At 47.8% G+C, this 70,911-nt stretch overlaps 2 protein-coding genes across 2 annotated transcripts in view; one reads left to right on the forward strand and one right to left on the reverse strand.

The window, feature by feature from the left end:
* Nucleotides 1-18,896: 18,896 nt before the first annotated feature.
* Nucleotides 18,897-45,970, forward strand: LOC310827772 (solute carrier family 22 member 13-like). The gene is made up of 11 exons (XM_083704197.1): nt 18,897-19,054; nt 20,116-20,533; nt 24,255-24,358; nt 27,037-27,191; nt 28,697-28,865; nt 30,982-31,102; nt 31,839-31,933; nt 39,109-39,323; nt 41,572-41,680; nt 42,694-42,903; nt 44,796-45,970. Exons 2-11 carry the CDS (start codon nt 20,162-20,164, stop codon nt 44,875-44,877), a joined length of 1,632 nt encoding a protein of 543 aa, XP_083560323.1. The 5' UTR covers nt 18,897-19,054; nt 20,116-20,161; the 3' UTR covers nt 44,878-45,970.
* Nucleotides 45,971-63,093: 17,123 nt separating this feature from the next.
* XIRP1 (xin actin binding repeat containing 1) overlaps nt 63,094-70,911 on the reverse strand; it is a 14,391-nt gene continuing 6,573 nt past the window's right edge. Inside the window, exon 3 of the mRNA XM_083703873.1 lies at nt 63,094-70,911. This exon is cut by the window's right edge and continues 1,362 nt beyond it. Coding sequence (XP_083559999.1) covers nt 64,671-70,911 — 6,241 coding nt within the window. The 3' untranslated portion in view covers nt 63,094-64,670.

Below are 70,911 nucleotides of genomic sequence, written 5' to 3' on the forward strand. Positions count from 1 at the left end.
CCCTTGGCTGATAAAGCGAGATGAGCGCCGCAACCCCAGAGTCGTCCGTGACTGGACCTAACGGTCAGGGGTCCCTTTACCTACACATCAAATTGGGGTGACTTTCTGTGAGCACCATCTTGCCCCCGTTTGGGCGTTCAGACAGAAGCATCTCCCCTGGATCTCCTTAACAGCATAGCTCAGAGGTTTTCAATCTTTTTGAATCCATAGCTCCCTTAACCACCTGCATTCTTTCTGCAGCAGCCTTGTGGGGCTCCGGTGCCCAGTTATGTCACCCCTTGCCTGCAGAGCTAGCAGCCTCTCACCCTTGTTTGAGCACCCTCCCTTGTGGAGTGTTCCCTCAGCCTCCTCTCCTCCCCTCTCCCCTTTCCTTGGGATTCCTTTGGGCAGCTGCTCCTGCCTCCCCTAGTCTCTGAGCTGCCCCTCACTTGCCCCAAAGAGAGGTGCCTCCTCACACTGCCCCACAGGGGCCTGGAAAGAGGATGCTCCCAGCCTTAGTGGCCCAACAGAGACTGGCCAAAGGTGAACATGAAGCCAGCACTTTACCATGGGAAGCAGCTGTGGGGGTACAGTGGTGCCCCGCAAGACGAATGTCTCGCAAGACGAAAAACCCGCAAGACGAAAGGGTTTTCCGTTTTTTGAGGCACTTCGCAAGACGAATTTCCCTATGGGCTTGCTTCGCAAGAAGAAAGCCCATAGGGAAATCTCCGGGGACCTCTTTTAAATGCTGGCGGTGGGGAGCAAAGCCTCCCCCCCCTCCGGCCTTCAGAAGAGGTCCAGGAAGGCCGGCGGGGGCCGAAAGGCTTTGCTCCCCACCGCCAGCATTTTAAAAGCAGTCCGGGATAGCAGGGAAGCGCTTCCCGCTATCCTGGACGGCTTTTGAAGGCAGGCGGGGGGAGCAAAGTCCAGGACCTCTTCTGAAGGTGGGCGGGGGGCAAAAGTCTTTGCTCCCCCGTGCCTGCCTTCCCGGGGGCTTTTAAGAGCGGACGGCTTTTGAAGGCAGGCAGAGGGGAGCAAAGACTTTCGCCCCCCGCCAGCCTTCAGAAGAGGTCCAGGACCTCTTCTGAAGGCTGGCGGGGGGCAAAAGTCTTTGTCCCCCCTGCCTGCCTTCCCGGGGGCTTTTAAATCGCCCCGGGACAGCGGAGAAGTCCTCCGCTGTCCCGGGGCGATTTTTAAATGCTGGCGGGTGGCAGCGAAGCCTTCGCTGCCGCCCGCCAGCATTTTAAAATGCTGTCCCGGGGTTTTTTAAAATGCTGGGGGTGGGAAGAAAAGCCCTTGTCCCCCCCCCAGCCTTCAGAAGAGGTCGGGGGACAGACTGTCCCGGACCTGGTCTGAAGGCGGTTTCCATAGGAATGCATTAATTGATTTTTAATGCATTCCTATGGGAAACCGTGCTTCGCAAGACGAAAAACTCGCAAGACGAAAAAACTTGCGGAACGAATTAATTTCGTCTTGCGAGGCACCACTGTAGCTGGGTCTGCTTAGCAGAAAGGTTCCCCTTCAGCCCCAGGCACTCAGCTCCCAGGCAGGCATTGCACACAGCAAGCACAAGAAAGGCCAGTGCAAGAAAGGCCTGCCCAAACTCCCATTTGTCTGTCCATTCCCAACAGGAAGGGCTGGTGGACTGGCTGGCTGGTCCCCCTCACCCACTTGCTTGCTTACTCCAAGGCCACCTCAGCTAGTGGCAACCTGCACCTCCTGGCCAGCCCCAGAGGCACTATTCGCCTGGGGATCTTGTAGCCAGGGCTGCGGCAACAAACAGCTGTGCAAGCCTTTGGGAGGCAGAGATGCAGGGGGACATCAGAGGAGAGAGGGACAGAGACCTGTGTTGTCCGTGGCGCCCCTGACCATCATTCAAGGTATCTCTGGTTGCCATGGCACACTGGCTGAAAACCACTGGCATAGCTGATTCCTTGGACCAACGTGGGGCTCCCAACACCCCCGTTGACTAAGGATCAAACCCAATGCCTTAGCTGCCATCAAGTTGTGACAATTGCTATGAGGTGGGCCGGTCTGGGGGTTTTGCCCAATATCATGTGAAGGCAAATTCCTCCTAGGCTCTGAATATGGCGACTGAAAATTTCCACAGCAAGCTCTCACGCAGGGCCTGCTTGGTTGTCTGCCAGCTGACCTGCAGCGTAACACTTAGGGTAGGAGGGCTGGGAAATCTGGCACTAGCTAAGACAGAGAGCATGATGCAGCTGGCTTTTATTAAAGGCAGGTTTAGGGGAGTGCGACTGGTTTGCCCGCACTGGGCACTGAGCCAAGAGGGCACCACAACAGTGATTAGAACGAAGAGGTGGCGCTGAAGTTTGGCATTGCGTAGGGCGTTGCTGAAACGTGAAAGCCTAAAGTTCACCGCTGCTTATATAGTCAGGGAGCAGACCAGAGGGAAGAAGTTCCCCCTCTGGTCTTCTCCAAGAGCTATGCCTGCGCTGGTGCCAGTGGCTGGGCTGGGCTGCAACTGCCATGCAGTGGTAAGCGGTCTTTTTCTTTTTGCCACACCAGCTTCCCATGCTATAAAGCCTTTGGCACCTATATCCCCCAGGTTCATATTCCTACCCATGGCTCAGAATTTAATGCATAACTTGCTAGGAGTGGACTTTATAAACTCGGGAGTCCAGAAGGGCAATCAGCTGCTGATGGGCTTTCTGCCAGGAGAGGCGATATAAGAAGAAAACAACAATTCCACCCACCATCGTGTTGATTTCACTGTGAAGGGGTTAACTGCCGATCATAAGAGTGTTATCTTAATTGTATGTGACTTCAGCCTGGCAAGCAGGAATTTAGCAAGGGAAGATTCTCCCACCTCTTCTCTCTATTCCGTACCAGGCGTCTGTTAAAGGCAGAGGAGCAGGGCCAGTAAAAGAAGGTGGCAATCTTTGGTGGCAGTCGTTTCAAATAAAACCAAATAACTATGATACTCAGAATGCACCTGGATGTTCTAGGGGGTGATGAAGTGAGCAGCAGTGCAGATCCCACACAATGGGAAAGTTAATGCAAGATGGGTTCCCAGGTTAAAATGGGTGGTTCTAATTTAGATTTCACTCCTTTGGAGCCACATCTAAGGGTCTTTCTGAATAAGACCTGAGTTCACCTCCTTCCACATTCTATTCCAAACAGTACCCAAGATAGCAGACACCTAATGGGAGACATTGTGACGAATTCTGAAATTTGGACACATCCCTGCGTAAAAATAGGCGTTTTCTATCTTTGAGAGTCCTTAAAGTAAAGAAGAGTAGCTGAATTTTGAAGGATTCGGTTTCTTCTGACTCATCAGCTTTCCTTAAAATTTATGGAATAGCATTGCATGTTGATAAAATAGAGTGTGCAACCTGTTCTTTTGGGGTAATCAGTAATGATTGGTTCCTTTTTAAAATACAGTCTGTTTTTATAGAGGAAAGAGAAGCAGCGGGTTCATTCACACGTGGGGGTTATTTCATTAGTTTTCCTGGCCATAACACTCGATTTCTAACTTTCTTTTTACACTGCATTAAAGGTAAAGGTAAAGGGACCCCTGACCACTAGGTCCAGTCGTGGCCGACTCTGGGGTTGGGGCACTCATCTCGCTTTATTGGCCGAGGGAGCTGGCGTACAGCTTCCGGGTCATGTGGCCAGCATGACTAAGCCGCTTCTGGTGAACCAGAGCAGTGCATGGAAACACCGTTTGCCTTCCCGTCAGAGTGATACCTATTTATCTACTTTGATGTGCTTTCAAACTGCTAGGTTGGCAGGAACAGGGACAGAGCAACGGGAGCTCACCCCATCGCGGGGATTCGAACCGCCAACCTTCTGATCGGCAAGCCCTTGGCTCTGTGGTTTAACCCACAGCGCCACCTGTGGTTGTATTAAGGAACTGTGACCCTTTGGATTGTTTATACAGCCATGTCACACAGTGGGCATGGTGTGGCACAACGGCGGATGCCATCGGACATGCTGCCACCCTCTATAGGCATGTGTGCCCCTGTTTCCCCATGATTCCCCCATGAAAATAATAGAATTGTAGCAATGAAGGGACCCCGAGGGTCATCTAGTCCAACCCCCTGCAATGCAGGAATCTCTGCTAAACCATCCACGACAGATGGCCATCCAACCTCTGCTTAAAAACCTCCAAGGGAGGAACTGCATATAGTGGAACACTGCCCCAGATTTCATCACGTGAATGGTGGTGGAATGATCCATGAAAAACGCAGGGAAAAGTGCTGCCTGAATGCAGCCAGAGAAGGAGTAAATGTGTGGCTGCTTCCAGATTTGTGCTTGATTGCGGAACCGCTAACAGTGGGCGAAAACAATTGCAACGATGAGATGGAACAAACTTGACAAGACGACAATCTGGGATTTAAAATCGGCTGCATTTTTATTGATTGCACATGCAGACAGGCCTTTGCTCAGGCAACAGGTGTATAGCCATTATCAGCAGTGTTGGGGGGCAGTGTTGGGATGCTGCTAAGGAATCGGGGGCAATTGGCAAGCCCCCAGCTGGCTCCAGCCCACCGGCAGACGTGCTGATCAAACTCCAGTCTTTGGTGCAGCATGAATCTGCGACCCAGAGCTTCAGAAGCTTCAGAAGCTGGGCATGCAACTCAGCAGAGTAAACACACAACAGAAGTGGCAGGGAGAGGCTGTGTAAAGCATATTTACAAGCAGTTTATTCAGCGTACGCCAGGACAGAAGGAAAAACATGTCTTCTCCCTTTCATGTCCAAGCAAGCAGCTTAAGCAAAAGCTATACACAGACGGAAGCTCCCAGCAAGATGTGCTATGCTGGAGTGTAAACAGACATATAACATACAACAATCCACACATCTGTTCTTAAGGTGGAACAGAATATTCTAACAGGCAGAAGCATAAAGGTGATACCTGGGGTATGGAGCGCGCCAAGATGCAAGTCAACTGAGTTGGCCTTCCTGGCCACAGCTGGTAGCTGTGTGGTCCATATGCCCCACACTTGGCCCCCTGTAACAGGGTGTCCTAACAGGGTAAAAAGGAGAGACATCACCTTGCCAACAAAGGTCTGTATAGTTAAAGCTATGGTTTTCCCAGTAGTGATGTATGGAAGTGAGAGCTGGACCATAAAGAAGGCTGATCGCCAAAGAATGGATGCTTTTGAATTCTGGTGCTGGAGGAGACTCTTGAGAGTCCCATGAACTGCAAGAAGATCAAACCTCTCCATTCTGAAGGAAATCAGCCCTGAGTGCTCACTGGAAGGACAGATCCTGAAGCTGAGGCTCATGAGAAGAGAAGACTCCCTGGAAAAGACCCTGATGTTGGGAAAGATGGAGGGCACAAGGAGAAGGGGATGACAGAGGACGAGATGGTGGGACAGTGTTCCCGAAGCTACCAGCATGAGTCTGACCAAACTGCGGGGGGCAGTGGAAGACAGGAGTGCCTGGCGTGCTCTGGTCCATGGGGTCACAAAGAGTCAGACATGACTAAAGGACTAAACAACAACAACAACAACAACGGGGTGTCCTGAGATTGCACCTTCTTGAGGTTGGGGTGCACCAATTCAGCCCAATCCCAGTACAGTGGTACCTCAGGTTACATACGCTTCAGGTTACATATGCTTCAGGATACAGACTCCGCTAACCCAGAAATAGTGCTTCAGGTTAAGAACTTTGCTTCAGGATGAGAACAGAAATTGTGCTCTGGCGGCGCGGTGGCAGCAGGAGGCCCCATTAGCTAAAGTGGTGCTTCAGGTTAGGAACAGTTTCAGGTTAAGTATGGACCTGCAGAACGAATTAAGTTCTGAGGTACCACTGTATTGAGTTCTGAATTAAGTTCTGAGGTACCACTGTATTGGACTAAAGAGCCAACCCAATGCTTTATCCGCCAAAAGTTGTGACATTTGCCACGAGGAAGGCTAAACCTCCAGACAAGCCCAATTTGTCTGGAGGCAAATTCACCAAACATCATTTGTTTATTGAGTTATCATACAGTACAGTACAACCCAACCGGGGAGCACAGGGACAACTTACAAATTTTCTCACTCAGTGCAAAATCAAAACGAAGATAATAATAATAATAATAATAATAATAATAATAATAATAATAATAATTTATTATTTATACCCCGCCCATCTGGCTGGGCCTCCCGAGCCACTCTGGGCGGCTTCCATAAAAACCAAAAATACAGTAAAATATCACACGTTAAAAACTTCCCTGAACAGGGCTGCCTTAAGATGTCTTCTGAATGTCAGGTAGTTGTTTATCGCTTTGACATCTGCTGGAAGGGCGTTCCATAGGGCAGGCGCCACTACCGAGAAGGCCCTCTGCCTGGTTCCCTGTAGCTTTGCTTCTCGCAATGAGGGAACCGCCAGAAGGCCCTCGGCGCTGGACCTCAGCGTCCGGGCAGAATGATGGGGGTGGAGACGCTCCTTCAGGTATACTGGACCGAGGCCGTTTAGGGCTTTAAAGGTCAGCACCAACACTTTGAATTGTGCTCGGAAACATACTGGGAGCCAATGTAGGTCTTTCAAGACCGGTGTTATGTGGTCTCGGCGGCCGCCCCCAGTCACCAGTCTAGCTATCGCATTCTGGATTAGTTGTAGTTTCCGAGTCACCTTCAAAGGTAGCCTCACGTAGAGTGCATTGCAGTAGTCCAAGCGGGAGATAACCAGAGCATGCACCACTCTGGCGAGACAGTCCGCAGGCAGATAGGATCTCAGCCTACGTACCAGATGGAGCTGGTAAACAGCTGTCCTGGACACAGATTTGACCTGTGCTTCCATGGACAGCTGTGAGTCCAAAATGACTCCCAGGCTGCGCACCTGGTCCTTCAGGGGCACAGTTACCCCATTCAGGACCAGGGAATCCTCCACACCTGCCCGCCTCCTGTCCCCAAAAAACAGCACTTCTGTCTTGTCAGGATTCAACCTCAATCTGTTAGCCGCCATCCATCCTCCAACCGCCTCCAGACACTCACACAGGACCTTCACCGCCCTCACTGGTTCTGATTTAAAAGAGAGGTAGAGCTGGGTATCATCCGCATACTGATGAACACCCAGCCCAAACCTCCTGATGATCTCTCCCAGCGGCTGCATGTAAATGTTGAAAAGCATGGGGGAGAGGACAGAACCCTGAGGCACCCCACAAGTGAGAGCCCAGGGGTCTGAACACTCATCCCCCCCCCCACCACTTTCTGAACACGGCCCAGGAGGAAGGATCGGAACCACTGTATGACAGTGCCCCCAGCTCCCAGCCCCTCTAGACGGTCCAGAAGGATGTTATGGTTGATGGTATCAAACGCCGCTGAGAGATCCAGCAGAACTAGGAAACAGCTCTCACCTTTGTCCCTAGCCCGCCGGAGATCATCGACCAGTGCGACCAAGGCAGTTTCAGTCCCATGATGAGGCCTGAATCCCGACTGGAAGGGATCCAAATGGTCCGCTTCTTCCAGGCGTGCCTGGAGTTGTTCGGCAACCGCTCGCTCTATCACCTTGCCCAAGAATGGAAGATTTGAGACTGGGCGATAGTTCGCCATCATGGCCGCATCTAAAGATGGTTTTTTCCCCGCAAATCTTTAGGGAAGCCATACTTCAGGAAGTGTTTCATTTCTAAGGAAACATGTTGTTGCTTTGCTGACACAACAGGACTCCGCAAGTGTGGTCTCCCCAAATGAAACTTCCCCAGTCTTGAGGAAACACGAGCAGAAAATGCTATTTCTTTGCATACAAAAAGGATGGCTAACACGGTACCAAAAACATGTTCTCTGAGCCCAGGCTGCCTCTTGTTGTTACTGGTTCTTAGAGATGCAAACCTGGGCAAGGGAAATATAATTAATCTTCACCCCCTCCCACCTTGCGACGTTTCATTTTAGGCAGAGAGAGAGAGGAGGAAACGAAGTTTCTGCCTCCTCCCCCCGGGGGTTAGAGAGAGCAATTTCCTTTTCGCAGAGCAAGGCTCATTAAGGATTTTTCTTCTCAGAGCAAGACAATTGGGAGCGTCCCAAATTGGTTGTTCCCTCCAATTTGTTAGCAGGCTTGGGGGTCGTTGTAATGAGGAGGTGGTGGAGGCGAAGGGAAGCCGGGTGCAGAGGGTATCAGATAATATATTATGGTTTCCTAAGGTTACAGAACTCTGAAAGGCAAAATGTCTTTTAGAAGACATCTGAAGGCAGCCCTGTTTAGGGAAGCTTTTAATGTTTGATGTATTACAGTATTTTAATATTTTCTTTTTTTAAAAAAAATAATTTTTATTAACTGGCCAGTCACATCAAATTAAATCACATCACATAAATTCCGAATTACAAAGCCAAATTTTGAATTTTGTTGGGGGGACCCATACTTCAAGATCCAAAGGGGGATTCTAATCATCTTCTTGCTACTGCGTTAATGTCCAAATCAGTCCCAATCAGTCCAAACAGAGTTCACAATTCTATCCAGTCTTATCTTGGTGTTTCCACATCATATCTTGTTCATATAATTTCTCTTTTTTCTTTATGATCTCTTCTGATAGTCTCCTTAAGTCGATAAACACAAATATAATAATCCTGTGTGAATTTCCTGTGTGAATTTCCCGTTCTTCCATTCCAAGTCTAGATGGTTTCCATATATCATCTCCTTCATAGATAACATTGCTCTTTCCATCATAATTTTACGAAGTTGTCGCTCTTAAGTCCCACTGAGGAGTTTAGTCCATGATATATAAACAGCTTTGTTTCTCTCTTTCTCCTCCCAGACTCAAGACAGTATTTTAACATTTTCTTGGAAGCCTCCCAGAGTGGCTGGGGAGGCCCGGCCAGATGGGAGGAGTATAAATTATTATTATTATTATCATTGTTATTATTATTATTATTATTATTATTATTATTATTATTATTAAACATTCAGGAGTACTGTTAACTAGATGCTCTGGTTTCCATCAGGCAAGCTCTTCCTCTTCTTATCTGCAGGATATATATTGATATCTCATGTCACGTCCTTATGGTGTTGGGTGATACGCTGTTCTGCTGGTTGTGGTTCTCCCTCCCAGTCCCTTCAGCAACTTCTATTTCCACTCCAGATGCTGCATTAGTTTCCCACACGGAGCTTGAATTGGGTCCTCACCGTTCTGATGGGACCTCCGTTTGAACCAGTGGCCACTTGCTTTGTAAATCTTTGACCCTTAAGATGTTTTTTCTTGCGGCAATACCATTGGCTAGGAGAGTGCCTGAAATATACTCTAAGTCACATAGTGATTTCATGCTCTTTAATGCAGCTTGTAAAACAGTGAATGAACCCCCCCCCCAAAAAAAAACCCTCAGGCTTTATATACCGTACATTATTTACACAATATGTTCTGTCTGATTGGCTGATTCTGCTTCCCTCCTGGAGCCTGATTGGGCTGCTACTGGAAGCCAATCAGTTGTTGCATTCCAGGATCCAATTGGCCTAATAGGCTGATTAACTTCCTCTTGGGGCCTGATTGGGCTGCTCCTGCAGGCCAATCAGGTTGTTGCATTCTAGGATCCTTCCTGCCTATTGTTCTAAGATCCAAGCTTAGTACATGACAGCGGCAGAGAGAGGGACCATCTTTTCGGATGTGCAGCTTTTGTGTTTTCCATTCTCATACGGTATTGTTGCAGGCCCAGCCTAATCTTAGTTTGGGATTATGTCACCAGTTTGGTAAAACTGTGGTCTATTGTATTGCTACCCAGGCATGGCCTGAGACAGTTTCTGGCTCTGGGTTGAAGTCAAAGAATGCGGCTATTGCTTTGTTGTCTTTCATCCCTGCCTTTGACTTCTGGGAAATGATATATAATGAATGGGGGGGGGGGAGAGAATGTTGAAAATACCGTATTTTTCGCTCTATTGGACGCACCGGACCACAGGACGAACCTAGTTTTTAGAGGGGGAGATCAACGGAAAAAATATTATCCCCCCCAGCCCCAAAGAGCAACGGACAGGCTGCGCGCTTCCTCTTTAGCCTTGAGCAGCATCTTTAGCCTTGCACAACGGGATGGATCGTGCCCGCTGTCCACCGGGGCTGGAATAGATGACTCCTTGGGTTCCCTTCCAACCCTGCAATTCTGTGACCTCGGAAGTTGTTGGGGGTCTCCACCACTGGAGGCTTTTAAGCAGCAGTTGGGGGACCATCTGCCTGGCGTTCTTTAGCTGTGATTCCTACATTGTGAGGGGGCTGGGCTAGATGACCCTCGTGTGGCCCTCGCAACTCTATACAGTCCGACACTTCTGTGGCAGGAGATCCACAGCCACTTCACACAATGCCCACTCCCAATTTTCATTGGAGAGACATGTGGCGTCACCCCCCTACCTGCCACTCTTCCCCCACTCCACTTAAGCCAAGGGAATTCCTGCCTAGAGAAGCTCCCAGGTGAGGCAAGGGTTAAGATCTACCTCTGGTAAATGGCTTTGTATCCTCCCTCTTACTCTTTTCTCTTCTTCTTCTATGCTAGTTCCTTCTCTTGTGTTTTGTTTAATCTGTTTTTATTGTATACTAAAATAAAAGCTGCCAAGTTTCCTTTTTTATAATATCCCCCCCTCCAAACTAAAACGTTAATCTAGATAAAAACACTGATCCAGAGGAAAATAAGGGGGTGGAGACAGGACGAAAAAAGAAAAAGAGGTAGAGATAGAGAGATTTTTAAAAAGTTGGCTTCTTTAGCCTTGTGCAGCCTCCCGCGGCTGGAGAGGCGTGCTAGGCAAAAGAGGAAGCCCGGGCAGCGAGCGGGCTTTTCTAGAGGAGGGAGAAGGGACTGACTGGCCGCGTCAGTCCCTTCTCCCTCCTGGGGAAAAGCCTGCAAGAGCTGCGCGAAGCTTGTGTGTGGCTCTCGGGGGCTTTTCCTGCTTGCCTCCCTGCCTGCATTCACTCCATAGGACGCACAGACTTTGCCCCTTAGTTTTTAAGACGGAAAAACTGCGTCCTATGGTGCGAAAAATACGGTAACTTTAGTTTAAAAACCAGAAGCTTTTCTTTTAGGTATAATTGGGGAAGAGGTACCCAGAGATCAGGAAAAAAACCTATTTATATATACTACCACGACTGCATGAATGGAATATGCCCAAAGATGGAAAGAAGAAGCAGTTCCAACGATTGAGACGATTGGCAATTAAAACTGCTGGAATAGACAGAGATGGCGAAACTTACCAGACCAATCAGAGATCAAGATGAGAGACTTTTTAAAAAATAGAATAGGGAAAATTTGTTGAATATATGAAGACAAATTGCAAACAATTAAAAACGTTTGCAGGACTGACATAAACACGAGCAGTAAGAAATAACTTAAAGGGAGTTAAAAAGGTTAAAATTGCAAATAGATTTGCAATAGTGAGATTACGATATAAAATAAGGAACTGCAGTGACGGCGGGGAGGGAAGTTGAAGAAAATGTAGGCTGGATTTGTTTAGATTGAATTTTGTTGAAATATTGTGGAATGTAAAATAAATAAAAAAAATAAAAAAAATAAAAAAATATTGTGGAATGTAAAATAAATAAAAAATGAAGTCAGAGGCAGGGTAGTTAAGTGGTATTTGGTGCCCTGTAATCAGTGCAAACCCTGTTCATTCACAAAACCCAGGGATGGGGGGGAATCTGTGGTTTTCCAGATGTTGACTGGGGAACATCTCCCATCATCCATGACCTTTAGCCATGCAAGGAGGGGCTAATGAGGGCCACAGGTTCCCCATTCATGCCCTAACCTGTAATTAAGCTTAAACAATGGAAAAGAAAAAAGATAACACTTTCCCCATGCTTTCCCAGCAACTGATTCCAGAGTAAAACAAACCAATTTTAGCAGACTCCATTTGCCCCAACCAAGTGAACCAAAACCTGCCTGGTCTGCCAGCTTGCACAAGACTTTAGCAACTCCTCCTGTCTCCATTGCTCGAACAATGCTTACTGCTAACTCCAACAAGATTTTGTCCTCTTGAGAAGGTAAGTGTGCTGGGAAAAGATATATAATGAATTGAAGAAGATTTTAAAATATACATTTATAAAGAAACCAGAAGTCTTTCTGTTAGGAATATTAGGAAATGAGATAAAAAGAAAGGACTGTAAATTATTTTAATATGCAGTAACAGCAGCAAGAGTGTTACTGGCCCAGAAATGGAAACAACAGGAAATACCGACTATGGAAGAATAGAGAATGAAGCTGTTAGACTATGCGGAGCTGGACAAATTGACAGGGAAGATTAGATATTTAAGAGACCAAAAGTTCATCGAGGACTGGGGGAAATTTGTGGAATATCTGGAACATATAAGTGAGGGACAGATAACACTAAAGGGATTTAAAGAAGCACTGTGAAAAATTAAGAAGTATTGTCTAAAGGGAATAGAAAGAAAGAGATTAATAAGGTCAATATAAATTTAAGAAATGCGTAATTTAAATAATAACTATGGATGATTTAAGGAAAAGCTGAAGGAAGTCCTGAAAAGGAATAAGTTGTGAAAAATTTGATGTGAAACTACCGTATTTTTCGCCCTATAAGACGCACTTTTCCCCCTCCAAAAATGAAGGGGAAATGTGTGTGCGTCCTATGGGCCGAATGCAGGCTTTCCCTGAAGCCTGGAGAGCGAGGGGGGTCGGTGCGCACCGACCGCTCTCGCTCTCCAGGCTTCAGGAAGCTATCCACTAGCCGTGGGAGACCCAGCTCTCCCACGGCTAGCGGAGACCTTGCCAGCACCCAGAAGCTTGGGGCGCACTGAGCTCCGTGCGCCCCAAGCTTTGGGATTAGCACAGCGCTCCGCTAGCCGTGGGAGAGCTGCGCGGCTCTCCCAGGGCTAGCGGAGACCTTGCCGGCACACAGAAGCTTGGGGCGCGCTGAGCTCCGCTCGCCCCAAGTTTCGGGATTAGCGCAGCGCTCTGCTAGACTTGGGAGAGCTGCACGGCTCTCCCACAGCTAGCGGAGACCTTGCCGGCACCCAGAAGCTTGGGGCGCGCTGAGCTCCGCATGCCCCAAGCTTCGGGATTAGCACAGTGCTCCGCTAGCCTTGGGAGAGCTGCGCGGCTCTCCCAGAGCTAGCGGAGACCTTGCCAGCACCCAGAAGCTTGGGGCGCGCTGAGCTCAGCGTGCCCTAAGCTTCAGGCTTAGCGCAGGGCACCTGGGGGGGAAATAATTTTTTCCCCTTTATTTCCCTCCCCAAAAACTAGGTGCGTCCTATGGGCCGGTGCGTCCTATGGGGCGAAAAATACGGTAATATGTTTTTGATGTAAACTAATAAAAATTTATTTTTTAAAAAAAGAGAAGGTAAGTGTGCTCCAATGATACAGACAGGAACTGTGGATGAACTGGACAGGAACTGCACTTCTTCCTTCCCACCAGCAGGTGGCAGAGTCGAACAGGGATATATACATCTGGCCAACGCTGTTCTGGTCCATGATGGGTGCAGAAACAAAAACATGACGGACTGAGATGTACAGAAAGCAAGAGACTACAAATGAACTTATCTTGGTTTCCCCACTCTACCCTTTCTGCCTGTGTTTTCACTTTCATGTCTTGAAATCTGGAAAAAAAACAACCCACTTTTACAAACATTTTGGAACTTTTCAGAAACGCCCACTTGAGGGAGGTGACTTCTCTTACGTCATCAGCGAGCGCTCCAGTTGGAGAACAGCCTTTACCAAAGGTGTCATGGGCTTTGAAGACACTCCAACTCCGGACACAAGGGAGAAACGGGCTAAGAGGAAGGCACGCTTGGCAAATCCACACTGTGATCAACTCCCGCCCGGAAACCAATGTCCCCACTGTGGAAGGACGTGTGGATCCAGAATCGGCCTCCACAGTCACTTACAGACTCATTGTTAAAACTGTATTTATGGAAGACAATCTTACTCGGCTACGAGGGATCGCCGAAGAAGAAGAAGAAGAAGAAGAAGAAGAAGAAGAAAAAGCCTGTTGTCTATTGCTACTTTATTAGCAACGGCAGAATACCTGTTTTGAAGGCTCAATTGCCAGCAACTCCAAGTATAGCTAGGAATGTCCCCTGCCATCATCCCTAGATAGTCCCTTGAGGATCTCTTGAGGGTCATTGTTATCTACTAAGCTTGGATCCTAGAACAATAGGCAAGTAGGATCCTAGAATGCAAAAACTGATTGGCTTGCATTGAAAGACCAATCAGGCTCCAGGAGGAAGTTAATCAGCCTATTAGGCTGCTAGGATCGTAGAATGCAACAACTGATTGGCCTGCAGGAAAAGACCAATCAGGCTCCAGGAGGGAAGCAGAATCAGCCAATCAGACGGGACTCATTGTGTAAATAATGTATATAAAAGCCTGAGGTTTGGGGGGCAATTCAATCACTGTTTTACAAGCTGCAATAAAGAGCATGAAATCACTACAGGACTCCGAGTATATTTCAGTCATTGTTGATAATACTGAATTAGATGATCTGGCTTGGTATCAGGCAGTTTCCGAAGATCTCAGGGAACGGCGTGGGAAAAACTCTCCACCTGAGTTGGCTAGATGGGCCAGTGTGTTGGTTTCCAGGCTGTGCAAAATGCTTGTTGGCTATTCCTTGCGACAATCACACAACCACTTGACTGTATGCCGGTTTCAGGAATCTCTAGGAAAAGTGCCATTTGTTTGGGCCCTCTTCTTACGTTGGTGTGCCTCCTCTGGCTTACCCGGTTGGCACAATGCCCCCAGTGCAGTGTCACCCCAGAGCATTGTGGGAAAGACTTGTCAAATGTGCCTTCTGCATCTCTCTTCCTTCTAGAATGGGTGTGCCCAGAGGACAATTAGGTTGACCAACCACATCTGGTCCCCGATTGGCCTCTTCGACAAGTGTCGGCCCCCGTTTCCATGGTGATATTTGGCAACACAGCAATGGTTGGTGGAATCCTTTCCCTGCCTCCCTTCCAGCAAGGAACTTCCAGATCGTGGGGATGACGTTGCAGGCAGCCAGAGGCAAATCCGAGCAGTGGTTCCAAACATACTTTTTTTAAAGAAAGAAAAAATGCCTTTGCCACATTCACGCTAAAAAGAATTTGTAAGCCATCCGTTCTCAGCAGCTAGGAGCATCATAACTAGACACTGGAGGGACCTGTCAGGAGTGAACATGGACCACTGGTCCCAAACCACATGGGAAACAGCCCAGGGGCTGTTGGGATGCGTCTGGGGAGATGGGGGCCCAGCTGGCTCCAGCCACCGGCTGGCAGCTGGGTGAAGTCCGGTTCCCCCTTGGAACAGCATCAATCAGCAACTCGAGCCGCAGAAGCCTTCAGAGACTGAGCAAGCTCTAATCAGCAGTGAATAACTTTTCACAACGGAAGTGGCGGACAGGGGCATATGTAAGTATATTTACAGGCGTTTATTCAGCATCGGGACGCAGGTGGTGCTGTGGGTTAAACTACAGAGCCTAGGACTTGCCAATCAGAAGGTCGGTGGTTCAAATCCCTGCGATGGGGTGAGCTCCCATTGTTTGGTCCCTGCTCCTGCCAACCTAGCAGTTCAAAAGCACGTCAAAGTGCAAGTAGATAAATAGGTACCACTCCAGCGGGAAGGTAAACGGCGTTTCCGTGCGCTGCTCTGGTTTGCCAGAAGCGGCTTAGTCATGCTGGCCACATGATCCGGAAGCTGTATGCTGGCTCCCTTGGCCAATAAAATGACATGAATGCCGCAACCCCAGAGTCGGCCACAACTGGACCTAATGGTCAGGGGTCCCTTTACTTTATTCAGCATCAGGAACAAAGGAAAAACATGTCTGCTTCCCTTCGTGTCCAAGCAAACAGCAGTATAGCAAAAGCTATATACAACGGAAGTTCCCAGCAAGCTGTGCTGGAATGTAAACAGACATGTGACATACAACAGTTCCACATGCCTGTCCTAAAGGTGGAATGGAACTATATCCTAACAGGGGCATGCAGTGAATTTTTTTCATAGGGGAACAGTTAGGGCCAGAGGCTCCAGCTTGCAAGGGGACGGGGTGTGTGTGTTATGCATGTGACATTGTGACACCCTGACATTGTGCCTCCCTCCCTAAGTCAGGCAGAAGCTTCTCAGGCTTTGTGAAGGAGGTGCCAGGGCAGGAGTCCTGCCTCCTTCCAAAAGTTGAATGGGCTTTGGGAAGATGGCAGGACGGATCCACGACCCATTGGAGCCTTGCACCTCCCTCCCTGAGCTGGGCAGAAGCTCCCCAGGTTTTGGGAAGGAGGCAACAGGGGCTAGCCTAGTCCCCTTGGTCCAGTGACCACATGCCACCGAAACACCCCTAACTAGAAAAGCTAGCCAACAAATTGAAACTAGCACGGGGACAAACAACAGAGGATGCCTTCACCCCAGTGTGGCTCCCTTTATTACAGTGCTGTTTTTCTAGAAAAAGAGGCAATGGAACTCATCACGAGCACCTCCCTCGTTCTCTTAGAATGGCAATAGCACCCACCTGAGAGGTGCCAGAACTGAGTTCCAGCTGAATAAAAGCCCTGCATAAAAAGGTAAAGGTAAAGGACTCCTGACAGCTAAGTCCAGTCGCGGACGACTCTGGGGTTACAGTGCTCATCTTGCTTTATTGGCTGAGGGAGCCAGTGTACAGCTTCCGGGTCATGTGGCCAGCATGACTAAGCCGCTTCTGGCGAACCAGAGCAGTGCACGGAAACGCCGTTTACCTTCCCGCCACAGTGGTATCTATTTATCTACTTGCACTTTGACGTTCTTTCAAACTGCTAGGTTGGCAGGAGCAGGGACTGAGCAACGGGAGCTCACCCCATTGCGGGGATTCGAACTGCCGACCTTCTGATTGGAAAGCCCTAGGCTCAGTGGTTTACAACATCCCAAAAGTCCATTCCCCCATACATACAAAACTCATTGCAATCAACTGAATGCAACCAATCTTGCCCCGGGCTCCCCAATCTCAGAGCCAACGAAAATTAATAAATGAACAGATTAAGAACTTACCCATATGATGGTGACACAAAACGCCACCCATACACCATGTAAAAGAAGGGAAATGATTCCACCTCTTCTCTCTCCCACCTTTCTCCCCACCCCTGGCAGCCTCACAATGGCTTTGATAGCAATGTCTCACACCAGATGTAACTGACCTGCAGATAAGACTCTTATGAACTGAAAACAGAGATGTTATATGTACCTTTGTCATCCATGGGAATCTTTCAATAAAATCTTCTTTTTTTTTTTTTGGCCTCCCATTAACCTTGGAAAGCAGAGCTACTTCGAGATCTTTTGCTGCCACGCCCCTTGCCCCAAGCGAAAATGCGCAAGACCCAATGCCAAGTTATTTCTGGTCTGTGATGCAGAAAATCCCACAAGGACCTATCCTCTTCTCTGGGGCTAAAGATGCAAAAATAATTAACTAGCCATTTTTGCCATTTCTTTACAACCAATGTCCTCCGCCCAAGGCATCTTCCTCCCTCCCTCTGCCCAGCGGCTTCAAGTTACATAAGGCCCTATTCACATCCAGGCTAGATGGCTGTACACTGGTACCTTGGTTGTCGAATGGCTTGGCTCCCAAACAAATTGGCTCCCAAATGCCACAAGTGTTGCGGTTTGTGGAAGTTTTTTGGAAGCCAAACATCCGGTGTGGCTTCCACGGCTTCTGATTGGGTGCATGAAGCTCCTGCAGCCAATCAGAAGCTGCACCTTGGTCTTCGAATCATTCCAGGAGTCAAACGGATTCCCGGAACGGATTAAGTTTGACAACCAAGGTACCACTATAATGTGTTTTCTGTAAGGCCACCGTTAAAAAAACGGTTTGGAACTTTTAGTCAGCATAAACTTCAGCCACCAAAATGCTTTGTTGTTGTTTAGTCGTTTAGTCGTGTCCGACTCTTCATGACCCCATGGACCAGAGCACGCCAGGCACTCCTGTCTTCCACTGCCTCCCGCAGTTTGGTCAAACTCATGCTTCGAGAACACTGTCCCACCATCTCGTCCTCTGTCGTCCCCTTCTCCTTGTGCCCTCCATCTTTCCCAACATCAGGGTCTTTTCCTGGGAGTCTTCTCTTCTCATGAGGTGGCTAAAGTATTGGAGCCTCAGCTTCATGATCTGTCCTTCTAGTGAACACTCAGGGCTGATTTCCTTAAGAATGGAGAGATTTGATCTTCTTGCAGTCCATGGGACTCTCAAGAGTCTCCTCCAACACCATAATTCAAAAGCATCAATTCTTCGGCGATCAGCCTTCTTTATGGTCCAGCTCTCACTTCCATACATCACTACTGGGAAAACCATAGCTTTAACTACGGTATACGGACCTTTGTTGGCAAAGTGATGTCTCTGCTTTTTAAGATGCTGTCTAGGTTTGTCATTGCTTTTCTCCCAAGAAGCAGGCATCTTTTAATTTCGTGACTGCTGTCACCATCTGCAGTGATCATGGAGCCCAAGAAAGTAAAATCTCTCACTGCCTCCATTTCTTCCCCTTCTATTTGCCAGGAAGTGATGGGACCAGTGGCCATGATCTTCATTTTTTTGATGTTGAGCTTCAGACCATATTTTGTACTCTCCTCTTTCACCCTCATTAAAAGGTTCTTTAATTCCTCCTCACTTTCTACCATCAAGGTTGTGTCATCTGCATATCTGAGGTTGTTGATTTTTCTTCCGGCAGTCTTAATTCTGGCTTGGGATTCATCCAGCCCAGCCTTTCGCATGATGAATTCTGCTTATGTGGCTAATAATAATAACTTTATTATTTGTACCCTGCTCATCAGGGCATTCTTTTCAGCCGGAACCTGTTGGAACTCGTTGAGTGCCATTGCCATTCTAAGAGAACAAGGCTGAGTTGCAGAACTTCTGCTTCTAGAAAAACATCACTGTCACTCATCCGATTGGGTTGCCCTGGGCACCAGCCTCCAGTGAGCACCAGCCACCATTGGTTGAATTTCAGATCGTCTGGAATTCTGCGATTCAAACAGGTTTGCCTCGCCTCTTCCTCTATATGTTGCTTTGAATGCAACAATACTTTGATATATTGCACAAGTTTACATTAACCGGCAAAGATGGTAATCTCTCTTGGAGGTGCCCAGTTCAGGGTGTGTTGACCTCCTACTGATGTCTCAACCGCCTCAGTGTTGCTGGCTTTCCTTCACGGAACATTTTTTCCCTTAGACTTCCTTTTCTTTTTTTCCTGCTATGATGTGCAAGGGAAGGAGGTACGGCTGTTAAGAAGTAAGTAGCATTGGCAAAGTTTTATGTGTGTGTGTGTGTAGAGATAAAGGTGTGAAACAGGGTGCTTTTTTCCTGCATCCAAAGCACAGGAATAGTGTGCCTAGATTCAGTGGTAAAGCATCCTCATAGAAAAGCTTGCCTGACTCTGGGCAGTGGAGACTTTTATTCCAGAGCAGGGATGGAAGGATCTGATAATTTTGGTTCTTGCAGTTTCTCATTTTTCTGGTTTTTCATTTTTGCAATAATTTGCAATCACTATTCTTCTATAGCGATCACTCGTAGCTGAGTAAGATTGTCTTCCATGAAAACAGTCCCTAAGTGCCTGGATCCACACATCCTTCCACAGTGGGGACATTAGTTTCCAGGCGGGAGTTGATCACGGTGAGGGTTTGCCAAACGTGCCTTCCTCTTAGCTCGTTTCTACCTTTCGTCCTGAGTTCAAGTGTCTTCAAAGCCCATGACACATTTGATGAAGGCTGTTCTCCAACTGGAGCGCTCACAGGCCAGTGTCTCCCAGTTGTCGGTGTTTATACTGCATTTTAAAAGATTTGCCTTGAGAGCATCTTTAAACTTCTTTTGTTGTCCACTGGCATTACACTTTCCATTCTTAACTTCGGAATAGAGAAGGTGCTTTGTAAGACAATGATCAGGCATCCAAACAACATGACCAGTCCAACATTCCCACCGCACAAGAATGCTGGGAATTCTAGTAAACAAAAGGGTGTTGGGAATTGTAGTTTTGTCAGGTAAACTACAGTTCCCAAGTTCTTTGTGAGAGAGGGGGGGTCTGCTCTAAATGTCCTTTAAAAGTACGGTGTACACTTAGGATCACACATTGAAGCTCAATTCCTTTTTGGTTAGATGAAATCTATACTGAAATCGAAACAATATCAACACTGAATCAGAAAAAGGCAACAATAAGGAAGCGTTTGCAGGAAAGTATGTTTTTAATCTTGGCGCTTGCTGTGATAGGATAGATTCCTCAAGTTTATCAGAAGCCAAAGCCTGATTAATTATTCACCTTATCCATAGCCACAATTAAGTTTAAAGATTAATTTCAGTCCCCAGATGTGAGAACGATACAGACCGGCTGCCAAAGATCCCAGAATGATCAGATTTGGAGACATCTTGAAGGTGATCGGAGAATTCGGCAGGTTTCAGAAATGGCTGGTGCTGCTGATCTGCATCCCAAATTTCCTGACTCCCTTTCACATGTTTGGACAAGTCTTCATTGTCATGGACGTGCCTCACTACTGCAACACGAACTGGATCCTGAATATTACCCAAAACCTAACCCAAGAGCAGCAGTTGAACTTGACCATTCCCAGGAAACCAGATGGCTCTTTTGAGGAATGCTCCATGTTTACTCCTGTGGAAGGCGATATCGATTCAATCATAAAAGATGGACGAAATTCCACAGAAGCCTGCCAAGATGGTTGGGTGTACCCCACAGATCCAAAGCCGTCGTTGCTCACTGAGGTGAGTATAGTCTATTCCTTGTTAACAAAACATGGTTCTGTCTCTCTTGACGCAGATGCATTTGTGTGTCCCATGCGATTTGTACTAGACTGCTTTAAAGCGATTTCAACATTGGTTACAACTTAGTTGGTCTTTAAGGTGCTACTGGAAGGAATTTTTTTGTTTCAACATTGGTATTCACCTGCTATCCCTACAGTTAAAGATCTGGATAGTGAAACTGACAGGACAGGAAATGTTTTGTGGATAGACTAGTGGCAATCACCTTCTTTAAGTCTTTTAGCTGCCAGATTGTATAAAAGATCAATGTACACTACAAAACCTAAGAACAATACAAAATAATTATTGCAATGAGTGGCCAGCCAAGGGGATAATTGTTTTGACATACATTTTGATATGCAACTTTATTTCAAGAGGTAAATTTTTTAAACTGCTGGGTTTGTTTGTTTTTTGGGTGGGGGAGATAGGCTAACTTCTTTTTAACATCTCATTTTTATCGGCACTTTTAATATATAATTTACATGTGATGGAAACCGCTTAGAGGTTTTGATAATAATGTGGTATATAAAGCCCCAGCTAATTAACTGGGCTATGATTTGCGTCCATTCTTAACCAGGAGTTCCCAGGGTAGGTTACAACAATAAAATTGTACACTTTATTTATTTATTTTTTAAAGTGAAACAGTTAAAAATGATTTTAAAAACACAGGTTGGAACCATTCAGAACAAAACAGTGTACAGTGGTACCTCGGGTTACATATGCTTCAGGTTACATACGCTTCAGGTTACATACGCTTCAGGTTACAGACTCTGCTAACTCAGAAATAGTACCTTGGGTTAAGAACTTTGCTTCAGGATGAGAACAGAAATCGTGCTTTGGCTGCACAGTGGCAGTGGGAGGCCCCATTAGCTAAAGTGGTGCTTCAGGTTAAGAACAGTTTCAGGTTAAGAACGGACCTCCAGAACGAATTAAGTACTTAACCCGAGGTACCACTGTATAGTGGAGTAGAGACAGATCTCACGAGACAAAACACCTGAGCTGTCGAAGGCCAGGTGAACTGTACAGGGAAGATGGGAGACACACCTTCGGTGGGGAGGGAGTTCCCCAGTTCTGCCACCTAGAATGACCTCTTCCAGGCTGTGGCTCCCTTGCTTTTGGGGGGTGGTAGAGACATGGCGCTGTGGGTTAAACCACAGAGCCTAGGACTTGCCAATCAGAAGGTTGGCAGTAGGCACGTCAAAGTGGAAGTAGATCAATAGGTACCGCTCCGGCGGGAAGGTAAACGGCGTTTCCGTGCGCTGCTCTGGTTCGCCAGAAGCGGCTTAGTCATGCTGGCCACATGACCCGGAAGCTGTACAGCGGCTCCCTCGGCCAATAAAGTGAGATGAGCGCCGCAACCCCAGAGTCGGCCACGACTGGACCTAATGGTCAGGGGTCCCTTTACCTTTACGAGACTCTAAGAGAACTCCCTCTGATGCTCAACACCTGAGAGGGTCATTAGGGATGTCTGTATTCAAATTTTTCTGATGACTGGAGTGTCTTGGACAATGGAGCGATAAATGTCAGGGCTCCAGGACCCTAAGAAATTGAGAAATGAAGTGGCTCTCCCCTAGCCTCTCTCACACACATCACACACACACACACACACACACACAGAGAGAGAGAGAGAGAGAGAGAGAGAGAGAGAGAGAGAGAGAGATATCCATGGTTTTCAAACCTCCTTCCCTTTGGGGATCTTTTCTACACTGACGTGTCTCCCCTGGTCCTTTAGAAACACCCACCCTCCAGTATTTTCCTCTCCCCAATGGGACATCAGGAGGGATGCACTCTGGCCATCATCAGCAGGGTCGTGCCAGAGTGCTGGACCAAAAAACAGGACATTCCGGGATCCAGAGAGAAGCTGGGATTGGTTTCTGTGATTTGGGATGTCCTACTTAAAACAGGAAAAGGGAAGCAGGTGGTGCTGTGGGTTAAACCACAGAACCTAGGACTTGCCGATCAGAAGGTCGGTGGTTCGAATCCCCATGACAGGTGAGCTCCCGTTGCTCAGTCCCTGCTCCTGCCAACCTAGCAGTTTGAAAGCACGTCAAAGTGCAAGTAGATAAATAGGTACCATTCCGGTGGGAAGGTAAACGGCATTTTCATGCGCTGCTCTGGTTCCCCAGAAGCGGCTTAGTCATGCTGGCCACATGACCCGGAAGCTGTACGCTGGCTCCCTCGACCAATAAAGCGAGATGAGCACCACAACACCAGAGTCGGCCGCGACTGGACCTAATGGTCAGGGGTCCCTTTACCTTTACCTTACTTAAAACAGGACACTTGGAGTATGGCAGAATTGTAGGGTGACTTCTAGAGTGCATTTTCAGGGTCACACGGTATGCCCAGCATGCCCTGAAGCAAGAGTCACCCACATTGTGCCCGTGGGCGTAATGAAATCCTTCAGATCTCCCCCTGGCACCCATTAAGCCTGTGTTAGCCCCGTCCCCTTGCACATGAGATGGTGAGGGGTGTGTGTGTTACCTTTTCCTCCCTTGAAAAGTACGTAAATCTGAAGGAGGAAGAGTGGAGTTTCCCCCCCTACTTCCTCTGGAAATGCAAAATGTGTGTTTGCATACTTTCTCATCTTCTGTCTTTCGGAGTGGGGGGCGTGATCTGGGGAAGAGAAGTGACCAGAGGGAGTGATGCTCACAGCACTCACTCAGAAATCCCAATGCGCACCCCCCCATGCCATACGTCCAGGTTTTCTGAGACATTTTGCCAAATCGGCCAGAATCCGCCCGGATGCCATTCTGCTGCTGCTGCTGCTGCTACTACTACTACTACTACTACTACTAATTTAGTATTATTTATACCCAGCTTATCTGGCTGGGTTTCCCCAGCCACCCTGGGCAGCTTCCAACCCAATATTAAAAACAATACAGCGTCAGACATTAAAAACATCCCTAAACAGGGCCGCGTTCAGCTGTCTTTTAAAAGTAAAATAGTTGTTTATTGCCTTGACATCTGGTGGGAGGGCGTTCCACAGGGAAGGCGCCACTACCAAGAAGGCCCTCTACCTGGTTCCACTTCTCGCAGCAAGGGAACCGCCAGAAGGCCCTCGGAGCTGGACCTCAGTGTCCGGGCTGGATGATGGGGGTGGAGATGTTCCTTCAGGTATACTGGGCTGAGGCCGTTTAGGGCTTGAAAGGTCAGCACCAACACTTTGAATTGTGCTCGGAAACGTACTGGGAGCCAATGAAGATCTTTCAGGACTGGTGTTATGCGGTCCCAGTCACCAGTCTAGCTGCCACATTCTGGATTATTTGCAGTTTCCGAGTCACCTTCAAAGTTAGCCCCATGTAGAGCGCATTGCAATAGTCCAAGCGGGAGATAATCAGAGCTGCCCGAATCCCGGTCATGTCTGGGAAAATCCGGACGTTTGACATCCCTAACCTAGTCCAATTCCCTACATTGCAGGAATATACAATTGTCCCATACGGGCTTCGAACCTACAACCTTGGTGTTATCAGCACCTCGCTCTAACTAACAGAGCTATCCAGTATAATTTTTCTCCTGAGCTTGGCTGATCTAGGTGACTTAACGAAAACAGGCCAAATTTTGAGGAGCGCAGCTTGTAATTCATGAACCATAAAGTCAGTCAAATTAAGAAAAGGGGACGTATAATATACACCATGCAGTGCTGGGAGATGGAAGGAAAAGGTGCTTTCTTCTTCTTTTCCTTTAGTTCAACTTGGTTTGCGACCGAAAGGACTTAAAAGACATCTCTCAATCCATTTACATGTCAGGTCTTCTTGTGGGAGCCTTGGTCTTCGGCCCACTGAGCGACTGGTAAGCATAACTTTTGAGATTTCATGTTGCGGCTGAGAGAAAATGGCCACTCCATCTGCAGTTGGTGAACAGGGGAGGTATTTCAGTCATTTAGAGGGGGGGGGGATTTGCCCACAACTTTGAGGCTGTTTACCTATTATATTTATTGAACACTTGTTTGGGATGCAGAAGGCCCCAGATCTAGACATCTCCAGCTGGTTGCTGACTATGCATTTCCCCATCTTTCACTTTTCCGTTTAATAACAACAACCAAGTTTCTGGTCTTCAAGGCTTTTCAAATGTATGGGCATTGCCTGGTGGAAGATTGGGTTGTTTTTGTTATGTATTTTGTGTTTTTATTTTGTTTTTTTGTGTTGTAGCCACCCTGAGGCCTGGGACTATAGGGCAGTGTACCAATTTAATTTTAGGAAAAGATGGCAGAGAAGGAGTTTCATGCCCTGCTTAGCTCCTTGCACTTTCTATGTGCCTTTGCCAGAAAAAAAACATTTCCTGTTCTTCCAGTTGTACACTGGAACGCCCAGTCAGATGAGTGTGGGCAGCGATTCTCAGGGTGTGCCTGAGAGGCAAAACATATTTCTAGAAGAAGCAAGGGCAAGACAGAACCCACTGCTGATACTTTATGAAGAAATGGATCCACTATGACCTAAGTGAACTGGCCCATCAGTTTAGCTTAGATTACCTCAGGTAGCTTTGGACAACAACTAGGGTAGCACCATCAACTAAGTGCACTGCACTTCAAAATATAGTAAAGGTTGTGTTTTTGTGCTGGTGGGTTTCACCTGATCAGGCTCCTGTTGTTGTTAAAATTTATATACCGCCCCTCATCTGAGGATCAGGGATGCGGGTGGCGCTGTGGGTTAAACCACAGAGCCTAGGGCTTGCTGATCAGAAGGTCGGCAGTTCGAAACCCTGCGACGGGGTGAGCTCCTGTTGCTTAGTCCCTGCTCCTGCCAACCTAGCAGTTCGAAAGCATGTCAAATTGCAAGTAGATAAATAGGTACCATTCCGGAGAGAAGGTAAACGGCATTTCCGTGCGCTGCTCTGGTTCGCCAGAAGCGGCTTAGTCATGCTGGCCACATGACCCGGAAGCTGTACGCCGGCTCCCTCGGCCAGTAAAGCGAGATGAGCGCCGCAACCCCAGAGTCGGCCACGACTGGACCTAATGGTCAGGGGTCCCTTTACCTTTACATCTGAGGATCACAGGGCAGTGTACAAGATAAAAACACAAAAATATGAAACACAGTAACAAACAAAGAACAATAACCCCCATAGTTAATAAGATGGTTCAATTAGCCCAAGGCCTGGTTGCAGAGGAATGTTTTCACCCGGCGCCTAAAGGTGTATAATGAAGGTGCCAGGCAAGCCTCTCTGGGGAGAGCATTCCGGAAATGGGGAGCCACCACAGAAAAGGCCCTGTTCTCCTGTTGCTGCCCTGCAGACTTCTTGTGAAGGAGACACCTAAAGAAGGGCTTCAGATGATGATCTCAAGATAAGGACGGGTCATATACAGCGAGTCCTTCTTGTGTTGCGTTCCTGAACCATTTACGGCTTTATAGGTCAAAACAAGCACTTTGAATTGGAAACTAATTGGTGGCCAGTCCTGCAGTTGGGCCAGGATTGGCGTTCTAGTTTCAAGCCACCTTACCCCGGTGAGCAACCTGGCCACCAAATTCCACGCCAGGTGAAGCTTCCAAACCATCTTCAGAGGCAGTCCGACATATAATGTATTGTGGTAATCTAACCCAGAGGTTACCAGAGCATGGGCAGGTGAAGTTAGCCTATTCCTGTCCAAATAGGGGGGCAGCTGACCCATGAGCCGAAGCTGGAGGATGGCACTTTGCAACACCAAGGCCACCTGAATGCAGAAGTACCCAAAACTTGCATGCCTGCTCCTTCCAGTTTGAGTTGCTGCGTGGAGCTTCTCTCGCTGTTTAGTTATGCCACACTAAAATCAGGTTGTGTTTGAAGGCCCGATTATCTGTTGTTTTCTCCCAGAATCTTAACACAAAATTGCACAACACATTTATATGCCTTGAATCCGAAAGGCTCTCAGGGGGGTCCTGTGGCACACCTTAAATGAGGTAGAGTTTGCAGAGCTGGATTGAGATGTGCTGAGCCCCCCACCCCAGCTATGTCAGGTTCAAAAGGCCCTCAAAAATATATATATTTTAATGTGTATAAGAACAGAAAGGACAACAAAATTAATAAAACTTCTTTATTTTTTTAAAAAAACAAATTTTCAACAGTTTTTTTAACAAATACAAATACAATCAGCATTAAAAACTTACCCAGCAGTACAGCTAATGGTGCTTGTTTTACCCATTGTCTCTAGACATATTAAAACTTCTTTATTTGCTTTATGTACCGAATCATAGGTGAGGATGCGACTAAAAATGAGCAAAAGCATCTATCTTGCAATAAGCCACTACGGATATAGAATACATTTTGAATGAAAGTACCTTGTGGGTTTCTCGCCTAGCAGATAGGAAAGCTTTTCATGTGCAGCAACACAAGAGGGCAGGATGAGATCCCTGTTTTAAATCTGTGGAGAGCCACTTGCAGTCCGTGTTGACAGCACTGAGCTACATAGCCCGGGGGTCTGATTCAGTATAAGACAAATTCCTATGTTCCTGCGAGGTGCAAGTTCTGAGCTCCTGCATTTCATTTCCCTCTTCCAGGATCGGAAGCCAACGGATGATCCTGCTCACCCTCCTCCTCATGGGCGCCTTTGGTGTCGGGGCAGGCTTTGCGCCAAATTTCTACCTCTACATCGCCTTGAGATTCATCGTGGGCGCTGCTTTTGCCGGGATCAGTATCAGCATGGCAGCGTTAAGTAAGTCACTTAAGTTTCTCTGGGGAAGTTCAGGCCCTGCCATCTGTAAAAAAAAAAACCTAGCCTTTTCCAATTTGAGTCTTCCAGGTGCTTTAGGCTACAACAGTGATGTGAGCCAAAGTCCAAAATATCTGGATAAAGGTAAAGGGTCCCCTGACCATTAGGTCCAGTTGTGGCCGACTCTGGGGTTGCGGCGCTCACCTCGCTTTACTGGCCGAGGGAGCCAGCGTACAGCTTCCGGGTCATGTGGCCAGCAGGACTAAGCTGCTTCTGGCGAACCAGAGCAGCGCATGGAAACGCCGTTTACCTTCCCGCCGGAGCGGTACCTATTTATCTACTTGCACTTTGACGAGCTTTCGAACTGCTAGATGGGCAGGAGCAGGGACCGAGCAAGGGGAGCTCACCCCGTCTCGGGGATTTGAACCGCCGACCTTCTGATCAGCAAGTCCTAGACTCTGTGGTTTAACCCACAGCGCCACTCACGTCCCTTAAAATATCTGGATAGCAAATGCCAATTCATCTAGTCCAACCCCCTGTAATGCAGGAATCTTGCCCACAGCTGTCCTTGGCTGGACTTGAACCACCAATCTTCCGGTTAACAGCTGGACACAATGACCCGTTGCGCGAGCTGACGAATGTGTGGATAAACCCTGAGTGAGCTTCAAAGCCGCGTGGGGATTTGAACCCTGGTCTCCAAGTTCCCAGTCCAACATGCTAACCCTGGCTCTCTCAGCTAGGGAAGAAATAACCTCAGAGTACAAGTCCATGTTGGGATGCAGGTGAGGCTGTGGGTTAAACCACAGAGCCTAGGACTTGCCGATCAGAAGGTTGGCGGTTTGAATCCCCGCGACGGGATGAGCTCCCGTTGCTCGGTCCCTGCTCCTGCCAACCTAGCAATTTGAAAGTACGTCAAAGTGCAAGTAGATCAATAGGTACCGCTCTGGCGGGAAGGTAAACGGCGTTTCCGTGCGCTGCTCTGGTTCGCCAGAAGCGGCTTAGTCCTGCTGGCCACATGACCCGGAAGATGTACGCCGGCTCCCTCGGTCAGTAAAGCAAGATGAGCGCCACAACCCCAGAGTCGGCCACGACTGGACCTAATGGTCAGGGGTCCCTTTACCTTTACCTTACAGGTCCATGCTGCAGGAGTTATGGCCACGCAGTTGATGTGTGTTCTGGAAGAAATGCAAAACTCAGTCCCAATTTGCATGCGTCAAAATGCTCCTCTGCTTGCTACCAATGTAGCCTCTTCTGTGTGGCTGTATGAATGGCGCTGGGGGGACAAGGGAGGGCAAACAAGGAGTTTCCCCCACATTTCTGAACTGTCATCAACATCTGTGGTTACTTTTCTTCCTTGTCCATCTAGAAATATACTTTGCTCTTGTAATTTACGTGGTTATTTAAAAGCAGCCAATAATAAAGTCAGGGTTGTTTTAAAAAATGCAAGTGATTGTCAATGGCAGGGTCTTCTAATTTTCAAGTACTGACTGTAACTTGAACCCTTTTAGCTTCAGAGTGGGTCGGGCCTTCCTATCGCCCGCTTGCGATGATCATCAGCCACTGCAGCAACGCTCTTGGGCAGATGGCCTTGGCTGGCTTGGCGTACGCCATTCGTGACTGGAGACTCTACCAGATTGCTGGCTCTGCTCCAGCATTCGCCCTCTTTTTTTACATATGGTGAGTGTGCAGAAGGACCAGAAATGAGACAGGAGCGAGCCGGCTGTAAATTGCACTGTGCAAGTTGGAGTTAACACTTTATTAGCAAAAACAGGATCTGCACAGGAGTGTCGGGTCTACTGAGCACAGTGACTCGGCTCTAGTAGGTCTTGCCCCTATGAAGCAGTGGAGGCTGAAGGTCCTTGCCTTCCCAGAGCTGCTTAAGGCCCTTCCTCTCCAGGGCTTTCCCCAAGCAATCAGAGACTGTGCCCATGTGCAGCCAACCTCTCCTCCGCCCTTTTCATGCCTCTCCAGGTTCTTGGAGACCAGGGAGGAGGGGATCTAGTCACAACAGGAGGGGGAGATACCTATGTCTCTTCACCAGGCAGACAATAGCTGTCAACATTTCCCTTTTTTAAAGGGAAATTCCCTTATTCCGAATAGGATTCCTCGCAAGAAAAGGGAAAAGTTGACAGCTCTGAGCCAGACTCATCTCTGCCTCTTGGCCCCTCTCCTCTTCAGCCTCTGCTTCTGGTCTGTTCTCTGTCACAGTCTCTTCCTGCTCACTAAACCCAGTTACTTTTTCAGCTTCCGAAACCTCCACCTCCCAGTTTCCTCTCTCTTCTCCCTCTAGCCATTCATCATTGTCCCATGACCAACCAACTGGGCTCTGAGCTGGTTCCTCCCAATATTCTTCTGTGTCCAACCAGTGTTAGAAACTGAAATGTGAAAGCTAGGAGCTAAATGGCAACTCAAACCTAGGTTATGGGCGCAACAACGGAATGTCTAGGCGCGCTTTTTTATAACAAGAATATAAAGCTGAAAATGAATGAACTGCAGCTAAAATATTATGTTCATTTTTCACATGGTCTAGTCCTTTCCCTGCCCTCCCCCCTAATATTCTTAAGAGGGACACTTCTCCAGAGAGTAGCTGGAAGTGTGGAGGCAGAAAAAGGTCCTCCTTTCCTTCTACTCTGAAGTTTTAATCTGAAATCTTAGGCAGAGCACTGTGCCCAGAGCTCAGAAACTGCTTGTGCTAATGAAATTCCTTGTCGCAAAATGTGCCTAGAACAATGGGAGTTTTGAACACTGCGTCCAACCAGGCCATGACAGTTGGACTGCATGTAAAAATATACAGTGTGCAACGATTAAGTGAAATGGTGACATCAACTCCTATCTACCCTGTGTTTTAAGATCTACTAGGGACCTAGATAGGGACGCAGGTGGCGCTGTGGGTTAAACCACAGAGCCTAGGACTTGCCGATCAGAAGATCGGCGGTTCGAATCCCCGTGACGGGGTGAGCTCCCGTTTCTCGGTCCCTGCTCCTGCCAACCTAGCAGTTTGAAAGCACGTCAAAGTGCAAGTAGATAAATAGGTACCGTTCCGGCGGGAAGGTAAACGGAGTTTCTGTGTGCTGCTCTGGTTCTCCAGAAGCGGCTTAGTCATGCTGGCCACATGACCCGGAAGCTGTACGCTGGCTCCCTCAGCAAATAAAGCGAGATGAGCGCCGCAACCCCAGAGTCGGCCACAACTCGCCCTAATGGTCGGGGTCCCTTTACCTTTTAGGGACCTAGATAAAATAAACAGCCTTCTTCATGCATATTCTTCAAAGGCTTGTTTTGTCTCTTTTAATGGCCGAAATCTAATTTTGGATCCTGATCGCATCATTATAACTGTGATTTTGTTCTGGCCTGTTAATGTTTACTGAAGTTCTCTTTGCAGTGCTATGGAGTCCCAAGGGTTCTGATGTAGCCTTGCCCCAACCTGGTGCCCATCAGCTCCCATCATCCCCATCCATCAGGGCCAATGGCCAGGGATGAAAGGAGCAACATCCAGCAACATCTGGAGGGCACAGTTTAAGGAAGGTTGCCTTCTGGGCTCTTCTAGCACCAGATTTAGGGTGGCGCAGGCATTTTTCCCTGCACAGGGCACCGAGGGAGTGCAAAATGGAGAAGATCCATAATTGAGAAGGTCCATTTGGAGGTGCCAAGTTTTGGCCTCGCTGAGGGTGCCGTATAACCAAAGTCTGCCCCCGTTTCTACCAGACCAGACCAGAGCACAGCAGACAACTACCCACCTCAGCTCCTTTCCAGGTTAATGCACTGGCCATGCTTCACAAACTCTTGTCTTTTTCAGGGTTCTTCCCAAGTCTGCGCGATGGCTTGCGACAAAAGGGAAGGTCGAGGAAGCCAAAAAGGAGCTTCGAAAAGCCGCTTCCATTAACAAACAAACAGTCTCAGAAGAACTACTCAACCAGGTAGCAAAGCCTGGGATTTCTATTGCTCGTTTTCTGAAAATGTCTGGGGAGGATATGGAAAAAGCAAACGGTGCAATGGGGAAGGGGAAAACAAGACCATTGAAAAAAGAGAGATCCCTGCCCTGCAATATTTGAGTCCCTCATCAAACTGCATTTGACTTTTTTTAAAAAAAAATCTGTTTATCCACCTTGAGTATCTACTATTTAGCTATCCACCTGCCCCTCCAAACCGCTGCCTTCTCATTTTATTTAATTTACTACAAAATGTATATCCCACCCAAGGAGGTATGGAGGACAGCTTACATTAAGCGTGGGGAACCTTCATGAGATGTTGTGAAACTACAACTCCCATCAGCCTCAGCTAGCATGGTTGGGGATGATGGGAGTTGTATTTCAACAACACCTGGAGGGCCAATGGTCCCCCCGATCGGGCTTACATGGTTCCCTAATTCCTCATAGGCCTGTGAGATTTGGGCAGGGGGTGGGAGACGAGTCCAAGTACATCCTGTCAATTTTGTGGCTGAGTGGAATCTCTCCAGTCTCGGCTCAACTTGCTAACCCACCTGGCACTCCAGCTGTTTTGGACAAAGACTCCCATCAGCCCAAGCGAGCACAGGTGCCCTGGCAGATGGGTCTGATGGGAATTGTAGTCCAACCTGCAGGGCACCAGTTTGGGAACAGCCATCCTTGATTCTGGCTGATGTTCTGTGTCTGTTTTGTCTCGCACATTTTGAAGCTCACTCCAGAAGAGAAGGTGAAATCTGGGAATATTCTGGATATTTTCAAGAAGCCACATCTAAGGATTTTGACTTTAATCATGGTCATAGTCTGGTAAGTATTCCAAACGATATTAATTCAGTACAGTATTTTATTTTTAAAAATCCAATGTCCACATGGAAAGGCATCACAGCTGAAGCTTCCTTGTTATTCGTTCTCTGTTGTTGTTTAGTTGTTTAGTCGTGTCCGACTCTTCGTGACCCCCTGGACCAGAGCACGCCAGGCACTCCTGTCTTCTACTGCCTCCCGCAGTTTGGTCAAGCTCATGCTGGTAGCTTCAAGAACACTGTCCAACCATCTCGTCCTCTGTCATCCCCTTCTTCTCCTTGTGCCTTCCATCTTTCCCAACACCAGGGTCTTTTCCAGGGAGTCTTCTCTTCTCATGAGGTGGCCAAAGTATTGGAGCCTCAGCTTCACGATCTGTCCTTCCAGTGAGCACACAGGGCTGATTTCCTTCAGAATGGAGAGGTTTGATCTTCTTGCAGTCCATGGGACTCTCAAGAGTCTCCTCCAGACCAGAATTCAAAAGCATTAATTCTTCGGCGATCAGCCTTCTTTATGGTCCAGCTCTCACTTCCATACATCACTACTGGGAAAACCATAGCTTTAACTATACCAGGGGTCTGCAACCTTTAAGACAAAAAGAGCCACTTGGACCCGTTTCCGAAGAAAAAACAACAACTGGGAGCCGCAAAACCATTGCGACATTTAAAACAAATATAACACTGCATACATTGTTTCTTAGCCCAATGTTATCCTCGTCATTATAAAAATAACTTTTTTGACACTTTTTAATTATTTTTTGTTTGACCCCTCAGAATTACTCCTCCTCATAGAAATAAACGTTATATTAACAAGTTACCTTTTTTTGAGTGTGTGTTCTTCACTCCCCTTCAAAACAGTAGCTGCAAATTGCAAAGCAATAGCAGCAAATCAGCCAGCGGCAGCCTGTTGGGGCGGCAGCCTGTTGCCCGAAGCACAGGGAGCCCTCCGGAGGGCTCCCCGTGCTTCAGGCGAGTGTCTGCAAGCCTTGCGCGCCCGGCAGGAGCTCCCGTCGGGCGCGCAAGGCTTGGGGCGGCAGCCTGTTGCCCGAAGCACAGGGAGCCCTCCGGAGGGCTCCCCGTGCTTCGGGCGAGTGTCTGCAAGCCTTGCGCGCCCGGCAGGAGCTCCCGTCGGGCGCGCGAGGCTTGGGGCGGCAGCCTGCCGCCCGAAGCACGCGGAGCCCTCCGGAGGGCTCCCCGTGCTTCGGGCGAGTGTCTGCAAGCCTTGCGCGCCCGGCAGGAGCTCCCGTCGGGCGCGCGAGGCTTGGGGCGGCAGCCTGCCGCCCGAAGCACGCGGAGCCCTCCGGAGGGCTCCCCGTGCTTCGGGCGAGTGTCTGCAAGCCTTGCGCGCCCGGCAGGAACTCCCGTCGGGCGCACGAGGCTTGGGGCGGCAGCCTGCCGCCCGAAGCACGCGGAGCCCTCCGGAGGGCTCCCCGTGCTTCGGGCGAGTGTCTGCAAGCCTTGCGCACCTGGCAGGAGCTCCCGTCGGGCGCGCGAGGCTTGGGGCGACAGCCTGCCGCCCGAAGCACAGGGAGCCCTCCGGAGGGCTCCCCGTGCTTCGGGCGAGTGTCTGCAAGCCTTGCGCGCCCGGCAGGAGCTCCCGTCGGGCGCGCGAGGCTTGGGGCGGCAGCCTGCTGCCCGAAGCACAGGGAGCCCTCCGGAGGGCTCCCCGTGCTTCGGGCGAGTGTCTGCAAGCCTTGCGCGCCCGGCAGGAGCTCCCGTCGGGCGCGCAAGGCTTGGGGCGGCAGCCTGCTGCCCGAAGCACAGGGAGCCCTCCGGAGGGCTCCCCGTGCTTCGGGCGAGTGTCTGCAAGCCTTGCGCGCCCGGCAGGAGCTCCCGTCGGGCGCGCGAGGCTTGGGGCGGCAGCCTGCCGCCCGAAGCACGCGGAGCCCTCCGGAGGGCTCCCTGTGCTTCGGGCGAGTGTCTGCAAGCCTTGCGCGCCCGGCAGGAGCTCCCGTCGGGCGCGCGAGGCTTGGGGCGGGAACAAAGGAAAATGCGCCTCCTCCCCTCGCCTCCACCCCGGAGCCGCGGCAAAGGCGTTAAAGAGCCGCATGCGGCTCCGGAGCCGCAGGTTGCCGACCCCTGAACTATACTGTACGGACCTTTGTTAGCAAGGTGATGTCTCTGCTTTTTAAGATGCTGTAGTTTTCTAGGTATCCCCTTCATGGATCACTGCCTTGCCGTGGCGAAGGGGCTTGAAGAACTCAGAGAAGCTATGAACTATGCCGAGCAGGGCACCCAAGATGAACAGGTCATAGTGGAGAGTTTTGACCAAACGTGATCCACCTGGAGGAGGAACCGGCAAGCCACTCCAGTATCCCTGCCAAGAAAACTCCATGGACAAAGACAACAGGCATATAAAAGATATGACGCTGGAAGATGAGCCCCTCAGGTCGGAAGGCGTCCAACATGCTACTGGGGAAGAGCGGAGGGCAAGTACAAGTAGATCCAGAGCTGATGAAGCGGCTGGGCCAAAGCCGAAAGGACGCTCAGTTGCGGATATGCCTGGAAGCGAAAGGAAAGTCCAATGCTGTAAAGAAAAATATTGCATAGGAACCTGGAATGTAAGAACCATGAACCTGGGTAAGTTGGAGGTGGTCAAAAATGAGATGGCAAGAATAAATATTGACATCCTGGGCATCAGTGAACTAAAATGGACGGGAATGGGTGAATTCAGTTCGGATGACCATCATATCTACTACTGTGGGCAAGAAACCCGTAAAAGAAATGGAGTGGCCCTCATAGTCAACAAAAGAGTGGCGAAAGCTGTACTGGGATGCAATCTCAAAAATGATAGAATGATCTCGATACGAATCCAAGGCAGACCTTTTAACATCACAGTAATCCAAGTTTATGCACCAACTACTTGTGCTGAAGAAACTGAAATTGACCAATTCTATGAAGACTTACAAGACCTTATAGAAGTGACACCAAAGAAGGATGTTCTTCTCATTATAGGGGATTGGAATGCTAAAGTAGGGAGTCAAGAGATAAAAGGAACAACTGGCAAGTTTGGCCTTGGAGATCAAAACGAAGCAGGGCAAAGGCTAATAGAGTTCTGTCAAGAGAACAAGCTGGTCATCACAAACACGCTTTTCCAACAACACAAGAGACGACTCTACACATGGACATCACCACATGGGCAGCATCGAAATCAGATTGATTATATTCTCTGCAGCCAAAGATGGAGAAGCTCTATACAGTCAGCAAAAACAAGACCTGGAGCTGACTGTGGCTCAGATCATCAGCTTCTTATAGCAAAATTCAAGCTTAAACTGAAGAAAGTAGGAAAAACCACTGGGCCGGTAAGATACAATCTAAGTCAAATCCCTTATGAATACACAGTGGAAGTGAGGAACAGGTTTAAGGATTTAGATTTGGTGGACAGAATGCCTGAAGAACTATGGATGGAGGCTCGTAACATTATACAGGAGGCAGCGACGAAAACCATCCCAATGAAAAGGAAATGCAAGAAAGCAAAGTGGCTGTCCAATGAGGCCTTACAAATAGCGGGGGAGAGAAGGCAAGCAAAATGCGAGGGAGATGGTGAAAGATACAGGAAATTGAATGCAGATTTCCAAAGAATAGCAAGAAGAGACAAGAAGACCTTCTTAAACGAGCAATGCAAAGAAATAGAGGAAAGCAATAGAATGGGAAGAACCAGAGATCTGTTCAAGAAAATTGGAGATATGAAAGGAACATTTCGTACAAAGATTTCCATAATAAAGGACAAAAGTGGAAAGGACCTAACAGAAGCAGAAGACATCAAGAAGAGGTGGCAAGAATACACAGAGGAATTATACCAGAAAGAAATGGATGTCTCGTATACCCCAGGTAGTGTGGTTGCTGACCTTGAGCCAGACATCCTGGAAAGTGAAGTCAAATGGGCCTTAGAAAGCACTGCAAATAACAAGGCCAGTGGAAGTGATGGTATTCCAGCTGAACTATTTAAAATTTTAAAAGATGATGCTGTTAAGGTGCTACACTCAATATGCCAGCAAGTTTGGAAAACTCAGCAGTGGCCAGAAGATTGGAGAAGATCAGTCTACATCCCAATCCCAAAGAAGGGCAGTGCCAAAGAATGCTCCAACTACCGCACAATTGCACTCATTTCACACGCTAGCAAGGTTATGCTTAAAATTCTACAAGGAAGGCTCAAGCAGTATGTGGACCGAGAACTCCCAGAAGTGCAAGCTGGATTTAGAAGAGGCAGAGGAACCAGAGACCAAATTGCAAACATGCGCTGGATTATGGAGAAAGCTAGAGAGTTCCAGAAAGACATCTACTTCTGCTTCATTGACTATGCAAAAGCCTTTGACTGTGTCGACCACGGCAAACTATGGCAAGTTCTTAAAGAAATGGGAGTGCGAGATCACCTCATCTGTCTCCTGAGAAATCTCTATGTGGGACAAGAAGCTACAGTTAGAACTGGATATGGAACAACTGATTGGTTCAAAATTGGGAAAGGAGTACGACAAGGCTGTATTTTGTCTCCCTGCTTATTTAACTTATATGCAGAATTCATCATGCGAAAGGCTGGGCTGGATGAATCCCTAGCCGGAATTAAGATTGCCGGAAGAAATATCAACAACCTCAGATATGCAGATGACACAACCTTGATGGCAGAAAGTGAGGAGGAATTAAAGAACCTTTTAATGAGGGTGAAAGAGGAGAGCGCAAAATATGGTCTGAAGCTCAACATCAAAAAAACGAAGACCATGGCCACTGGTCCCATCACCTCCTGGCAAATAGAAGGGGAAGAAATGGAGGTAGTGAGAGATTTTACTTTCTTGGGCTCAATGATCACTGCAGATGGTGACAGCAGCCACGAAATTAAAAGACGCCTGCTTCTTGGGAGAAGGGCAATGACAGGCCTAGACAGCATCTTGAGAAGTAGAGACATCACCTTGCCAACAAAAGTTCGTATAGTTAAAGCTATGGTTTTCCCAGTAGTGATGTATGGAAGTGAGAGCTGGACCATAAAGAAGGCTGATCGCCGAAGAATTGATGCTTTTGAATTATGGTGCTGGAGGAGACTCTTGAGAGTCCCATGGACTGCCAGAAGATCAAACCTCTCCATACTGAAGGAAATCAACCCTGAGTGCTCACTGGAAGGACAGATTGTGAAGCTGAGGCTCCAGTACTTTGGCCACCTCATGAGAAGAGAAGACTCCCTGGAGAAGACCCTGATGTTGGGAAAGATGGAGGGCACAAGGAGAAGGGGACGGCAGAGGACGAGATGGTTGGATAGTGTTTTCGAGGTTACCAGCATGAGTTTGACCAAACTGCGGGAGGCAGTGGAGGACAGAGGTGCCTGGCGTTCTCTGGTCCATGGGGTCACGAAGAGTCGGACACGACTAAACGACTAAACAACAACAACAACAACAAGTTTTCTAGGTATACAATAATCAGTGGCTTATAGAAAAACCTTTGACTTCTATCCGATGAGGCTCTGTTTGGTCTAAGGCCGGAGTTTTGTCTTTCCCCGTGAATGGCTTGGTTGCTTTACTGAGAATTAACTTTCATTGGTTGAAATATTTCAAGGCCACTCTTAGTAAAACCTGTAGGGTGGGTGGCAATGAAAGCGTAGTTCACGAGCTCCAGAAAACAATTCTTAAATATCAAGTATGGTCAAATAAATGAAAGAGCATCAACCTGCAAAGGAAGCATGAAAATCAGTGGAATGGGCGGAACGAAAACTTTGCCCAACCTTACAGACAAAAAGTCGTGTCAAATATGACAGTAGGGTTGGTGCCAAGCAGGCCTCCTTGGAGAGGGTACGGCAAAGAGGGTGCCCCTCTTTCAAGTCCCTGCTCACCTTACTTTGGATGGGGAAGAGATGGAAGAAGGCCTTTGGCAGTGACTGCACATTTCAGGCAGAACAATGTGATAGAAAGCAGCCATCGGCATCTGCATGCATATCTCTCCATCAAATAGAACAAGTGTCCCTATTTTACAGGGATAGTCCTGGAATTACAAAAGGTAGAGGGCACGGAAGAAACAGAGAACAGAGTGGAGCACAAGGAGTCCTGATTTTCTTTCTGTTTCAATGCTTTGTGTGGATGCGTCTAATCTTGCCCCTTTCTAAAATTTGTTCATTGGTGTGTGCTTTTCTTTTTGTTTATCTACCAAAGAGTAAAACAAAACAAAACCGGGATTAAGGGGTTTTCTCATTATGGTGGAGGCTGTGTGTGTTTTGGTGGTGGTGGAAATGCTCGGGGGGCAGGGGACAAAAATAATAATGGGGGGGTTGATGAGGGTCAGTTGTGGGGGAGTCAGAATTGTCCCTATTTTCATCTGAGGAATGTTGGAGGGCAAGGGTCAGCAAACTTTTTCAGCAGGGGGCCGGTCCACTGTCCCTCAGATCTTGTGGGGGGTCGGACTATATATTTTTTTGGGGGGGGGGAATGAACGAATTCCTATGCCCCACAAATAACCCAGAGATGCATTTTAAATAAAAGGACACATTCTACTCATGTAAAAACACGCTGATTCCTGGACCGTCCGCAGGCCGGATTGAGAAGGCGATTGGGCCGCATCCGGCCCCTGGGCCTTAGTTTGCCTAACCATGTGGGAGGATATGCAAAGGAATGTTTTTGGGAATGGGAGAAATGTGTATGCTGTGTCCCAGATGTAAAAACAAAATAACGGCATATGCTACAGGCAGAGTTTTTATCGATCTTGAATGAGACCTTTTGGTTTGTTGTTGTTTTATTATAGTTTCCAGAAGGGCAGCAGGGCTAGTCTCAGGCAGCAAAAATAGAGTTGGTTTCAACAGTTCTAAACACTGCCTGTCATAACCTGGAGGGCTAGGAATGAGTTCTCCCATTGAAAATGAAAAATTAGAGTCTGAAGAAACTGAATTCTTCACCCAGTGGCGTAGCGTGGGGGGTGCAGGGGGGGCCGGCCGCACCGGGCGCAACATCTGGGGGTTAGGGTTAGGGTGCGCAAATCCACGGGTTAGGGGGTGCAAAATACTTGCCTTGCCCCGGGTGCTGACAACCCACGCTACGCCACTGTCTTCACCCAAGCCTGCGTGATTGCATTATTTTGTGGAACTGCATCCCAATGCTGTTTCCTTATTCTAACTAGCACTGAAGTTTAGTGGTGGGCTTGTGTGAGCCAGATATTAAAATGAGCAATAGTAATAAATGCAGAATGAACAGTAATTTCTTGCTTGGTTCTCAGGTTTGCAGACAGTCTTGTGTATTACGGAGTGAGCCTTCATGTTGGGGATTTTGGCTTGGACATCTACATGACCCAGCTTGTGTTTGGAGCTGTGGAAATACCATCCCGAGCCTCCTGTATCTTCCTCCTCCAGTGGATGGGGAGGAAGAAATGCCAGGCCGTTTGGCTTCTCCTGAGCGGAGTCGTGTGTTTGCTCATCCCTGCTATTCCAAAAGGTACAAAAAGCCGCTTGAGAGAGAAAACCTAGAAGGTAAACTGCAAGGCAGGCAAGGGGAACCTGCAGCTGCCCAGATGTTCCCGACTTCAACACCCATGATCCCTGAGCCTTGGGCATCTTGGCTGGGGGATGATGGGAGCTGGAGTTCAACATCCCTCATTGTAAGGTCTGAACCACAGGCCTTCGACTGTTTCAGAAGTGTCTCTGTGTGTTCAGGAATCCCCTGAGGTATGTGAAGAGAACACAGCAGCCAGGCACTGGTGGAGTTATTATGGGGTGCCACAAGGCAGTGGCGTAGCGTGGGGGGTGCAGGGGGTGCCGGCCGCCCCGGGCGCAACATCTGGGGGTTAGGGTTAGGGGGCGCAAATCCACGGGTTAGGGGATGCAAATTACCTGCCTTGCCCCGGGTGCTGACAACCCACGCTACACCACTGCCACAAGGCCCTGGGTCTATTGCACTGGGGACCTGATCTTCTGCCCCATGCCTCCTAAATTTTTTAAAGGGTTGCTTACACGGAGGCTGGACGCTCTATAAAGTGCACCCACCCACCCTGTTATTTGCCACAGGCAAATCTGGAGCCTGAACGCCAGGACTTTTAAGTAGCTAGCAATGCCCTTGCAGGCATGGCTTGAGTAATCAGCCGCTTCTCTCTTCAACTTTGCTTTCTTACACTTTGTGTCCTTCCTCTCTTCCATCCTGTGATGGGATAGTGAGCTGCTTGTGCGTAAAAACTTGATCCCTCTGGGGTTTGGCTGGTCATCCAAACCGAGGCACTAACGGAGCCCCCAAAGCATGACTCCGTCAGTCGCTGGTAGAATCTGACAGTGGGTGTCTACGGAATTTACGCCAACATAAAAGCTGTTTGACGGACATGCGCCTTCGTGACTCTCTGCGTGACAGTTTCCGGCGAAGGGTGGGAGTTCCTAACGGGGTTCTGGTTACCTCTTCGCTATTCTCACTAGAAGTATCCCAGAGCCTCCCCTCCGCTGTGACTCCTGCACTCCCCCTGCTGGTTCCTTCCTCTGCTGCAGATTCTCTCCTATTCTCCTGGAGCCTGTCCACCACCTGTCCCTCCGATGGCAGTTCCCTGACACATCCATTTCCTCCTTTCCTTGTTTCTTCCCTCCCATTCCTTTCTTTGAACCAAGACTCTCAAGGGATTAACTTCTGAAAAAAACAAAACAGGGCACACTGGTTTGCATGACAATTACGTGTGCTAGTTTATACATAAAGATGCAAATTTTAGAAGCAGTTAAAGGTAAAGGGACCCCTGACTGTTAAGTCTAGTCACGGACGACTCTGGGGTTGCGGCACTCATCTTGCTTTATTGGCCGAGGGAGACGGCGTACAGCTCCCTGGTCATGTGGCCAGCAGGACTAAGCCGCTTCTGGCGAACCAGAACAACGCACAGAAACGCCATTTACCTTCCCGCCGGAGCGGTACCTATTTAACTATTTCAAGCCGAGGGAGCCGGCATTTGTCTGTAGACAGCGTCCGGGTCATGTGGCCAGCATGACTAAGCAGCTTCTGGCGAACCAGAGCAGTGCACGGAAATGCCGTTTACCTTCCCGCCGGAGCGGTACCCATTTATCTACTTGCACTGGTGTGTTTTCATATTGCTAGGTTGGCAGCAGTTGGGACCGAGCAATGGGAGCTCATCCCGTCACGGGGATTCGAACCGCTGACCTTCTGATCAGCAAGCCCAAGAGGCTCAGTGGTTTAGACCACCGCAACACCCGCGTCTCTTAGAAATTTGATGGCATTTCTTCAGGGGCTTGGGTAGAGCGCCATTTCCTACACCAACGGCGTTTCTGTGCGCTGTTCTGGTTCGCCAGAAGCGGCTTAGTCCTGCTGGCCACATGACCAGGGAGCTGTACACCGGCTCCCTCGGCCAATAAATAAGATGAGTGCCGCAAGCCCAGAGTCGTCCGTGACTAGACTTAACAGTCAGGGGTCCCTTTACCTTAACCTTTATATTCTTCTAAATGGAGAAGTTGAACCCAGGATCTTCTACAAGCAAAGTGTCTGCTCTACCGCTGAACCAGAGTCTTTCTGCAAATGGGCACCAGAAAACCTTTCAACTACCCATGCATTCCTGGGTTAGAGTAGCTCTGGATATCCCTAGGACCACAGGCGACATTTCAGAACTGGATTAGACATTTTCCTAGGCCTGTGGTCTTTCAACAATGCCTTACCTTCATTTTTTGTTATTTAGTTTCTAACCTCATTGCCTGTCTTTGCCCAGACTTCCCTGTGATCGTGACAGTCCTGGCTGTTATTGGCAAGTCTGCGTTGGCTGCCTCCTTTTCAACCACCTATGTGTTTTCTGCGGAAGTCTTTCCCACTGTTGTCAGGTGAGAATCTACTACACAAAGCACACTGTATTCTAAAAAACATCCTCTACATATTTTGCTCAAATAAGGTGAAGACAGTGGCGGTAAATCTCACCAGCGTTTGGGTTGGATGTGACCCCGACGGTGAAGATAACATTTTAAAAAATACAGGTAGGTAGCCATGTTGGTCTGCCGTAGTTGAAAACAAAATTAAAAAATTCCTTCCTGCAGCACCTTAGAGACCAACTAAGTGTGTTATTGGTATGAGCTTTCGTGTGCATCTGAAGAAGTGTGCATGCACAAGAAAGCTCATACCAATAACAAACGTTGTTGGTCTCTAAGGTGCTACTAGGGATGCAGGTGGTGCTGTGGGTTAAACCACAGAGCCTAGGACTTCCTGATCAGAAGGTCGGTGGTTCGAATCCCCGCAACAGGGTGAGCTCCTGTTGCTCGGTTCCTGCTCCTGCCAACCTGGCAGTTTGAAAGCACATCAAAGTGCAAGTAGATAAATAGGTACCACTCCGGCGGGAAGGTAAACAGCGTTTCCATGCGCTGCTCTGGTTCACCAGAAGCGGCTTAGTCAAGCTGGCCACATGACCCGGAAGCTGTACGCCGGCTCCCTCGGCCAATAAAGCGAGATGAGTGCTGCAACCCCAGAGTCGGCCATGACTGGACCTAATGGTCAGGGGTCCCTTTACCTTTACCTTAAGGTGCTACTGGAAGGATTTTTGTTTATTTTTAAAAATGCATCGCGACTGATAAAATAGCCGGCGAAACATTGTATGCTGGGCAAAATTGCATGCAATGAAGTGAAAAAGTGCACAAAATGACAAAATCGTAAACTGGTGCAGCATTGTGGTGAAGTGAATTTGAGACTGAAGAAAATGAGAAGGTCAGAGATACCAAAACAGATATGTTTGTTGATCCTTATGCACGGGGCACTTTCTTTACTTCTGGAAACTTGCCCCTGGCCGGGCGCACCTGTCTGCGCCTCCTCTCAGGCATCGCTCTCTGTGTTTTGCTACTTCCACCAGGCAAAGCAGTTTAGGCTTGTGCTCCATGGCTGCCAGAATAGGGGGCATCCTTGCTCCGCTTGTGGGTCTCCTGGACAAGTTCCACCCAGCGATTCCCATGGTGATCTTTGGGGGCATAGCATTGGCCGCAGGAATCCTCTGCTTCTTCCTTCCTGAGACACGGAACCAAGATCTCCAGGACGACACTGGCAAATCCCCAGCCAGTCAGAGGTGAGTTGCAGGGGATTCTAGAACAGCTCTGCATAAAAAGTTAAGAGGCTGACATTTTTTGCACGTTGCATACACTAAGTCTGCTCCATTCTTGCCTCCTCCACACCTGCCTCTGTGCTTTCTCTTTTTTTATTGACTTAAGAAAATTATACAGACAGCAAAACAAAGAAGTCGAAGTTAACATTGCCTTCTACCGATAAGAAATAATAACTATTACAATAATGAAAATACTAAAAATACATTTACTTCTCCTTTTGAACTTCTATTCTTGTTACAATATATTACTATTCTATAAGAATCTATTATATCCTTTGCTGTCCCATGTATTATTTTATTTCCCAAATTCAACCTAACCCGCCCCCCCACGGCTTCCTTTCATCTGTGTAAGATCTTCCCAACATAATATTTTTCTAGTTGCTTTAACAGAATAAAATAACATGAAAACTAATAAATTACAATTACTTCTTTTGTCCTTACACGCTTAACAATTAAGCGTGCTGTCTCTTTTTTCAGTAAAGTCCACTGAGTAAAATGGGTTTTTCTCCCAAGAGAAAAACTCTGTCCATGTGACAGAGTTAATCGTGGATGAGTTCAGTGTTTTAAGAAATAAAATATTAGGTGGTTCCCCCTTCCCAATATCATTGCTATTGAAATTGCAGTTTAAGCTTTTCTTCCTTACCAGCAATGTTTGTGAAATTTGCCACGCATACCCCACACATAGCATTTAAAAAAATGCTAGGAAAGCTTAAATTCAGGAGTGCCAATTTGAATAAAATATTAGTGGGGGAGGAAAGCTCCTCCATGTAGTGTGCCCATCAACTTGGGTCCATCAAATATTGTATTGGGGAGGGGGCTGAAGACCCCATGGCTTCTAGGCGTCAGCACCTATGCTTAAGTTTGTATTAACATGCAGGGGGGCGAGTGGAATGGACGAAGAATTTCATGGAGATTGTGGCAGAAGAGAGAAAGTTTGAAATCCCCTCTCTACACGCTGGGGAAACCAGTGGCTGGGGAAACCCAGCCAGAGGGGTGGGGTACAAATAATAAAATTATTATTATTATTGCACTGTGATCTTGATAACAATCCCCACCCCTGTGCAATAGGTAATTTAAAAAAACAACAACACCCAATGTGATTACTAATTATGCTGTTAATTGCCTGTGACTAAGCCCTAAGCGTGCCTATGATTGATGGGTAGGACTTGAATGAATGAAATCGCTGTTAGGCTAAGAACCAGCTTGTTGTTGTTGTTTAGTCGTTTAGTCGTGTCCGACTCTTCGTGACCCCATGGACCAGAGCACGCCAGGCACTCCTGTCTTCCACTGCCTCCCGCAGTTTGGTCAAACTCATGTTTGTAGCTTCGAGAAGACTGTCCAACCATCTCGTCCTCTGTTGTCCCCTTCTCCTTGTGCCCTCCATCTTTCCCAACATCAGGGTCTTTTCCAGGGAGTCTTCTCTTCTCATGAGGTGGCCTAAGTATTGGAGCCTCAGCTTCATGATCTGTCCTTCAGGTGAGCACTCAGGGCTGATTTCCTTCAGAATGGATCGGTTTGATCTTCTTGCAGTCCATGGGACTCTCAAGAGTCTCATCCAACACCAGAATTCAAAAGCATCCATTCTTCGGCGATTAGCCTTCTTTATGGTCCAGCTCTCACTTCCAGTGAGAGGAACCAGCTTACCAAATTGTAAACAAGAAAAGGAAAGGCGAAAGAAGCAAGTTTATTTTGGCTTGCTAATATCGCTTGGCGATCATTTCTGCTCACCCCAGGTGACCACAGAAGAGTGACAGCTTGGAAGTCTCCACAGAAGAGATGGCAATGGGTGGGGATGAGGATAGGGGGGCAATTGGGGGCTGCTGTTCATGATGTTTATTTGTGTTCCTTTCCCTTAGGTCCAAAAATGCTCTTGGGGAAAAACCCATGCAGAAAGAAGCTGGCAAAACGAAAGAACATACCAGCAGCACATACCTCTAGCAGAAACACCACATCTCCTTGCAGTCCAAAGAAATGGTGGGACATCTGTGGAAGATTTTAGCAGGCAAATGATGTGGGCATACCTCTCGATTGTTCACCCGCCGTGCTCAGGTTGCCTAGGAAAACATGCAGCCCTGCAAGTCCAAAGGATCCAGATGTGTACTTAGGAAAAGCAGGTGTCGTGCCCCTTTAAAACAGCCTCCCAGTCACACCAGTCAGGATTGCCATTCCTTTTCATCCAGCAGGGATGAGGAACCAGTCGCCCTCTGGATATTATTGGACTTCGATTCCCATCCTCCCTGCCAAGGGTCATGCTGGCTGAGGTTGATGGGAAATGAAGTCCAGCAATCTCTGGAGAGCCACAGATTCCCCATCCCTGTTAAATAAAGTCTCTTTTTCTGACCGGTTCAGGCTGGTATATTTCATGTGTCTTGAAACATCTGTGTGTGGCTATCCATTTGCCCAATTCAAGCAGCTGTTTTGGACCAGTAAAGCCATAAGCAGCCCAAAGGGTGACCATCTCAAGGAGATCCAAAAGACGCAGTCCAACCATTAATATCTATCCTACTTGAAATTCCATCTTGTATCAAGGTGAGGTTGAATACCACCCCCAAAAAAGAACAGGGGCTTATCTGTTGTAGCCCCAGAACTATGGAATGTTCTCCCTCAGATTGCTCATAGAGCTTCTATCCACCTGGTCCTCTTGAATGCAAATGAAGACCTTTATGTTACACGGCACTTTTGGTAAAATGGAAGCTTTTTCCAGCTTCACTGTTTTCATTTTGTGTCTGCTCTTCTTTATCTGTGTCCCTGGTTTTTAATTAATTTTAACATATTATGATCTCTCTCTCTCTCTCTCTCCCTCTTTCTTTTTTGTACGCTCCTTTGAGACACTACTGCCGAAGACTGGTCTAAAAATATTGTAAACAAAAGTAAGTGAAGAATAGGTGAAGATACTGGCAAATATTTGAAAGGACCCCTGACATATATTTGACAGGACCTTGTGAACGGTACTGTTGATTATAGAGGTACACAGAGGGTGGGAGCTTCCAGGCAAGTTTGACCAACTACTATTAGTGCTTTCCACCAATTTTTTTACAGTGGTACCTTGGGTTACATACGCTTCAGGTTACATACGCTTCAGGTTACAGACTCCGCTAACCCAGAAATAGTGCTTCAGGTTAAGAACTTTGCTTCAGGATGAGAACAGAAATTGTGCTCTGGCGGCGCGGTGGCAGCAGGAGGCCACATTAGCTAAAGTGGTGCTTCAGGTTAAAAACGGACCTCCAGAACGAATTTAGTACTTAACCCGAGGTACCACTGTATAAATTAGCCACAAACTGGTGATGAGAAAGCAGTTTCAGACATGGTAGAAGCAGGTGACAAGATGGAGAGGGGCCACAGAGTTGCATGTCAGTTAGGGATAGGCAACATGGTCAGTTTTTATTTCCCTCTGTTTCTCATTTTTCCAGGTTCAGCCATCCACATTTTCCCCACAGCAATGTGCAATTCTGCTTTTTAAGTCCTCATGAACATTCACCAGCATTTTAGTGTGAATTTCTCCTAACATACACAATTATTTTTTTTGCATGCACCATTCTCCAGCACAATTCATTTTTGCATGTTGTTCTCACCAATATATACACACATTAGAAATGTGTTTCAGAATTTGGAGAAGTGCAAGTGTTGATAGATGAATGTGTCTTGGTTAGAATGTTTCAGAAAGCGCAATATTCACTTTGAATGTGAACTGAATTGCATTCCCCCCTCATGTCTAGTGCTGAAACGCGTGCAGATACTTTCCCACCAGTTCAACTCCCCAAATAATTTCAGCAGTGGAGAAACACACATTTTGTTTGCAATGCTTCAAGTTCCAGGCCCAGTTACCAGGTTTTGCAGTTAGAAAACTCTTTGGGTGACATGTGTTCTGTACATCCACCAAGTCCCTTTTTCAACCTTCAGGTTATTTAAAAAAAATAAAAATAAAGTTTTGCTGCAGTTCTGGGAGAAAGCCCCTGAAACTCTAGAGAGGTGTGGTTTGTCAGATTCTATAGACATTACTGGGCTGGTAGACGTGCCCATCATCTGGTGCTGTGGGTTAAACCACAGAGCCTTGGGTTTGCCGATCAGAAGGTCGGCAGTTTGAATCCCCGCGACGGGGTGAGCTCCTGTTGCTCAGTCCCTGCTCCTGCCAACCTAGCAGTTTGAAAGCACGTCAAAGTGCAAGTAGATAAATAGGTACCACTCTGGCGGGAAGGTAAACGGTGTTTCTGTGTGCTGCTCTGGTTCGCCAGAAGCGGCTTAGTCATGCTGGCCACATGACCTGGAAGCTGTGTGCCGGCTCCCTCGGCCGATAAAGCGAGATGAGCGCCACAACCCAAGTCGTCCACGACTGGACATAATGGTCAGGGGTCCCTTTACCTTTACCTTACCTTTAAGACATAAATGTGGCAAAAGCAATATGGATGGTCATTATGCTTCACATGCTGCACAGGCAATTGCACTGACACTCTCTGTGTCCTTATTTATGCCCATGGCTCTGAAGTTAATGCACAACTTGCTAACAGAGGAACGATAAACTTCGGAGTCCAAAGGGGCAATCAAATTGCTGATGGGCTTTCTGCCAAGAGAGGCGATTTAAGAAGAAAACAACAATTCCACCCACCACCCTGTTGATTTTACTGTGAAGGGGCTTAATGGCCGATCATAGGAGGGCTGGCTTTGCTCCTGTGACTTTAACCACATGCGGCTTCAACCTAGCGCACAGAAATTTATCAGGGGAAGCTTTCCCTGAGACTTATCTGTACTCCTGAAAGAGTAGCTTGCTCCATTTCTCTGTCCCAGGCTTCGGATAAAGGCGCAGGAGCAGGGCCAGTAAAAGACAGTGGAAACCTTAAGCGGCCATCTATTTCAAATAAGAACAATCAACTATGAGACCAAAGATGTGGATGTTCTAGTGCAGGGGTAGGCAACCTAAGGCCCGGGGCATTAGGACACGCATATGACACAAACGATGAGGTCATTGTTGGCGGTGTTCAGGAGAGATGAAGAGTCAGCCAATTTCCTTTGGATCCAGAATTTTAATCCCCAGCACCCGGAACAATCGGCTGGCCCAGAACACCTTGGAAGCTCTCTGCACAAATAAACACTCCATGATATGCACTTTTCATCGAGTGATTGCTTGACTTTAGAAGGCGAAAGAAACTTTTATATATATAATATATATAGAAGTTAAATAAAGTTCTTATTTTCTGATGTTCTGTGTTTCAATTTCTCCCTCCTCCCCATTTCTTATCTTCACGCTAACCCTGTGAGGTAGGCCAGGCTGAGAGTGATAGTGACTAGCCTAAGGCCTTCCATGAATGAGTGGTGATTTGAACCCTGGTCTAGTTTGACCTTCTAACCATCACACGCCACTGGCTCTGGAAATCTGGCAGGAACCCTTGAAAAGGAGGAACAAGGTGGTTTTGCTTATGCCCAGAAAGTCGTAAGAAATTCATCATAGCTATAGAACAGGGGTAGGCAACCTAAGGCCTGGAGGCCGGATCCGGACCAATCGCCTTCTAAATGGAATCAGCGTGTTTTTACATGAGTAGAATGTGTGCTTTTATTTAAAATGCGTCTCTGGGTTATTTGTGGGGCATAGGAATTGGTTCATTTTATTTTTCCCCCAAAATATAATCCGGCCCACCACATGGTCTGAGGGACGGTGGACCGCCCCCCCTGCTGAAAAATGTCGCTGACCCCTGTCCTAGAGGAGGCGAAGTAGCAGCAATGTTGATCCCACTGAATGGCAAAGATGATGCAAAATGTGCTTCTCAGTTGAAATGTGCGATTCTGATCCTGCTCTCCTGGAACCGTTGCCTGCGAAGTGATAGCCAAGTTGGAGCCTTTCCAATTCAAGAGTCTTGAATGGAGCCCCTCCACTGAAGTGAATGGGAAAGGTAAAATGCTGAACTCTGCCTGCTGCGGGATGGCGCATGTACTCCTTGAATGGCTGTGCAAGCATTGAACTTGTGTGGGTTTCCCCCCTAGCATCAAACACATTTTTACATATTTCTTGTCTTTATTGCCATCAAGCAGGGAGGTCAGGGAGATACAAATTTTCTCAGTCAATGCAACATCAGACCGAATGATATTCCAAACATCCACAAATCCTTAAGCAAGCCATACTCCATGCATTGGCGAAGCGTTTCCTTTGTAAGGAAAAAATAGGTCGTTGCTTTGCTGACACAACGAGACTCCAGGTGTGGTTCCCCCCAAATGAAAATTCCTCAGTCTTAAGAAAAAGGGAGCAGAAAATGCTATTCCTTTACTTTGAAAAAAACGGACGGCTAACGTGGTACCCAAAAACAGATGCTAAGCATGTTTTCGACTGCCTGGTAGTGTTACTAATTTCTTGGGATTCAATCCCAGGCAAAGGGAAATCTAATTAATCCTCAGACCTCCTATCTTGCAATGAGTTATTTTAAGAACAGGGAAAGAGGAGGAAACGAATTTTTCACCACCCTCCGGGGTTGGAGAAAGCAATTTCCTTTTTGCAGAGTGATGCTCATTAAGGGTTTTTTTTCTTTCCAGAGCAGGAGGGGAGACAATTGGGAACACACTAAATTGGTTGTTTGTGAGTTTGGGGCTGATTGAACGAAGGTGGTGGAGTAGAGGGGAAGGAGAACGTGGAGTGAATCAGATAATGTGTTCTTTAACGGTTTCCTAGAGTCACAGAGCTGTGAAGTGTAAAAAAACCCAGCCTTCTTCCACCCGTTGAACTCCCGACTCCCATATTCTCTCACCTTTGGTCAGGCTGGCAGGGGCTGATGGGAGTTGTAGGCCAAAGGTCATTGGATTGCACCTTTGACCTTGGAGGGGGGCTCTCTTGGGTTGCCAGTCCCTAACCTCGGAAATTATGGGCAGTCAAGCCAGTTAGCACCCCAGAGAGAGTACTTTGCTGGTTGCTGCTCTAAGCCCACCTCTGCTAGGACTTTGCCCCCATACCCCTGCCTTGTGAGTAGAACACACTGCATTTCAAAATGCATTACAGAAGGCTTCCTGATGGTCCATCACTCTTCTCTGCTGACATCATCTCTTCTAGGGATTGTTCTGTTGCAGCTGCACTTCCTTCAGTGTTACGCTGAATGGTATCTCTAAGGAGCTCTGGAATATGCTGGAGAGATCCAATCAATGGCGGGATGTCCACTCTTCCAGTGGAGTAACCATCAGCAGTGGCTTTTTCAACATGGAGTCCAAGTCCGAGGAGAACATCTTCACTCAGCTCAAGGCAGGATTGTGGGTTCTGAAACATCTCAGAATTTCCAGTTCCTGGAGTGTTGTTGTTATTAAGAGTGATTGCTCTAATGGGCTCAGATTCTGAAAACTGGTGCAGGTTGTTCACCTCTGAGATGTTTTCTGAAGCGCTTAAACCAGAGCAAGTATCATTTTTTACTTTCATGCTCCCCGTGTCCAGATCAAGAGAGCTGGACTGCAGGCCACTTCCATCTCCGCTTGCTGATCTGTCTACCCCCATAGAAAATAGAAGCATGTCAGGAACTTGATAGTCACACTGAGCCTTGTCTTCTCCCGAAGGGCCCAATAAAGAAACATTTTCAGCCTTTATTTCTAAATACTGAGTATCCATGGCAGCTTGGTTAGGGAGGTTTTGTAGATCTTGATCATAGGGATCACCTCTAGAGGTGATTTCTGTCTTTGTTTCCATCAAGGAGCTCGTAGAACATGGCAACGGGTTCTCTGTTGGAGTTGCCAGAGAATCCTGAAAGCTGGAAAATAGTGAGGACTTGTTGTGGTCCGAGAGCACTGTTTCCATTTGCAAATTGGATTGTTTGGGAACTTCAAGACCCTTCATTCCAGACACTACTTCAATGCTACTTGAAATATCTGTGCTCAGCTCTATAGGAAGCGCATCACCACTGAAGGCTTTGGCACTGTCCAAGGATGGAGAACATTCACTCTGCCCATCCCTTGTGTGGCTTCCATAATTCTCCTCTGGATCCTGAAGGCCCGCTTCTGAACCTTTTGCTTGAATAAAACCTGAGGTCTCACTTTCCTTGCAGGTGCCAAGCTTTGGTAAGTTTGAGAAACACACAAGTGATAAACCTTCTTCACTGCTGGTTTTCGTTGTGGGTTTTGCTAATGCCTTTGGGATCTTGTCTTTCTCCAAAGAATATCCGAACAGCGTGGCCAAGGCAGATTGAGTCTTAAGTGCTTTCTTAGTCACTGCTGGTTCTTCCTGCTTACATGCTCTGCCTTGAGTTTTGGAAGCAAAAAGTCGAGCCAAAGGGTTCCTTTCCTTTTGCTTTCTAGCAGACTCCTTGGTGGTCTCCTTACTGCAGATGGCCTGTGCACCTGAGCCATCTGCGCTCCGAGGTTTCATAGCCACCTTTGTGCTTCCCATCACTTGCTTTTCAGTCAAATGTGGGACCTCACAGGAGTTGAATGTTTCTTGGTCTTTGACCTGAAGCTTGGAAGCCTGAAGGATGGTCCTTCTGAAAGTTTCTTCCTCAAGCTGGATATTATTGCCACTGCTAGACTTTCCTGGTATCTCTCCATCTGTGTTGGCTACTTCTGCAAGTAGGTCACTTGGTTCCAGGTTTTCGCGAGTGAACGGTGCTGTGTTGGAAGTCAAAGTGGAGTCTTGTGGGTTATTTCTTTGCGGAACACTCATTTTTTGAGTGTCGTCTGCTTGTGAGCTGGACGCTGAAGGACCTTCTATTTCTGCTTCTTCATCTGAAGTGGTGGCTCTTTCCTCAGGTTTGCTATTTTGGGAGACCTCTTGAAGAATGCCATTTTGTGTCTCAGTGCTGTCTTGATCTCCTCCTGCCTCCATTTCTTTCTCCCTTCTATTCTCTGCCTCCTTGCTGTTGTGGGTTTCAGGATAAAGCTGGTTTTCTGGCCTTTGCAAGCTTGCTTGGTCTACCACTGCTAGCATTTTTTTCTCAGGGAACTCAACCCTGACTTCCCATGAATGTTCACTTACCTGGTCAGCCGCCAGGCATGTCTCCACTGAATCAAGCGAAGAACCCAACATCTCCTCATCATTGCTTTGCTCACCTTTGTGCTCAGGTAGATATACTGAGGATTCAGCCTTTGCCTGGGAGGGCTTGTGGGCCTCTGTTGGTTTAGCGCTGATGTGACTCAGTTGTCCAGCCTCTTCGCATGCCAGAGTGATTGACACGTTACCTTTGCTGGCTTCTGGAAGCTTCTGTCTGTTGTCTGCTGGTGCCAAAGCAGGCAGTGGAACCCTGGCTTTAGGAAGGAGCTCAGCTCTTAGCAAAATCTGCTCTGCACGTCTTTCATCGGATGCACCTGTTCTGGAGGAAGATCCACTACTAAGCCTCTTGCCCTTGAGAGAACCATTTGCAAGATTAGAAGCATCAGCTACAGCAACTCCTGAAGCGGCAAAACAAGTTGCTTCACTAGTTCTGAGTGCTTCTGAACGGGAGGGCAGTGAACCAAAAGAAGGAGACTCCAGAGGGGTTGATGTTAAAGGTGAGACTACAGGAACGCTCCTCTTCATTTTGAGCGGGTTGCCTTGGAACATCACAGCCCTTTCTGCTATGCTGAGTCCGTTCTTCCTTCCCCGAGCTCCTGGGATGCTTTCACCCGTGAACAACTGTCTCTTCCCCGATACTCTCAAGTCTCCGCTCCCACCTGCTGTTTTAATCCAGTGCAAACCGTGCTTTGGAAATGGGACTCTGGGTAATTGGCTTTGCTTCTTTTCCGCCCGAGCACTTTCTGCTATCGATTTGCCTCCCGGGGCCTCACGGCGGCTCCCATCTGCTCCACTCCGGCATTGCAGAATCAATACGGCATCTTGCAATGGTCCAGGGCTGCCATATTTTTGACCTATTTCTTTTCCAGCTGCTTCCTTTAAAGGGGGCCAGCTAGTTCTGGGCTTGTTCTCTTGCCTGGCTTGCCTAGGCGGTCTCAGCTTAGCCTGAGAGTACAAACCAGAAAATGGCGGTTGCATTTTCTCTCTGGCGAGGAGCTTTCCTGGGCGATTATTTCTATTCTTGGACCCCAGTCCTGGACTTGGCTGCACGGCTATCTGCAGCTGCTGATCTCTTTGATGGACACCGGCGTTTTCCTCTTGGCTCCTTTTTTTAAACCCAGCAAGCAGCTGGTGATGAGATTTGCAATAAAATGTGCCCTGGAAGGTGGCATAGTTGGCTAAGCTGCAAGACATACAGATGGGAAATGGTTACGGTTGTCGCTTATGCAGGAACACCCCATCATTTCCCAGAGTTCCACTGCATCACACAAGAACAAGCCAAGTTGTGATATGCAGATGAAGGGGGTTGGGCCATGCAGATGAAGGGGTGGGGCTATGCAGATCAGAGCTGCCTCAATTATCCATAGCCCCCATTAAGTTCAGTGGGGCAAAATAAATGAGCTACAATCTGAGGGTCAATGGGGAAGGGGTGAAACAGTGGGGTCACCAGAAGAAGGGAAAAGGCACATCTCCTGCCCTGCTACTGCAGCTATGCTGGGTAGTGACTTGAATAGCTTTGAAATATATTTAGACGCACCTAAGCTTTGAAATGGGACGCGGGTGGCGCTGTGGGTTAAACTACAGAGCCTAGGACTTGCCGATCAGAAGGTCGGTGGTTCGAATCCCTGTGACGGGGTGAGCTCCAGTTGCTCGGTCCCTGCTCCTGCCAACCTAGCAGTTTGAAAGCATGTCAAAGTACAAGTAGATAAATAGGTACCACTCTGGCAGGAAAGTAAATGGCATTTCCGTGCGCTGCTCTGGTTCACCAGAAGCAGCTTAGTCATGCTGGCCACATGACCCGGAAGCTGTCTGCAGACAAATGCCGGCTCCCTCGGCCTGAAAGCAAGATGGACGCGACAACCCCAGAGTGGGTCACAACTGGACCTAATGGTCAGGGATCCCTTTACCTTTACTTTAAGCTTTGAAATAAATTTGGACACATGTGCTATTGGTGGGTACCAGCAGTAATGGCAGTTGCTATTGGCATCCTTCTGTCTCAAAAGAAAATGGAGTACACCTCCGGGGGTGAAATCAAATGGCTGCGTTTGCAGCATCCAAGTGACCTCCCTGGGGTGCAAGACTGGGCAGTGTGTATGGAGGTCCTGGGCCGCCCAGATTACAAGATCCCCTTCTTGGCCTGGCTGATGTGGTCCAAAGAAAAGCAGAGCAAGACGTTTGGCACCAGCTTGGCTGCAGGAGTTGCCAGAAGGAGGCATGCAAGGCACCATCCAACCATCTTAGGGACTCTGCTCTAGATTTGTGTAGGATTTACTCCTGAGCCTTTTGTTCTCCCAAAGATATCCCACAAGGCAGTAGAGGTTTAGGATCAGATATTTCCTTCTCCTAGATGGGCTCCCTTCTCAGGTGGATGAGCCCCATCTGCCTCTCACTTCCCTCTACAGCACATGCAGCAACCCCCTTCTTGGCCGATGGACCCACTATTGGTCTCGTATGCTCAATCCACTGGAGCCTGTCTTTGCATGCCCAACTCACTGAGGGTTTGAGTCCCATCAGCTCCCCTCACCTGGTTTAGTTGACCAGTCAAAGCCATTCCCAAGGTGTGGCCACTGTCTTGTGTGGACAGCTTCTAGGAGCCACATGGTGAGAGCTGAGTGGGGACCAAAGGTGGACAAGCTACCCCAGAAGGAACATGACTAACACCCCTAACATATCTGGATGCCAGGTGCTGAGAATCATAAGTGGCACTCAGGTTCTAGGCTTCCCATAATGGGCATCTGATTGGACTCAGGTTCTAGGCTTCCCATATTGGGCATCTGATTGGACTCAGGTTCTAGGCTTCCCATAATGGGCATCTGCTTGGAACAGGAAGTTGGGCTAGATGGGTCCTTGGCCTGATACATCTTTGCATTCTCTGAGTGTGACCTGTAACCCCGTGGTTTTCTCACTCAAGTCTCATGTCTCACCTCAGCTTCCTTCCGCAGTGCTTACAGCAGAAACATGCGTGGTGCAGAGGAACGTTCTGGATTGCCATGCGCTCCGCTGTGTAGACAGGCTTGGAACATGATGCGCACACTTCCTTCACTCCAGCCTGAAATTACAAAGCATCAGCTAGCTAGTGCATTCAATATCTTTGTCTTGCTTTTGTTGGCCTGTGATGTCCGTCCAACAAGGCGGTTCTTGTGGGGAGGAATGGGACAGAAAAGGTGATTCTGGTGGTGTGAAATAACTCTTTGGATTTGTTCTGTAACAAAAATTTATTTGGGCGGTTCACACGGTTTAAATATTTGCGTTCAATGAGCAATTCTCAGCTTAAAACCAGAACGTCTGCCCAAAATGGGAAGGTTTCTCTTCTCCCTCTCCTGAAGGCAAGAGTGGAGGATGTTGAGCAGTTGTGCCTTAGCAGGAACTCCCACACTCCCAAGAAGGCTCTAAACCAGGGACAGGGCAGCCCCCCTCTATCTAGCTGGGGTGTGTAGCGTTCCCAAAGCAAGGAAGGATTGGACTCTGATTAATAAAATACACACAGAGGCTTGACCAGCAAGATTCTGGGAGGAGTGCGTATAATAATCTGTCTCTCCACCCCCTGGCCCAGGTCGTTTTATTCACAAAAGAACTTTTTACACAGTGTTCGTAAGAACCAATCAGATTTCCTCTGAGCATTTCAAAAAACCCCACGTGGGGACAAAGTTAAACTACAAAAGCTAATTTAACCATGCATACTTCTGGGGTAAATAAAACAGGACTAAAAAGGAGGAATGCATTCAGCAACCCCGGAGGTAATAAACAGCAATAAACAGGAGAGAAAGGATGGCAAGGAAAGATTAGGCATCTTTATCACCTACATGTGAAACTATTTACTGGCCCTAAGATTAACAAACTATATCAAAGTAACCTACTACAGTGGTACCTCGCAAGACAAATGCCTCGTAAGATGAAAAACTCGCAAGACGAAATAGTTTTTCGTTTTTTGAGTTGCTTTGCAAGACGGATTTCCCTATGGGCTTGCTTCGCAAGACGAAAACGTCTTGCAAGTTTGTTTCCTTTGTCTTGCAAGTTTGTTTCCTTTTTCTTAAAACCGTGCATTCACTTCGAGGAGTAACTCATAGCATGCGGTGTGGTAGCCTTTTTTGTGGTTTTTGAAGACTGGTGATTTTTGAAGCTTTTCCAAAGTCCGTGCTTCGCAAGACAAAAAAATTGCAAGACGAAAAAACTTGCAGAACGAATTAATTACTGTATCTTTGTGTACTGAGGATGCCTGATGAAGTAACTGGCCTGTGTTTCAGAATGCTTACACATACCGTACCTGTCAGGCGTAGAAAATGAACAGTAGAGAAAATGGCCAAAGATGCAGAGGCTTGTGGGATTTGATCAGAAATTATTGTCAATGAATTGAACCCAGTCAACGCAATGCTTTCATTGCAGACACAATGGCTTGATGCATATCTTATAATTCCTCATAGCAATCCCACCTGACCCCCACACTCTGGATATTTGCACCCCTACAGGGGGTGGGGGAGAAATTAAATCCCCAAATAGTTTCACATGTAGGTGATAAAGATGCCTAATCTTTCCTTGCCATCTCACTTTGAGAACATTATTGTGAACCGAAACACAGCTGTCCTTCGAAATCTGCCCTTCCCCAGTTTTTGCAGCGCAGTTCTCCAGCCACGTAACATGTGCAAAAATGCACACGCTGAGGTAAAGCGTGCAGAAAAATGCATATATCAGTGAGCGTACAAAAGAAAACTGCATTGTGTTCGGTAAAACATGCTTTATAAAAAATGTGTGTATTAGGATTACGGGCACTAAAAGGCTGATGGATTTTCGTGAGGATTTAAAAATAATAGCAATCATGAACTGCCCTGGAAAATTGAACTTAAGGTTGGAAAAATGAGAAACGGAGACAAACCAAAACAGACTGCTTCACCCATCCCTATGTCCAGCCCATTTATTTTGGCAGCTGAGGCAGGAAAATCCCACAAGTGCCTCTCCTCTCTTTGGGGCCTCCTGGGGCCTCTCGAAGGCAGGCTCTAGGTCTGTCAGTCTGTAGTGACTTTTCAATGCGCTGCTGCATTTTAGACAATGGTTTTATCTGCAGTAGATAGACTGCTTTTATAAAATGCACCCACACAGACACACTCGCTTTGCAGAAGTTGCCCGTAAACTGCAAATATCGCTTTCCTCTTCTGACTGATAGCAATGGGGTCCTGGGATTTCCTCTGTCCCAACTCCTAGGCTGGCTTCTGGAGTTGCAATGGTGGGCATAGCTTTGCCTTTTATTCCTGCATGTGTTTTTCCCCTCCTATTCCTGTTCACACTCTTTCTCTCTGTGTGTTTTGAAGAGTGAGAGAGCTTCTTTCTTACCCTTCAGAGGTCTCCAACCTCTTTGGCCTATAGGTGACAAAGTGCTGTGGGCGCCTGTCACAAAATGGCTGCAATGGGAGTGGCATAACGCTTAATAACAACAACAACAACAACAACAATACTAATATATTTATTTATGTTGGTTTCTGTTTATGCCATTGTGCAGTGCTTGGAGTCACAAGACTCTGTTTTGCATTCCAGAGATTCCAGGCTGTTGTGGAAGTCTCACTGAAGACAGGAGACGGATTTGATGTTACTGGTTTCCTATTCCTTTGTTTTTCTGTTGTCTCTCTGTTCTCGCAGAGAGAGGATGTTTCTTTTCTGTCTGCGTAGTTAGAAATAAAACTCTTTGCAATGTAGCTCATATTTCTTGTCCTTCCCTGCATGAGGGAACATATGCCTGGAGACTCATCAAAGGCTCAGGTTGTTTATCACTTCAGAGGACTCGAGGAGCTCTGTCGAATGCAAGGTCCGGCAATTTATACCCCATCCATCTGGCTGGATTTCCCCAGCCACTCTGGGTGGCTCCCAACAGAATATTAAAAACACGATAAAACATCAAACATTAAAAAAAATTCCCTAAACTGGGCTGCCTTCAGATGTCTTCTAAAAGTCAGGTAGTTGTTTATTTCCTTGACATCTGATGGGAGGGCATTCCACAGGGCGGGTGCCACCACCAAGAAGGCCCTCTGCCTGGTTCCCTGTAGCCTCACTTCTTGCAGGGAGGGAACCGCCAGAAGGCTCTTGGAGCTGGACCTCAGTGTCTGGGTGGAACGATGGGGATGGAGACGCTCCTTGAGGTATACAGGGCTTACACATCTCAAAGGGCAGAAAAAGAGACAGAATCACACCGTGGTTTGAGCACCCCAAATGATCAACTCATCCCATCCAACGGGAGGGGGGAAGGCACCTACATTAGCTACTTGCTCGCAGAGGGAAGCTCTTCGCGCCTCTCCTTTGTTCAAAACGGGTGCATTAATGGCATCCGTCGAAATGCGGGAATTTTCAGGGTGTGTGCTTAATGTAACACACTTCTGATGTGTGATGCAGTGCGGTTGAGGGTGGGGTCAGGGTGGGAACGAAGATTATGGCAACCAACCCACCCACCCTTCTTTCGAGAAAACTGACTCTGTCTAAATAACTAGTTTGGCCATGGCTTGTCTTGAAGAGGCGGCACTCATGGGATAAGACTTTCTTGGGCACCACAGACCTGCAGGTTGATGACTAAGCCAGAGGCAGCAGCTACAGCATGTTCTCCAAGTGTCATGATTTTCCGGGGACAGTCTGAGAATTACAGAAGCCATCCTGGTTTCTGTTTTCATCCTGGAATGTCCCAGGTTTTCCTTTTTCCTCCATGTCTCAGAGAGCAATTTAAAAGTGGTGTGTGTGTGTGTGTGCATGTGTAGGTGCAAAAACAGAGTCCTGTTTATACTGAAAATAAAATACCTTCACCTATGCTCTTTTAAAATGTGTTTTTTCCCCTGGGGGGGTGTTATTGAGTTGTTTTTATTTTGATTGCGTATTTTGTGGTTTGATTTTTTTCTGTGAACCACCCTGAGATCTCCGGGTATAGGGCAGTATAATAATAATAATAATAATAATAATAATAATAATAATAATAATAATAAATGTAGCAAATGGTAAAGCTGGCACACAAAGGCCTTCCTATAATTTTGAAGGAAAATGTCACCAATCCACTTTAAATTCTTTCATTGCAACACTTCCGCAGCCAGCCATTTCTTAGGAAATGTGTGGAGTGTTTGTTCCTTTATTGTAAATGGAGCTTTACACTTGTCTACTCAGAGGTAAGTCCCACTGTGTTCAATGGAGCCTACTCCCAGCTAACTGGGTCAAGACTGTGCAGTCTTACACTGCAATCGTAAGCATTTCTACTCAGAACTAAGATTGGGAAAACGAGAAGCCAAGAGAAATGGAAATTGATGGATTCTCCTACCCCACACAGCCAAGTATGATGGGAAGTTGGAGCCCAGGAATATTCGAAGGGCACCGGGTTGAGGAAGGCTGGACCAAACTGTTTTAATGTCCATGAGAACTGATGCTTACGATGCCCCGCCATCTCTCTTGCTGGGAAATTATCTTGGGTAGTCTGGGAGGCTATAGCAGCAGCTGCAGCAGGCAAGGAGCACTGCCATAGGAACATAAAGGTAAAGGGAAAGGGACCCCTGACCATTAGGTCCAGTCGTGACCGACTCTGGGGTTGCAGTGCTCATCTCGCTTTATTGGCCAAGGGAGCCGGTGTACAGCTTCCGGGTCATGTGGCCAGTATGACTAAGCTGCTTCTGGCGAACCAGAGCAGCGCATGGAAATGCCGTTTACCTTCCCTCCAGAGTGGTACCTATTTATCTACTTGCACTTTGACGTGCTTCCAAACTGCTAGGTTGGCAGGAGCAGGGACCGAGCAATGGGAGCTCACCCCGTCGGAGGGATTCGAACCGCCGACCTTCTGATCGGCAAGTCCTAGACTCTGTGGTTTAACCCACAGCACCACCTGTGTCCCTCCATAGGAACATAGGGATCTGCTTTATACTGAGTCAGACCATTGGTCCATCTAGCCCAGTGCTGCCTGCTCACACTGGCAGCACCTCTTCAGGGTTTTGGGCAGGATTTTAACCTGGGACCTTCTGCATCATGCAAGGCAGATGTTCCACCACTGAAGCTATGGCCCTTCCCCAAAGGCAAAGCGCCAAGCTTTTATTGTTTGCAGGAGAGATGCATTTGCATACAGGCAAATTCAAGCTGAGCAATTGAAACCGATTTGGTCTTGCGGAACATTCCTTCTCCCTTCTCCCTCTAAATTTGACTTTTTGCAATACAGTCGTACTTTGGATCTTGAACACTTTGGCTCCTGAACAAATCAGCTCCCGAGCGATCGAAACCCGGAAGTGAGCGTTCCGGTTTTCGGAGAATTTTCGGAAGCCGAATATCCAGCGTGGCTTCCGATTGGCCGCAGGAGCTTCCTGCAGCCAATCAGAAGCCGCGCTTTGGTTTCCGAACATTTTGGAAGTCGAATGGACCTCCGGAACGGATTATGTTCGACTTCCAAGGTACAACTGTAAATAGAAAATCCACTGGGAAGTGTGGGATAACGTTTCCTTGACGTAATATCATGGGCCTATCTGCAATAAACACCTAAAGCAGTATCAAACCATTTTAAACAGTCACAGCTCCTCTCACAGAATCCTGGGAACTGTATTTTGTTAAGGGTGCTGAGAGTTGTCTAACCTCGCAACAAACAAACCAGGACGAATGTGCGATGAGCAGGTTTCTGAAAGTGAGCACAGATTTGCAGAGTTGGCAGAACTGAGAGTGCCACGCAGAGCTGGACTCCCTAATCTGGCTATTTAGAGCGATTCCTCCCACCCCCACTTTAGAGGGTTAACACGAACACCCCATAATATGATTTGCTTTTTGAAACGATATTCTAGAATGGTTGGAGAAAAGCAACACTTCCACAATGACTATTTGGTGAGCCGGCAATTGAATTTATATCCTCCAAATTATGCAACGCAATGCTTAAATTCCACAGTAAGAAAGCTTGCTGAAAAGGGAGGTGGCAAGCGTATTTTTTCTGCCCTTTCTTTGGTCTGGATTTGCATTTTGAGCAATTTCATTTCTTGCTCCACAAGAGCCACAAACTGGAGGCATGTTGTGGAGCTGGAGTAATCTGAGACTGACTTTGCGAAAAGGATCACACATCTGCTATTATTTCACGTGCTATAAACAGCTTCCCCGGGGCATTAGGACATGCCTGTGACACAAACGATGAGGTCATTGTTGGCGGCGTTCAAGAGAGATGAAGAGTCAGCCAATTTCCTTTGGATCCAGCACCCGGAACAATCGGCTGGCCCAGAACACCTTGGAAGCTCTCTGCACAAAGAAACACTCCATGATCTGCACTTTTCATCGAGTGATTGCTTGAATTTAGAAGGTGAAAGAATATGTTAAATAAAGTTCTTATTTTCTGATGTTCTGTGTTTCAATTTCTCCCTCCTCCCCACTTCTTATCTTCACGCTAACCCTGTGAGGTAGGCCAGGCTGAGAGTGATAGTGACTAGCCTAAGGCCTTCCATGAATGAGTGGTGATTTGAACCCTGGTCTAGTTTGACCTTCTAACCATCACATGCCACTGGCTCTGGAAATCTGGCAGGAACCCTTGAAAAGGAGGAACAAGGTGGTTTTGCTTATGCCCAGAAAGTCGTAAGAACTTCATCATAGCTATAGAACAGGGAGGGATGCAGGTGGCGCTGTGGGTTAAACCACAGAGCCTAGGACTTGCTGATCAGAAGGTCGGCGGTTCAAATACCCGTGACTAGCAGTTCAAAAGCACATCAAAGTGCAAGTAGATAAATAGGTACCACTCTGGCGGGAAGTTAAACGGCGTTTCCGTGCACTGCCCTGGTTTGCCAGAAGCAGCTTAGTCATGCTGGGCACATGACCCGGAAGCTGTACGCTGGCTCCCTCAGCCATTAAAGTGAGATGAGCGCCGCAACCCCAGAGTCGGTCACGACTGGACCAAATGGTCAGGGGTCCCTTTACCTTTACCTTTTATAGAACAGGGCTAGGCAACCTAAGGACTGGGGACCGGATCCGGTCCAGGAATCAGTGTGTTTTTACATGAGTAGAATGTGCCCTTTTATTTAAAATGCACCTCTGGGTTATTTGTGGGGCATAGGAATTTGTTCATCCCCCCCTCCAAAATATAGTCTGGCCCCCCACATGGTCTGAGGGACGGTGGACCGGCCCTCTGCTGAAAAAGTTTGCAGACCCCTGCTATAAAAGAAGGGCTAATGAAATGATTGGATCTGGCTGAGATGGCGAAGCTTGATTAGAGACAGGGGGGAAAAATCATTACTGACATTTGTTAAGGAATGGAAATTTCTTATGGACCTTTTGAGTGAAACAGAAAATGAACTGGTAATATCAGGGTTTGAATATTGGAATAATGCAGGTTTATAGAAGATGGAATGGTTGGGTTTTAAGGAATGAATATTATATGTAGCTGCAGGACAGGGAGCCGGAAGTCATAGAATCATAGAATCTTAAGAGTTGGAAGGGACCCCCAGGGTCATCTAGTCCAACCCCGTGAAATGCAGAAATCTCAGCTAAAGCATCTGTGAGAGATGGCCATCCAAACCTCTGCTTAAAAACCTCCATGGATGGAGATTCTGTTCCATTGCCGAATGGCTCTTACTGTCAGAAAGTTATTCCTGGTGTTTGGTCAGAATCTCCTTTATAATGAATCTCCTTTTTTGGGTTTGTATGGATGATTTATATCTATTTTTAAGTTCATGGAATTGATTTTGATGTCCTTAGAGCTTGTGCTTCTGTTTTATTCTGTTTTCACCCTGTATACCATTTTGAAGGCTTTATGCCACGCAGAAGTCTATAAATTTGATTCATACATAAAAAGATATGTATTATCTTAATCCTCTTTTCTTTAATAGCAGTTAAAGAAATGTAGGCAACCTTGAAGAGGAATTAAGAATGTGGAAGTTTCCCCCATCACTCAGCCTAGTAAAAGTGATTCTCTTTACTTTCTTAACTTCTGTACACCAGACTGCTGTAATTGGAAGAGAAATAAGGAAATGAAGAATGTCTGACTGGTGTTGAAATGGTCAGTTTAAATAAAATAACAAACAGGTCTTTAGCCAATCTAGACAATTAAGGAAAAACACCCCCATCACACCACATTGTAAAAATGTTCAGGAATTTTCATTGTTGTTTCATGGTAATTTAAAACCCACCTGGCTCTTTTAATAGACAGATTTAACTACTTCATGAAGAGAAATGATCTGAAGGGTGATTTCAAAGGAATTAACTCTTTTGGCTAAGCACACCCACGAAGACAAACAAACTGACTCAAGTTATTTTTCAGAAAGTCAAATTTACCTTCAGAATGCAAATTTTTAAAAAAACAACCACAAAATACCTAAAATCTTCACTTGAGAATATACAAAACATTGTAATAAAATTGCTCTTACATGGTTTCACAATTGATTTAAATACTGAACAGGTAAGAAAGCGAGGAGTCTAAGAATAAAAGACGTGTTAACAATGAATAATATATTACAGTTCTAGTTTGTTTGTTTTTTAAAAAAGAGGAAAGCAATAACCATCAATATGCAAAAAACAACAACCACCCTGGTATTTTCTAGAATCCCTCCCCCCATTTTCTCATTAAGAGGGAAAGACAATGATAGGAATTCTTAAATATGGGTTTATGTATTTCATCCTGATACGGATCTCTTGCTACATATGGATAGCTCTAAATATCCTGTTGAAAACGTAATAACGCCGAAGCTATTGACAGCTGTGATAAAAACTGTTTCAATTTCTAGCTATAGAGAAGTCACGGGTGTGTTTGTGGGCAAATGGCATGGAGGGCAGTAAGAGTAAGGGGAGCAAATAGGTTGGGGGGCTTCCGTCAATCGAAATAAGAGGTGGGGGAAGGGCACCGCAGATTGAGAATCATCTTCTTTTTGGCGATTCCTCGTAGCCGAGTAAGATTGTCTTCCATAAACACGGTTTTAACAATGAGTCCGTAAGTGACTTTGGAGGCCAATTCTGGATCCACACCTCCTTCCACAGTGGGGACATTGGTTCCCAGGCGGGAGATGGTCACGGTGTGGATTTGCCGAACGTGCCTTCCTCTTAGCACGTTTCTCCCTTGTGTCCTGAGTTTGAGTGTCTTCAAAGCCCATGACACCTTTGGTAAAGGCTGTTCTCCAACTGGAGCGCTCGCCGATGACGTAAGAGAAGTCACCTTTTACATTTTTTAAAGATTTGCCTTGAGACAGTCTTTAAACCTCTTTTGTTTCTTGACCACCAGCATTACGCTTTCCATTTTTAAGTTCGGAATAGAGTAGCTGCTTTGGAAGACGATGATCAGGCATCCGCCCAACATGACCAGTCCAATGAAGTTGATGTTGAAGAATCGTTGCTTCAACACTGGTGATTCCCCCCCCCCCAAATATTGGCTCCATGGTTCTTTAGTTGTGTCCAGTATCTGTCTCTTCGACCTCTGCTTTGAACATCTGATTGTCTATTTTTTGGGGAAAGACTGCTGGACCATTGGCTTAGGACAGCAGGGCAAGCCTTAGAAGAAGTCTTAAACACAGGGGCCACTCTTAAAAGCAGTTGCCCCAATCTCTTTCCCTTCAGCTTGAAATCCAGGTCTGTATTGTGATGGCAGGAAGCCATCTTCTTCAAGAACCAGTTTGGAGTTCATCAGTCATGGTCTTACACAAACCCTAAGACTGTTCTGCAAAAGTTTGGCGAAGCTGAAGAGCTTCTCTGTCATGCAATTTCCGTAATTTACAGTTCCTTTATCTTGAACATGCTGGATTAAAGACATTTGGGTCCTATTAAAGTCAGCTGGCTTAACCTTCAGCCCTAGGGTGAGGTTAGCTAGCTGGTAGACCACCCGCCATCACCGTTATCTGATTCATTTTTTGGCAGGCTTGGAGTTGCTGAAAGTGACATAGACCACCCCTGTTTCCTGGTTGCCTCCGTTTGAGTGGAAGTCTTCTGCTGGGCTGTTCAGGTACCTACGAAGGATTGGAGAGGCCGTCACTTCATATCTAGTAGGGCAGGAGACCATGTCGCATGTGGAGGAGGTCTGCGTCTCTGACTGTTTGGTGACGGTGGTGGAAGAAGTGATGATTTTGTTTCCAAACTGGTCCACCTCCTCATACTGTTCCGTTACGGTTCGAGTAGCCCCATAGAGCTTGGATCCATCGGAACTCGTCTGAAGTTCTAGTATGCTTTTCTGCCTTCGTGGATTTGATGGGCTTAAAGAGCTCAGGGGAGCTCCTCCTCCTTGAGTCAAGCTTTGGGAGGTCTCCCGTTCCTGATCACCATTGCTGCTAAGGTGATGTTGGAGATGGTCAGGACTACGGAGATATTGCTGCTTAATTAAGCTCCCTCCTTTTTTCATCTTGATGAGCTCCTGCTCACCTTCACTGAAGGTCAAGTTGCAGCCGTCAGACCTCACCGAGTGACGTGGCAAGGAGCTAAAAATATCCTGAGCAAACGTGTCCCTTTCTGCTGCCCTGTCCAAGTAGTCTGAGGAAGAGCAACGCGCCGTTTTGGGGGATTCTGCGGTCTTCCGTGCAGCCGACTGAATGGAGATGTAGGAAGGGGAGGAAGGAGAAGTGGCTCGAGGCTGAACAATGCAGGGGACCCCTAGCTCCACTTTGGGCACCTCGTGCCTCCTTTCCTCTTCACAGGATGAGTTCTGCACCCCTCTTTCTTGTTTGGCTTTGCTGGAGACAATGCTGATCTTGCGGATGTTGTTGCCGGCTGCAAGGCCCTGGGAACTCCCAAGAGACTCCTTGAGAAGTCCGGAGAGGCCAGCTATGTCTGATTCAGATTTTAGGCTGGAAATAGAATACAGGGCTTTCCTGATGGTCTCTTCAATGTCTAGCAGCCTGCTCAGGGTCTGCTCCTTTAGATGAGTGATCTCAGCACTGGCTCTCTCTAGATCTTCAAAGGCTAACTCCACCGATGAAACACTGTCAGCATCTTCGCGTGCTTCTTTCATCTGCCCAACCTTCTCCGCCTTGGGCTGTTTCGCCAGGTGAGCTTTGTGATACACCACCCACTCAGGGACGTTCTCGAAGAGGCTTCTCAAGGCTTTCACATCCACCTTGGAGGTTTCCTCCTCAAACTCCTTCACCCGGGTTAGTATTTCCTGGAGCTCCTCTTGCCTTCGCAGGTTCTCAAATATCTCCATGGCTTCCTTGACGTTCCCTTTCATGATCTCCTCCTTGTGAACAGACAGCCTCTTGCGACGTTCGTCTTCGGTTTCTCGGCACGCTTTCTCCCGCATGACCACGACTGGCTTTTCCATCTCTTGTTCAGCCTTCGCTTCCGGTTCTCCTAACCCCCTGCTGCTCACAGACTGGTGCCCTTTAAAGAACTGCTTTGATTGTGAAGACATTGAACCAGAAGTTCCTGGTGTCTCTTCCTGTGCCCTTAGACTTGTTCTCTTTGTAGCAGAGGCTCCAATGACGGTTGCCTTTTCTATCTTCGATGAGGAGACATGGGCTGTGACGGTTCCTTTTCTCAGAATATTGGCCTCACATGTTGCAGAGAGATATGGCTTCCTCTGACCCTCCACATTAGGAAGACCCATTTGGCATCCAAGAGGTGAGAGAGAGTCTTGCTTGCCAGGTAGCAAGCAACTCTTTTCTTGTTGGCACAACTCCAGAGATCCTTGGATTTGGGTAGTAGGGTGGCAGTTCCCTCCTCCGCAGGCAACTGACCCAGTTTTAATCTCCTCTGATGAAGACGCTTCCACTTTGCTCTGCCCTTCCTTCTTTGCCTTATATTTTTCTTCCGCTACTTGCAGAGGGGTCTTGACGGTACTTTTCGTGGCCCTCTTCTCAAAAGCGACGTCCGTGACGACAGTCGGCACGAGGCAACCCGTCAAATCATCTCCGCATGCAGATTTCTTCCCTGCATCAGCCTCCCCAGGTGCCCTGCTTTGGTTTGTAGGGGAAGCCATAGGTTTGTCCTGTTCAGTTGTGGCTGGAGCTTTGGGTGGGGAAAGGGGAGGCACCAGTTTTCCCGACTGCCCTTTCCTGCAGCAGGGAGGGTGGGGCGGTGCTTCCTTCAAAAGGAAGTCTGGTTTCGGAGGTGGGACAGGTTTCTTCCTTGGCGGGGCGAGGACATCGGGCTTGGGGGCAAGTTGCGGCTTCTCTAAAGGACGCTGGTTGCTGGGCTTGGCAGGTGGAGGAGGGAGAGTCTGAGGAACATGGGTTGGTGTGGGGAGGCCATGCTCTACAGCCTCTGCTTCTCTCAGTTTGGTTGGGGGTGGCGAGCTGCATTCGGCCATCACTGAAGCTGAAGCTGGAGGAGGAGGAGGAAAGTCATTAAGAGCTTGCGAGCCTGAAGCCGCTACAGCAGCTGCCTGACTACTAACAGACTGAGACTCGTGTTTCTTTTTACAAGTGGAATGGGACAGCCCTGCATTCCTGTATATCATGGCCGCTTTAAAATCTCCTTTGGAGACATTAACGTTAGACTTCTCCAGGGACTCGAGCGCGGCTTTTAAGGTGCCACGGACAACGTCCTCTTTGTCTACTTTGTCTCTTTGTTCTGTGGCGGCACTCTGGAGGGCCCGGATAGCGGTCTTTACATCCCCTCTGATTATCGCCTCTTGCTCTCGTTCTTCTGGAACGGAAGAGTGCTCTTTGTAATCAGACTCGACAAATGGGTTTACATAGGACTTCACTGGCGTGGCAGTATACAGGCCGTCCTTAATACTAAGATCTGCACTAGGTGCAGCTCGGCCGTCTGGGCAGGCTGCAACGGGCAGCGCACCTCCCTGGACTTCCTCAGAAGCACTGACCTTTGCGTGGGACACCATGGTCTTCTGAGACACGCTTGCATGGGACCTGGAGGCCTCCTGCACGCGGAGGAAGGTGACGTTGCTCGCTTGCTGCTGCTGCTGCTTGGTGGCCACGCAGCCCTCTGTGTTTGCTGCAGCGGATTGCACGGCAGCCTGGGGCTGCGCAGGGCTCAGCTGAATCTCTTCGGTCGTCTTCTGCAGCTTGCTCTGGACTTGGTGCTGAAGGCTTTGGGCCTCTGCTGTGGCCAGCCGTAGGCTTTGCATCGCTGCTTGAAGGTCGCTCCCCAGAACCTGCGTTTTGGGCTGTGCTGCCACCTGGCTGGCTTCCCCGACCGTGGAACAGTGGGTCACCCCAGCTGTATTATCCTTCTGATCTGCTACTTTGGTGGTGGTAGTGATGAGAGCTGTGCCCTCTTTCCTGTTGCCCAAGATAATTTGTTCTTCTCTTGCTACCCTGTGGCTACCATTCTGTGCCTTTTGCACTGACTGCATGGGCAAATCAACACTCCCAGAAACAAGACTGTCTTTGACTATCACAGGGGGTGGGGCAGAGGAACCTAGGTCACTTGCATGCATCGCTTTCCTTTCTAATGTACCTTCTTTGCTCTCACATAAGACCACTCGCTTAGCCCCACTGCTATTCCCCAGCACAATGTCTGCTGCTGCTGCTGCCACAGTTTTTTCCTCCTGCGGCTGGGCAGGAGATACTCTGACCTCTTCCACCGCTTTCAGGGACTCCTCTTTTGCTTGCGAGGAAACCAGGCCCTCTATCTCGGAATCCCTTTGGAGGTTCTTTAAGTAATCCAGGTCTCCCTTTTCGATGCAGCTGGTGTACAGCTGGACATTTCCTCTCTCATTGTCCTCTCGCCGGACGGTCGCCATTGCCCTCTGCTCCTGGGCAGAAGCCAACAGATTCCCAATCATCGACTTGACATCCCCCTTGACAAACTGCTGCTGTTGAGCAACGCGGTGAAGGAGAGAGTAGATGGTCAAGTTTGCTGACCCCATTTGTGTCTCCTGCATAACGATCCCTTTCTTGCTTGAGGTGTCTTGGCTAAGAACTTCTTGGAGAGCCTTTGCCGCATTGCTGCTCAACTCCTCTTGGCTCTTTTCAACCTTGACAGACTCCAATAGCTGCACCGCACTGATTTTGATATCCCCACTCTCTTTTTCCTGCACCAAAACCCCCTGGCTCTCCACGTTGGGCCTCTGAAGCAGCCGCATCAAGATCCTTTGCAGGTTGCCTCCCATGACCTCTTCCTTTTGGATTTCGGGGGCTCCTTGGCTGCTGAGTTGATACTTGGCCATCTTGACGCTCTCAATGTCGTTGGCTTCGATAAGGATGCCGTCGTGTTGGATCACTTGGTAGGAGAAGAGAACTCCCAAAGTGTCCTTTATGGTTCTCTCCCTAACTTCTGTTTCTGTGCAGTGTTGAGAAGCGCTGAGCTTGTCCAGAGGCGTGCTTTCAAACAACCACGTGGTGCTCTTCACGTCGGCCTGAGGGACCAGCTCTTGGGGCTCAGCACTTGCAGAAGCCTCTGTGTCTTTCAGGCTGTCCATGGGCTGAGTCTCAAACAGCCACGTGCAGCGTTTCACATCCCCTTTGGCAATGTCCTCCCTCTGTACTGTGTTCAGGCTGGAGGTGCTTTCAGATTCTCCTCTGAGGGAGTCAATAGGCTGGTTTTCAAAAAGCCAGGTGGATGTCCTCACATCTCCTTGCTGAACATCACTGACACTGACCATCCTCACGTACTTCTTTTGACTCACTTGCTCTGATTCAAAGAGTTGCTTGTTGGACTGGACGTCCCCCTTTGGCACGTCGTCAACAGTTTTCAAGACAGGCCTCTTCTCATCAGCGATGGAATCCAGAGGCTCTGTTTCAAACCTCCACCTGGCTGTTTGGACATCTCCCTTCTTGACGTCCTCTTGGGTAACAGCCCTGATCACAAACACCTCTTCGTCTTTCTTGATCTGGTCCAAGGGTTTGGTCTCAAACTGCCACCGGGCGCCTTTTACATCCCCTTTCATGATTTCTTCCTTCTTCACAGATGTGACCTCGTGGTATCCCCCGTCTCTGTCCTGGATGGCGTAAAGAGGCTGTGTTTCAAACAGCATTGTGCAGGACTTGACACTGTCTTTGTTCATGGTCTCGTCCTGGATTTTCTTGATTTGCATCTCATTCTCTTTGTCGTGGATCTGATCCAGGGAGTAGGTTTCGAAGACGAATCTCTTGCCTCCGACATCTCCACCTCGGATGTCCTTTTCGGGGGGCACCTCTTGAATGCCCTCCGTGCTGCTTTTCAAGGTATCCATGGGGCAGTTTTCAAAGAGCCAGGTGAACTTGTGCACGGCCCCTGCCTTGATGTTCCCATCTGCTGGGATATCGATGGCCTTCATGGACGGGCTGGACTTACCAGCTGAATCTAAGGGCTTCGCTTCAAAAAACTCCTTCACCCTGGACACTTCACCGGACTGGATCTCCACACGGCTGGAGTACCGGATTATTTTCTTTGAATCAGCGTCACTAGTGATGTTATTGATTAAGGGTTCCGTCTCAAACAGGTGTCTGGCCGTTTTCACATCCACCCCTTGCAATTCGCCCTGGCAATAGGTCTTGCTGACCTGCAGATATTGTTCCTCTTGGCCTTTCAGGGAATCCAAGGGCTGTGTTTCAAACATCCATGTACACGACTTGACATCTGCTCGTGGCACAGGCTCTTCTCCGTCCTGCTTCTTCTTCTCCTCTTTCTCATACAGGGTGTCCATTGGGCGTGTCTCAAACAACCACCTACAGGTCTTCACGTCACCCCCTTGGGAAGAGTCTCCTTTCTCAGAGACCTTCTGCTCTGCCTGGTTCATCTGACTGTGGATGACGTCGATGGTCTGCGTCTCAAAAAGCCACTTGGCTGTCTCCACGTTCCCGGCAACCACCTCCTGCTTAGTGATCCCCTTGATAAGGTCCACTTTTTGGATGCTGTCGTCAAACTGGTCCAAGGGCTTGGTCTCAAACATCCACTTGTAGTTCTTGACATCTCCGCCCACAACTTCCTCTTCTCTGCTCACAGAGGTGACTTTGTGGAAGTTCCCAAAGCTGTCCTTGATGGCGTACAGAGGTGTCGTCTCGAACAGCAGCTGATTGGCTTTGACGTTCCCTGGAACGATTTCCTCTCCTTCCTTGATAGCCTCCTCGGTGCTCGCTTGCCTGATGCTATCTAAAGGGAGGGTCTCAAAGAGGCTCTTGAAGGCCTTCACGTCGCCTTTCTCCACCTCTTGTACGCTGGTGGCCGAGGAGTCATCAGGTGGAGATTTGGAGATGCTGCCCAAAGGACAG

The sequence above is a fragment of the Podarcis gaigeae genome (genome assembly GCF_964106915.1).
Source record: "Podarcis gaigeae genome assembly, chromosome: 12".
Taxonomy (NCBI): Eukaryota; Metazoa; Chordata; class Lepidosauria; order Squamata; family Lacertidae; genus Podarcis; species Podarcis gaigeae.

What these genes read in the sequence shown, in the direction of transcription:
- LOC310827772 (XM_083704197.1), top strand. Translation starts at nt 20,162, where the DNA reads ATGATCAGATTTGGAGACATCTTGAAGGTGATCGGAGAATTCGGCAGG. An exon ending in AGCCGTCGTTGCTCACTGAG is followed by an intron (nt 20,534 to 24,254) that starts GTGAGTATAGTC and finishes CTTTTCCTTTAG; the next exon opens with TTCAACTTGGTTTGCGACCG. An exon ending in GCCCTCTTTTTTTACATATG is followed by an intron (nt 28,866 to 30,981) that starts GTGAGTGTGCAG and finishes TGTCTTTTTCAG; the next exon opens with GGTTCTTCCCAAGTCTGCGC.